This window comes from Helianthus annuus, chromosome 10 (genome assembly GCF_002127325.2).
Source record: "Helianthus annuus cultivar XRQ/B chromosome 10, HanXRQr2.0-SUNRISE, whole genome shotgun sequence".
NCBI classification, from domain to species: domain Eukaryota; kingdom Viridiplantae; phylum Streptophyta; class Magnoliopsida; order Asterales; family Asteraceae; genus Helianthus; species Helianthus annuus.
Window position 1 is genome coordinate 53,145,508 of NC_035442.2, and position 72,089 is coordinate 53,217,596.

Here is a 72,089-nt window from a genome sequence, read left to right on the forward strand (position 1 = left end):
AAGTACTGTTTCATGCTTAACAGCAGTTAAATATCTCAGTTAACTTCTAACAGAGTTAAGTCAGGTTACTGTGCAAAGTATTCAAGTCGGCGAAACACAGGTTGGCAAAACACACTCTGTTTCGTCAACTACCCTTTGACGAAACAAAATTCTATTTCGTCGATAACCCTTGGCGAAACACATTCTGTTTCCCCGAGAGTTCTGTTTCGCCAAACAAGTCAATTACGTCAAACATCAGTTACGTCAAATATCAATTACGTCAATCATGCCGAATCAGTTACAGTATCAACACAGAAACCCTAACCATTCTATCAGCCGTTATGCTATCATCGATCATCATCAATCACAGATCATTATGCACAGATCATAAAGAAATCATTCAACAATAATTAACAAATCGATAACATAATCATCACGGTTCTTAACGCCTAGCATGAACCCTAGTTTATGTGTATCACAAATCGATTAACATAACGCGTCCCTTTATCGAATCCCGTTAATATACCATCGCATACCGATCTAGATTACGTTAACAATAACAAACATTCAATCATACCCAACCGAACATCATCACCCTACGCTAGTTACCAGGTTTTACATAAGGCTATGTGTTTGATTAATCGCGCATAATAAGATCGAGAATATCATTCACATATACACAGAATTAGAATCAAACCGAACATGTAAATCACTAACCGAACTAAGAACGATCGAGGAATAATGATCCGACTTCGAAAGAGGGGAGGGTTGCCGTCAACAGAGAAAACAAAGAGCTCTAGGGTTTTCAGATTGCCAAGAGTGACGAATGAAACAGAGCACCAGATATATAAAGTCACGTAACAAGTTGGGCCCGAACTGGGCTTTCGGCGAATCTGGGCTCGGCGAAACATCCTGTTTCGTCGAGATTGGGTTTAACGAAACGAAACTTTTGTTTCGTCGAGTGGCTGTTGGCGAATCAACTTCTGTTTCGTCGGGTTGATTCGTGAAAGTTATACAAGACTTAGCTAGTTCGAGTATGTACTAATAGGTTCACATTATATCATTAACACATAACATGCAATACTCACAACACGTTTCATTATAACATAACATGCACAGTTACAAGTCAAACAAGTCAAACAACTACACAGTCAAAGTCAACGTGCATTAAATGCAAAAGTGAAAGTCAGAAACTCGAGTTGTCACATTATCCCCAACTTGAAAGAAATTTCGTCCCGAAATTTAGTACGTACCAACTGAGGAAGCTAGATAGGTTGCATCGTTCACTGGTTTTCTTGGGGTGTCACATCCTCCCCCTCGTTGATCTGGAATTTCGTCCCGAAATTCCGTAGTAGTAGCTTCAGCCTCAGTAGTGGTTGTATTGGTTTCGAATAACTGGGGATACTTTTCTGTCATCTGGTCTTCGCATTCCTAGGTGTACTCTAGGCCACGACGGGAGTTCCAACGAACTCGAACAAGAGGGATTCTCTTGTTTTTGAGGACCTTAACATCCCGGTCCGTGATTTCAACTGGCTCCTCGACGAACTGCAACCGCTCGTCGATAGTGAGTTCCTTAAAAGAAACTATGAGGGTCTCATCTGATAGGCACTTTTTCAGATTCGACACGTGAAATACATTGTGAACTGCCCCGAGTTCAGCTGGTAGGTTTAGCTTGTAGGCCACCTTGCCTATTTTCTCAATGATTTCAAATGGTCCGACGTACCGCGGATTTAGTTTGCCCCGTTTGCCAAAACGTACCACACCCTTCCAGGGTGAGACTTTAAGTAAAACCCGGTCCCCGACCTGAAATTCCAATGGCTTCCTACGCTTATCCGCGTAGGCTTTCTGACGGTCGCGTGCTGCCGCCATGCGTTGTCGTATTTGTGCAATCTTTTCCGTGGCGTCCACTACAATCTCTGGACCCGTGATCTGACTATCCCCCACCTCTGCCCAACAGAGAGGTAACCGGCATTTACGCCCGTACAATGCCTCGAATGGAGCGGCTTGTATGCTGGTGTGATAACTGTTATTGTATGAGAACTCCACCAAAGGGAGATGTTTTTCCCAGCTGTTGCCGAAATCAATAACACATGCCTGAAGCATGTCTTCAAGAGTCTAGATCGTTTGCTCAGACTGTCCATCCATCTGAGGATGATATGCTGTGCTCATGTCTAACCGTGAGCCGAAAGATTTATGCATCGCTTGCCATAGCTCTGACGTGAATCGTGCATACCGATCCGAAATGATGGAGGTGGGCACTCCGTGCCTCGAAACAACTTCTTTAAGGTAAACGTCTGCGAGAGTGGAGAACTTATCCGTTTCCTTTATAGCCAGGAAGTGTGCAGACTTGGTGAGTCGATCCACGATCACCCATATGGTATCATTCCCATGTTGGGATCTGGGTAAGCCTGTAACAAAATCCATGGAAATTTCTTCCCATTTCCATTGGGGTATCTTGGGTTGCTGAAGTAGGCACGCTGGTTTCTGATACTCCACTTTGACTTTTGCACATGTCAAACACTTGCCGACGTAAGTAGCGATGTGGGCTTTCATGCTAGGCCACCAGTATGTTGTTTTGAGATCGTGGTACATTTTATCCGACACTGGATGTACCGAGTAGCGAGACTTGTGTGCTTCGTCCATCACAAGCTCTCGTAAACCGCCATAAAGTGGGACCCAAATACGCCCCGTTACATAGTAGGCGCCGTCTTCCTTTTGTTCCATTCGTTGCCTTGAGCCGTGTAAGGCTTCAGCCTTGACGTTTTCGGGTTTCAATGCTTCTATCTGAGCAGTTCGTATCTGTGCAGGAAGACTAGACTGAATAGTGAGTTGCAAAGCTCGTACACGCCTAGGTGTAGTATCTTTCCGACTGAGGGCATCAGCCACAACATTGGCCTTGCCTGGATGGTACTTGATGGCGCATTCATAATCGTTTAGAAGTTCGACCCATCTTCGTTGACACATGTTCAAATCCTTTTGCTTAAGGATATGCTCGAGACTCCTGTGAGCGGTGTAAATTGTGCACTTGGTACCGTACATGTAGTGTCGCCATATCTTAAGCGCCAAAACAACAGCTCCCAGCTCTAAATCGTGCGTCGTATAGTTCCGTTCATGAACCTTGAGTTGACGAGAAGCGTAGGCAATAACTTTATCCCGTTGCATCAATACACACTCATGACCCTGTATCGACGCGTCACAATAGACCACAAAATCTTCCGTGCCCTCTGGCAATGAGAGAATAGGTGCGCTGCAAAGCCTATCCTTTAAGTACTGAAAAGCGGTTTCCTGAGAATCTCCCCAATGGTAGGTGACACCTTTCTGGGTCAGTAGTGTAAGCGGCTGTGCGATCTTCGAAAAGTCTTTGATGAATCGTCTGTAATAACCCGCCAAACCCAAGAATTGGCGTATTTCCGTCGGTGTACGCGGTGCAGCCAGTTCCTGATCGAATCTACCTTGGATGGATCAACATGAATCCCATCATGGTTTACCACGTGGCCTAGAAAGTGGACTTCACGAAGCCAGAAGTCGCATTTTGAAAACTTGGCGTACAATTGTTCCTTTCGAAGGAGTTCCAAAATCAATCGTAGGTGCTGTTCGTGCTCCTCTTGACTCTTGGAGTAAATCAAAATGTCGTCGATGAAGACAATCACAAACTTGTCTAAGTACGGCTTGCACACCCTGTTCATCAGATCCATAAATACGGCAGGCGCATTCGTTAACCCAAATGGCATGACAAGAAACTCGTAGTGACCGTAGCGAGTTCTGAATGCGGTTTTGGAGACGTCCTCATCCCGGAGTCTCAGCTGATGATATCCTGACCTCAAGCCTATCTTGGAGTAGTAACTCGACCCTTGCAACTGGTCGAATAAGTCGTCTATACGCGGAAGAGGATAACGGTTCTTCACCGTCACCTTGTTCAGTTCACGGTAGTCGATGCACATCCTGAAAGTGCCATCCTTCTTTTTCACGAAAAGTACTGGAGCTCCCCAAGGCGATGAGCTTGGACGAATAAAGCCCTTTTCCAAGAGCTCTTGTAGCTGCTTCGACAGTTCTTCCAGTTCGGTTGGAGCTAAACGATACGGTGCGCGGGCTATTGGTGCTGCTCCAGGAGCTAACTCAATCTGGAATTCGACTTGGCGGTGAGGCGGTAAACCGGGTAAATCTTCAGGAAACACCTGAGGAAAGTCACGTACAACTGGAATATCCTCCAGCTTCTTTTCCTTTGCTGATGCATCAGTGACAAGTGCCAGAGTTTCAGTGTGCCCCTTTCGTAAACATTTCTGCGCCTTTAAGAAAAAGATGATGCCAACCACAGCACCACTCTTGTCGCCTTGAACTTCGAGAGGTTCTTGACTAGAGCGAGGAATACGAATGATCTTTTCCTTGCATAAAATCGCTGCGTGATGTTGGGATAACCAATCCATACCGATGACGACGTCGAAACTACCCAAAACTATGGGTATAAGATCAATCGAGAAGGTCTGACCAGCTAAAACGATGCTACAACCCTTGATTACATGTGCGGCTTCTACACTTTTACCATTTGCTAACTCTACGTCATGTTTGGTGTTTAGGGGTGTTGGTGTACGTTTTAACAATTTACTCATTTTCAAGGACATATAACTTGTATCAGCACCCGAATCAAATAAGACAGTAACATAAATATCGTCGAGAAGAAACTTACCCATAACCACATTGGGATCATTCATTGCGTCGCCCCGACCCAGCACAAAAGCACGACCTCGAGCTTCGTTGCCATTGTTGTTGTTGTTTCCCCCGTTGTTGTTGTTCCCGTTGCCCTGGTTATTGTTGTTGTTGCGATTCTGGTTCTGGTTCAATTGAGGGCAATCACGTTTGAAGTGGCCTTCAGCCCCACACTGGAAACATCCCCGGTTTCCACGCTGTGGTTGCTGCTGCTGGTTCTGTGGAGCTGGCGGTGGGAGTTGCTGGTTCTGATTTGCTGGCCGTGAGCTTCTACAATCCTTAGCCTCATGACCCATCTTGAGGCATCCTTGACAACGTTCCCTGCGACATCTTCCATTGTGGTGTTTGTTGCACCTACTACACCATGGGTGAATTCCCCGATATCCACCCTGTCCCTAACTGCCTAATGATTGCTGATTTGGACTCTGGTAGTCATTTGTCTTGCGCTGCTGTGCTTGAGACTGAACAGAAACTGATCCCTTGCTGGAGTCCCCCTCCCATTTTCTCTTGTTGACACTCGGAGTAGCAGAAATAGTGACAGCAGTAGTGGCGTTTTGGCAGCTTGTTCTGTTCCACTGCCTGATCGGTGAGTCGATGAGCAAGACGCTGAATGTCTTGGATGTTGTTGAGGTTAGCCGACGTCACGTGGCTCTGAATCTCTGGCGCAAGCCCCTTGAGATACAACTCAATGCGCTTAACTGGAGGGTCCACCATCGTTGGACACAAGATGGCCAGTTCGTTTGATCGTTTCGTGTAAGCCTCAATCTCTGACCCCGTCATCTTCAAGTGGTATAACTCATCCTCCAACTTGTGGATGTCGTCTCGCGTGCAGTATTCTCGTTTGATCAGTTCTTTGAAATCTTCCCAGGGTGTGGCGTTAGCAGCTGCCAACCCTAGGATCTGTACTTGCGCGTTCCACCAGGTTAGCGCAATCCCTTCCAACGTGCCAGTGGCGTACTTGACCCTGCGAGCCTCAGGGCATTCACACATCCCAAATACCGACTCGAGCTTTTCAAACCAATGGAGGAGTCCCACTGCCCCCTCGGTGCCACTGAAAGTGCTTGGACGACAGTCCATGAAGTTCTTGAATGTGCAGACAGGTTGTGGAGCGTTTTGACCTATTGTGCATAGAATAGGACAATGTTAAATACAAGGGTTTATTTAGGAATGTAGGATTCAAAGATCCTAGTGTGTATCCCATCCGCAGGGTATACTACCTGCTGGTGCAGCTGCAAGTGCCGCAGCTACTCGTTCATTGATAAGTGCCGTCAACTGGGCTTGAGTCATGTTCACACGTCCAGACATGATCTTCATAGTAAAAGTAGAGTAAATGAGAAAGGTTCGCGAGTAGTGCGATGACAGAAGAGTGTAAGCACAGAGGTATTCTCATGTAACGACGTATAGTAGGCAATGTAAATCTAGCATACTACGAGCAAAGTTCTATATAGTTCTAGCAAGCAGGTAATAAACGTAAACCTCATTACCTAGGATGTTGAGTCTTGCACGTGGAGCGAAGCGTCGTTGTGGATCGTTGAGAGCACTATTCTGGTTATAGTCTGGTTTTAATAAAAACGTTTTTCCCATATTAAAACCAAGTTCTCTATAACCAATGGCTCTGATACCAATCTGTCACACCCCCAAAAATCCACACGCGGAGTACCACCGCTTGGGGGCGTGACATGACCAGGATCAAGCCATCAATCATATTGAACATAGCATAATATAAATAAGATAGTTCGTAAAACCCAATTCAATACAATTGATGTTCTAAACCAAACATAGTATCAATAGCGGAAGCGTAATAATGAAAATCCAAAGTATGTAAATGTAAACCCAAAGTAATGCTAAGTTTGATTGTTTAAACGTTTTAACATAGCATCCACGATCCATGTTCCACAACGACCTGCTCCTTCCTACTGCAAGCTCCATAAGTACCTAAGGTCCTGCAAGGCATGCAGCAGAGAGTCAACAACTAGTTGAGCGAGTTCACAGTTATTAGTTCAGTAATAGTATAGTGTGAGTAGTAGTATGTTCGTTCGTTATGTCAAGTATCGTATTAGTTTCCATCGCGGCCTCCCAGGCAGGTGTGCGAAGATATTAGGGGATGTTTTTCCCAAGTATTCTAGACTAGGTTTATTTGTATCGCGGCCTCCCAGGCATGTGTGCGAAGATTAGTAAATTTAGTTCGCGGCCTTCCTAAGGCAGGTGTGCGAAGTCAGTCATAATATCGCGGCCAACCCTTGGCAGGTGTGCGAAGGTCAGTTCAATAAGTGTTGCTAGTCTAGTCGTATCTTATCGTTGGGTTCTACCTTCCGAGTATACACAATAATTCATCAAAACCCATTCCCACCCGGGAACCCCATGCCTTGGCTGTGTGAACTCACCTTGGGTTTGCTCGGTATGCTAAGTATGTGCTCACAGTTTATCAATCAAGTCCTAGAGTACGCATGTGTACATAATCAGTTTGTATTCATGATGTTGGCACGCAAGTATTTTCATAGTAGACATCGCATCAGTAAACACCAAGTATCACATTGCACGTATTCGTAATCATACAAGTATTGTTTCATGCTTAACAGCAGTTAAATATCTCAGTTAACTTCTAACAGAGTTAAGTCAGGTTACTGTGCAAAGTATTCAAGTCGGCGAAACACAGGTTGGCGAAACACACTCTGTTTCGTCAACTACCCTTTGACGAAACAAAATTCTATTTCGTCGATAACCCTTGGCGAAACACATTCTGTTTCGCCGAGAGTTCTGTTTCGCCAAACAAGTCAATTACGTCAAACATCAGTTACGTCAAATATCAATTACGGCAATCATGCCGAATCAGTTACAGTATCAACACAGAAACCCTAACCATTCTATCAGCCGTTATGCTATCATCGATCATCATCAATCACAGATCATTATGCACAGATCATAAAGAAATCATTCAACAATAATTAACAAATCGATAACATAATCATCACGGTTCTTAACGCCTAGCATGAACCCTAGTTTATGCCTATCACAAATCGATTAACATAACGCGTCCCTTTATCGAATCCCGTTAATATACCATCGCATACCGATCTGGATTACGTTAACAATAACAAACATTCAATCATACCCAACCGAACATCATCACCCTACGCTAGTTACCAGGTTTTACATAAGACTATGTGTTTGATTAATCGCGCATAATAAGATCGAGAACATCATTCACATATACACAGAATTAGAATCAAACCGAACATGTAAATCACTAACCGAACTAAGAACGATCGAGGAATAATGATCCGACTTCGAAAGAGGGGAGGGTTGCCGTAAACAGAGAAAACAAAGAGCTCTAGGGTTTTCAGATTGCCAAGCGTGACGAATGAAACAGAGCACCAGATATATAAAGTCACGTAACAAGTTGGGCCCGAACTGGGCTTTCGGCGAATCTGGGCTCGGCGAAACATCCTGTTTCGTCGAGATTGGGTTTGACGAAACGAAACTTTTGTTTCGTCGAGTGGCTGTTGGCGAATCAACTTCTGTTTCGTCGGGTTGATTCGTGAAAGTTATACAAGACTTAGCTAGTTCGAGTGTGTACTAATAGGTTCACATTATATCATTAACACATAACATGCACAGTTACAAGTCAAACAAGTCAAACAACTACACAGTCAAAGTCAACGTGCATTAAATGCAAAAGTGAAAGTTAGAAACTTGAGTTGTCACAAAAATTTCAAGGGTTTTACTGGTTATACCGTTTCGTTTTCACCCCCAATTAACTCGAATTAATGAATATTTATGTTAGAATTAACTAATCATTCGTTTATGTATCCAAAAATCGTTCTATTTGAAATTAATCATATTCACCATTAAAGCTTGAAGAACAACTTTTGGGTTTTACAGTTTCGCGATAACCATGAAATCGAAGGTATGATTTTGTTAGATAAATTCTATTAATTAATCAAAACTGGTAGCATTTAACGATTATGATAACATACTAAATTGATTATTACTACATAATTAATCATGACTTTTTATATAACTATCGATTTATCTATTATATTGAATATTCATTTAAGCCTCAAATAGGAGAACCCAAATTCCTAAAATTTTATAAATTGTCCTTTCGTTTAGTATTTTGTTTATTTAGAATCTTGGTTATATTTATTCTAGGGTGATTTATTCAATTGTTATACCTCGTGTACTCGTGCGATAATTCTCGTGGAATAACTCTTCGCAACCTGTGAGTAATTTCTTCCATTTCCCCTTTTTAATCTTTTACAAATTTTGGGGTGCATCACGTTACACTTTTCGATTTACTTAACATGCTATGATCAAGTGTTATTATGTGAACGTCTTATGTGTATTCTATTATTCTATATGCTATCTGATGTTAAGTCTATTGCATGCTATTATTCTAGTGGATCCACACGGCTGACTAGGTTCCCCACGACCATGGGTTGTAGCCTAGTATCGCCAACAGTACTAGACTCGCTCCTCGGGGCTTGAGCCTAATACACGCTATTATCAGGAGTCTATTTATTTTGGTTGTTTGTGTTGTTATTGGTGGTGTATTCTTGTTTGGTAAATTTGGATTTATGGATATGTTTACTATGTTGATGATATGAGACCATTTACCCACTAACCTTTAGGTGCATGTTAAAAATATTTTTTTAAAAAGAAATAAATATAAAACTGTTTTCTATAAAACGGAGGAAATTATTCACCAACTTATTTGTTAACCCAAAAATATATTTTTCTAATGTGGTGCCGGTTTTTCAAAGTTGATGATCAAGTGATGTGGACACGTAGCATGGGCCTTAGGAAAATAAATTGAAATCTTGATATGTTTGTTTTGAACAATGTATGAACAATTTTGATTATTACATGTTATGTGACTATTTAAATGGATATGCTTTATATTGAAACAACAATTAGTTGTCATGAGCTATGGGCAATCATCATGCCCCGTACCTTTCCGCTGCGGGTCGGGGTGTGACAGATTGGTATCAGTGTGACAACTCGTAATTTAAACCCCTTTGTGTAATGTTACGTGCTCACGTGAACTATGTTGGTTGAATGTCATGTTTATTTTATGTGAATGTATGTTTATACAAGTGACCCGACCGCACAAGACTCTCGAACGCACAACACTTACTTGAACGCACAAGGCCATTTGGGCCGTATTCCTTGTGACCGGAACCAATGGGCAGCCCATTAGGGGTTTCGGCCCACTTCTCTTATACGTACATACACACAACCTTAGGAGGTTGTTTCTCATTTGTTACACAAAAACACACAAAACCCTAGCTCTCTCACTCTCAATCTCGAACTCGACGGCAGCAACATCTTCTCTTCCTCGAAGCTCTTTTAATCCGGATCAATCTTTGTTCTACATCCTAACCGGTTAGTGTGTTGTTAATGATTTATTTGTATGTTAATCGATGTTGTGATGCTATAACCTTGCATGATAGTCTAAGGTTTTGTTATTGAAATCGTTGATGATATGGATTCATGAGATTGATTATGATGGTAAATGATAGAATGAAGGGTTACTAGATTAAAGGGTTAGTTGGTTCGTTTGATTTACATAAGGAATTGGTTGATGTTTATGGTTTGGATTGTATGATCTAGAGTTTGAACCGAACCCCTAGTATTCGGCGGTCACATGATGTATGTTAATGATTGTGTCGAGGTTCATGTTATGATTATGATTCGATTAGGGTTCATACGGTTTAGAAGTTACAAATCTTGCCTTGATCGGATATGGTTTGATTGGTAAACTGTTAATTGACTTGTAAATTGGTAACCAACTAACTGATCTTGATTGATGTGTTAATTGATAACAAAATAGGAAACTGATAAATGTGTAACCGTTTAAGCATGAAATCCAGAATATATAAACCAATCGCACAAGGGGTCTTGATCACACAAGAAGCCCAAACGCATAAGCTGGTCGACCGCACAAGTTTCCTAATCGCACAAGTCTTGTCCAGTCGCACAAGACGAATTAGACTGCACAAGTTGTCATGTTGGGCTGTTGGGCCAAGCAGCCCGAATCATATAATCGCACAACCCGAGCAGATCGCACAAGTCTGCTCGGATCGCACAAATCAATTTCACATTACTTAGTTTGGGCCGGGTGTACCTTATGGGCCGGACTGATTCAATCGCACAACCTTACCCGGATCGCACAAGTCACCTATGTCGTTATTTGGGCCGTATACGTTATTGGATCACTTATGTTTTTTTGGGCTGGGTTTGTTGAATCGCACAACATGATTGGACCAAGTACTATTGGGCTCATGTTGATCGCACAAGTGAATGCATTGTTTAACTATTAAGTGTTGCCTTGATCAATTTGTGCTTGCAACGTGATAACTTGTGTGAAACATACGTGCTTTACCTGAACCAAACCTGACTTGTATGATAATCCTGTTAGGACGTGATTGACTACTTTTAATTCAAGTAACTTTTGGTATAATCTGCCGAGCAAACCAAGGTGAGTTCATTGCATTTTCTCAAGCATGCGTCCCGGTGGTTTGGGACAATTGGTAAACATTTGGAAGGGAAACTTGGGGTAAACAACTGGAACATAGAAACAATCATCTACCGGATTGCCTGTAAGGCAATGGGGTAATTAGTTGATAGCGCTATTAGGTTTGGCACCCTCACACCGGGCCGTAAGGACGGGCGTGAACTAATTACTGGAACAACATGTGAATACAACGCGGATATAAGACCTCCTACAGCTTGTCAAGGTTGTTTGATACCTTGACTTTGACCAATGCCTGGTTATGGGCATTGGGGTTAGGCATTCCCATCATTGACGCTGCATACGGTACAATAAACGAGTTAACAACGACATCTGAACCAAACAACGAGTTGATTTAATTAATATTTGGTAACTTCACACGTAAGCAAAACCTTGAACTCACCAGCGTAGTCTGACACACTTGTTGCATGCTTGTAGGTCATTAACATTTGGAACATGGACTTGCTATCTGGGAGTGCTGGAGTGGTCATGGATCGAGGCTCTTGGATTAACTTACATTTGATACGTTGGTTTTAAGTATTATTATGAAACAGTTGCTAAACGAACTATTACATGCTTCCGCTACACAACTTTTGAGAATTGATGTTTGACATCTTATTTTAGTATTTAATGTCATGACTTATTTAAATATTCATCATTGGTTCAATGTGATTGGTGGCTCGAACTCTAATGCGTGACACGCCTCGCGGGGTTTCCGCAGGTGGAATTTTGGGGGTGTTACAGTTGATATCAGAGCCACTGGTTATAGTGAACTAGGTTTTAAAACGTTTTGTAAAACCAGACTATAACCGAACAACTTCGAAAGTCGATCATGACACTCAGCTCCAGATTGCAAGGTTCGTCTCTCTCTCACTTTATACATTACTTGCTTAGCAGTCACACACTCGCAACATATATGAACTGAAACATTTAACACTATAGTGACTTGATATTGTGACACTACCCTTCGACTCATGTGAACCATAGACCTGTGATACCATCTGTTGTGTTGTTTGAACGGGGGGGAAACTTCGAGCGCAAGCTAAGAGGCACTGAGATAAGCATGCAAATTGCCTTATTATTATGGGTGCACACTTAATAATAACGCGGGGTGCATGCAAGTCCCAGTGAGGCTTATCGAGCGTGAGAAGGGTTCTGCCTTATTGTGTGTGAACTTGGTAGTATGTAGATCTCAACGTGATACATGATTTCCATCTCGTTTCGATTTCCTGAATCGGTTCATCTCCATATATAGAATCATGAGTGGACGAGGACACGGACGTGGCAACATCAACATGACTCAGGCTGAGTTGACTGACCTAATCAATACCCGTGTGGCAGAGGCTTTAGCAGCCTATCAAGCTGGTACGGAATGTACCAAGTACTCTTACTCTCATATCGCATACACGCCTTTTCACTCCTGTAACGTGTTTCCTTTCGTCATTTAGGTCAGCAAGCGCAACCTCAACCTAACCAGCCTGCGTGTACGTTCAAAATGTTTATGGACTGTAAGCCACAGACCTTCACCGGGACTGAAGGGGTTGTGGGACTTCTAAGATGGTTCGAGAAAGCAGAGTCTGTGTTTGCTATCTGTAACTGTCCCGCTGGGGACAGGGTGAAATATGCTGCGGGTACCTTGGCGGATGGTGCCCTAACGTGGTGGAACGCCCAGGTACAGTTGTTGGGCATCGAAGCAGCGAATGCCACAACCTGGGAAGACTTTAAAGAACTGATCAGAGAGGAGTACTGTCCTCGGGATGAAGTCCAGAAGTTGGAAAACGAGTACTACGACTTGAAGATGGTTGGATCTGAAGTCGAAGCGTATGTGAAGCGATCGTATGAACTGGCCGACATGTGCCCGAACTTGTCTAGGCCTATGTCTCGGAGGATTGAATTATTCATCAAAGGGTTGCCTCCGCGTGTGAAGAGCTTGGTCACTGCAGCCCATCTCAATGATTTGACACAGATCGTTCGTCTGACTCATAAGATTGTGGACCAAGAGGTAGAAAGCGATTCGTTACCCCCGCGCATTTCGGCCGCTACTGCTGCTACACCCACTGCCACTGCGTCCGCTAATGATAACAAGCGGAAGTGGAGTGATTATGATCGAGCATCCAGTGCTGGTCAGACTCAGAAAAGGCCAGACAACAACAACAACCGCAACATTAGCCAGTCGTCTTCTATCAATCAAGGCCAGGGAAGTGGCCAAAGTCAGGGCTCGTATGCAGGGAAGAAACCACAGTGTAATAAGTGTGGCTACCATCATTTCGGGCCGTGTAGTCGCACATGTCGCAGGTGCGGTAAAGTGGGCCATGAGGCCAAGGATTGTCGGGCCCCACAGCCCAAACACCAGCAGCAACAGAACCAGCACAACCAGAGACAACGGGGACAACCGCCCCAGCAGAACCAGGGTTTTAGGAGGGGGTGCTATTAGTGTGGGGATGAGGGTCACTTTAAGCGGGATTGCCCTCAGTTAAACCAGAACGCTAATGACAACAACCGCCCAAATAATAACAACGCTGGAAACAACAACAACAACAATGGTAACAACGGGGGTAATGGTGCTCGAGGCAGAGTGTTCCAGCTTGGAGCAGGGGATGCCAGGAATGACGGCAACGTTGTAACTGGTACGTTTCCTGTTAACAATCGTATTGCTTCTGTATTATTTGATTCGGGTGCCGATTGGAGTTACGTGTCCCTATAGTTTAGTCAACGATTAGGGATAACCCCAACACCTTTAGAAGTTAAACAAGTAGTAGAATTAGCAGATGGTAAAACGATAGAAGCCTCGAATGTCCTTTTTGGATGTAAACTAGATCTCGTGGGTCAGGTGTTTGACATTGACCTCCTTCCCGTTACGCTCGGTAGTTTTGACATAGTGGTAGGCATGGATTGGTTGTCTAAGCATCAAGCAGAAATTTTATGCAAAGAGAAGATTGTGCGTATCCCTCTCCCTAATGGGGAGACATTATTAGTTCAAGGACATCGTAGTGGGACGATGGTTGGTATTATCTCGGCCATGCACGCACAGCAGTATCTACAAAAGGGGTATCCTGCACTATTAGCGTTAGTTACCAACGCTCAGTCTGAAGAGAGTAAGATCGAGGATCTACCAGTGGTGCGAGAATTCGCTGATGTGTTCCCAGAGGAGCTACCAGGGTTACCTCCCCACCGTCAAGTAGAATTTCAGATTGATCTTGCGCCGGGAGCGGCTCCAATTGCTCGAGCTCCTTACCGGTTAGCACCTGGAGAGTTACAGGAACTGTCCAATCAACTACAGGAGTTGTTGGATAGGGGTTTCATTCGACCCAGTTCTTCGCCTTGGGGAGCCCCAGTTCTGTTTGTAAAGAAGAAAGACGGGTCATTCCGTATGTGTATCGACTATCGGGAGCTTAACAAGGTGACCATTAAGAACCGCTATCCGTTACCACGCATCGACGACTTGTTTGACCAGTTGCAAGGGTCAAGTTTCTATTCAAAGATCGACTTAAGGTCGGGTTACCATCAGGTAAGGGTTAGGGAAGAGGATGTTCCTAAAACGGCTTTTCGAACGCGCTACGGACACTATGAGTTTTTGGTTATGCCGTTTGGATTGACTAATGCACCAGCGGTCTTCATGGATCTCATGAACCGCGTATGTAAGCCATATCTCGACGAGTTTGTTATAGTGTTTATTGACGACATCTTAGTCTATTCCAAGAACAAAGAAGATCACGAGCGTCACCTACGTCTCATCTTGGAACTTTTGAGAAGGGAACAACTGTATGCGAAGTTTTCTAAGTGCGACTTTTGGATTCGAGAAGTGCATTTCCTTGGGCACGTTGTTAACGAGAAAGGGATACATGTGGATCCTGCGAAGGTGGATGCAGTTAAGAATTGGGCGGCACCAAAGACTCCGTCTGAGGTGCGACAATTTCTTGGTCTCGCAGGGTATTATCGGAGGTTCATTAAAGACTTCTCGAAAATCGCGCAACCTCTCACCTCGCTGACACAGAAGAACACGGCGTACTCTTGGGGAACGAAGCAGGAAGAGGCCTTCCAGTTGTTAAAACAGAAACTTTGCAGTGCACCGATCTTGTCATTACCAGAGGGTACCGAAGATTTTGTGGTTTATTGTGATGCTTCGATTCAGGGTCTTGGTTGCGTGTTGATGCAACGCGAGAAAGTGATAGCTTATGCTTCTCGTCAGCTGAAGGTGCACGAGAAGAACTACACGACACACGACTTGGAGTTAGGAGCGGTGGTATTTGCGTTGAAGATTTGGAGGCACTATCTGTACGGTACCAAATGCACCATCTACACCGACCATAGGAGTCTTCAGCACATCTTCGACCAGAAAGAATTGAACATGCGACAACGACGATGGGTCGAGCTGTTGAACGATTATGAATGTGCCATCAAGTATCATCCGGGCAAGGCGAACGTCGTAGCTGACGCCCTCAGCAGAAAGGATAATGCACCTAGGCGTGTACGAGCATTGCAACTCACGATCCAGTCCAATCTTCCTTCCCAGATACGAGACGCTCAGTTAGAAGCGTTGAAACCCGAGAACGTCCAAGCTGAAGCGTTACGCGGCTCACGACAACGACTGGAGCAAAAGGGGGACGATGCTTACTACGTAACTGGACGCATTTGGGTCCCATTCTTTGGCAACTTACGAGAACTTGTAATGGAAGAGGCACATAAGTCACGTTACTCCGTACATCCTGGATCTGATAAGATGTACCATGACTTAAAAACTACGTACTGGTGGCCTAGCATGAAGGCTCACATAGCAACCTACGTCAGCAAATGTTTGACTTGTGCTAAAGTCAAAGCGGAGCATCAAAAGCCCTCAGGTCTACTGCAGCAACCAGAGATACCCACATGGAAGTGGGAACAGATCGCTATAGATTTTGTGACAGGATTACCCAGAACTCAAGCCGGGAACGATACCATTTGGGTGATTGTCGACCGCCTCACGAAGTCAGCACACTTCCTAGCAATCAAGGAAACAGACAAGTTTTCTCAATTGGCAGCAATCTACCTTAAGGGAGTGGTTTCTAGGCATGGGGTGCCAACTTCTATCATCTCAGATCGAGATCCGCGTTTCACTTCAGAGTTATGGCAGTCAATGCATAAATCGTTCGGTTCCCAACTCGACATGAGTACCGCTTATCACCCGCAGACGGATGGTCAAAGCGAGCGCACCATCCAGACACTTGAAGACATGTTGCGGGCGTGTGTGATTGATTTTGGGAAGGGGTGGGAGAAACACTTGCCACTGATAGAATTCTCCTACAACAACAGTTACCATACAAGCATTAAGGCAGCTCCGTTCGAAGCACTGTACGGACGGAAATGTCGTTCACCTCTCTGTTGGCATGAGGTGGGTGATAGTCAGATCACAGGCCCTGAGTTTGTTCTTGAGGCATCAGAAAGCATTGTGCAGATCCGAAACCGTATAGCCGCAGCTCGTGACCGCCAGAAAAGCTACGCTGACAACCGTAGTAAACCGTTGGAATTTGAAGTTAATGACCGTGTTATGTTAAAGGTTTCACCCTGGAAGGGTGTGGTGCGTTTTGGGAAACGCGGCAAACTAAACCCTCGTTATGTGGGACCGTTCAAAATTCTGGAACGAATTGGAAAGGTGGCCTACAGGTTGGAATTACCTGCTGAGTTGGGTAATGTCCATGATGTATTTCACGTATCGCAGCTAAAGAAGTGTTTGGTTGATGAAACACTAGTTGTACCATTTCAAGAGCTGAAGATAGATGACAAATTGCAGTTTGTCGAAGAACCAATTGAGATTATGGATCGGGAAGTTAAAGTTCGTAAACACAGCCGTATACCGATTGTGAGAGTTCGTTGGAACTCAAGACTGGTCCAGAGTTCACGTGGGAACGCGAGGACCAGATGAAACTTAAGTATCCACATTTGTTCCCCGAAGACCAGTCAAAACCTAGCGAACCTAGTGTTGATGCAACTAGCGAATTTCGGGACGAAATTCCCATTCAAGTTGGGAGGATGTGACACCCCAGGAAAACCAGCAACCTACCTAGCTTTAACTTATCTAGCTGCTTTAACTTATCTAGCTTTCTCAGTGAGTGCGTACCAAATTTCGGGACGAAATTTCTTTTTAGTTGGGGATACTGTGACAACTCGTAATTTAAACCCACTTTGTGTAACGTTACGTGCTCACGTGAACTATGTTGGTTGAATGTCATGTTTATTTTATGTGAATGTATGTTTATACAAGTGACCCGACCGCACAAGACTCTCGAACGTACAACACTTACTTGAACGCACAAGGCCATTTGGGCCGTATTCCTTGTGACCGGAACCAATGGGCAGCCCATTAGGGGTTTCGGCCCACTTCTCTTATACGTACATACACACAACCTTAGGAGGTTGTTTCTCATTTGTTACACAAAAACACACAAAACCCTAGCTCTGTCACTCTCAATCTCGAACTCGACGGCAGCAACATCTTCTCTTCCTCGAAGCTCTTTTAATCCGGATCAATCTTTGTTCTACATCCTAACCGGTTAGTGTGTTGTTAATGATTTATTTGTATGTTAATCGATGTTGTGATGCTATAACCTTGCATGATAGTCTAAGGTTTTGTTATTGAAATCGTTGATGATATGGATTCATGAGATTGATTATGATGGTAAATGATAGAATGAAGGGTTACTAGATTAAAGGGTTAGTTGGTTCGTTTGATTTACATAAGGAATTGGTTGATGTTTATGGTTTGGATTGTATGATCTAGAGTTTGAACCGAACCCCTAGTATTCGGCGGTCACATGATGTATGTTAATGATTGTGTCGAGGTTCATGTTATGATTATGATTCGATTAGGGTTCATACGGTTTAGAAGTTACAAATCTTGCCTTGATCGGATATGGTTTGATTGGTAAACTGTTAATTGACTTGTAAATTAGTAACCAACTAACTGATCTTGATTGATGTGTTAATTGATAACAAAATAGGAAACTGATAAATGTGTAACCGTTTAAGCATGAAATCCGGAATATATAAACCAATCGCACAAGGGGTCTTGATCACACAAGAAGCCCAAACGCATAAGTTGGTCGACCGCACAAGTTTCCTAATCGCACAAGTCTTGTCCAGTCACACAAGACGAATTGGACTGCACAAGTTGTCATGTTGGGCTGTTGGGCCGGGCAGCCGGAATCATATAATCGCACAACCCGAGCAGATCGCACAAGTCTGCTCGGATCGCACAAATCAATTTCACATTACTTAGTTTGGGCCGGGTGTACCTTATGGGCCGGACTGATTCAATCGCACAACCTTACCCGGATCGCACAAGTCACCTATGTCGTTATTTGGGCCGTATACGTTATTGGATCACTTATGTTTATTTGAGCTGGGTTTGTTGAATTGCACAACATGATTGGACCAAGTACTATTGGGCTCATGTTGATCGCACAAGTGAATGCATTGTTTAACTATTAAGTGTTGCCTTGATCAATTTGTGCTTGCAACGTGATAACTTGTGTGAAACATACGTGCTTTACCTGAACCAAACCTGACTTGTATGATAATCCTGTTAGGACGTGATTGACTACTTTTAATTCAAGTAACTTTTGGTATAATCTGCCGAGCAAACCAAGGTGAGTTCATTGCATTTTCTCAAGCATGCGTCCCGGTGGTTTGGGACAATTGGTAAACATTTGGAAGGGAAACTTGGGGTAAACAACTGGAACATAGAAACAATCATCTACCGGATTGCCTGTAAAGCAATGGGGTAATTAGTTGATAGCGCTATTAGGTTTGGCACCCTCACACCGGGCCGTAAGGACGGGCGAGAACTAATTACTGGAACAACATGTGAATACAACGCGGATATAAGACCTCCTACAGCTTGTCAAGGTTGTTTGATACCTTGACTTTGACCAATGCCTGGTTATGGGCATTGGGGTTAGGCATTCCCATCATTGACGCTGCATACGGTACAATAAACGAGTTAACAACGACATCTGAACCAAACAACGAGTTGATTTAATTAATATTTGGTAACTTCACACGTAAGCAACACCTTGAACTCACCAGCGTAGTCTGACACACTTATTGCATGCTTGTAGGTCATTAACATTTGGAACATGGACTTGCTATCTGGGAGTGCTGGAGTGGTCATGGATCGAGGCTCTTGGATTAACTTACATTTGATACGTTGGTTTTAAGTATTATTATGAAACAGTTGCTAAACGAACTATTACATGCTTCCGCTACACAACTTTTGAGAATTGATGTTTGACATCTTATTTTAGTATTTAATGTCATGACTTATTTAAATATTCATCATTGGTTCAATGTGATTGGTGGCTCGAACTCTGATGCGTAACACGCCTCGCGGGGTTTCCGCAGGTGGAATTTTGGGGGTGTTACAATCAGCGTCAATGACTATAGGGAATTAAGATAGGTTATTAGACCCTTAGACTTAGTCTATAGTCGATTAGATACCTTATGTGCTTAATTGTTTGATTGTCTTAGCAAAAATATATATATATATATATATTTAAAGTGCTCATGATTTAAATTTTCTAATGTCACATACATATACATGTGAGCACATTAAATTGTTATATGCTAAGTATTATTTGCCATAAATGACAACATGTACCTTATTATTAAACTATAGTTTATTATTTCTTTTTCCATGTCATGTCGTACACACTTAAACTATATGCGAATATTCAACATTCTAATTCTTATTCCTGTATATCTAAAGTCATGAACCAATTCATTTTCTTTAATGCATTTCAATTATTCATGAGTTTGGTTTCATTTCGTTTTTGGAATTTCAAATTTCAATTGATATTTCACTCTCGTCAAAGTGAGTTCTTGTGACGGACATGTAGTAACTGGAAGGGTTACGTACCGGTAGTCGGGACGTCCTGTCTAGGCTGGCATTCGTATAAATCCAATTAATGGACCAGTTTGCCTACCTGGGGACTATCGATGAGAGTACTGATACCTATTAGGCCAAAGCATGTCACACCAAACATCACGTGAACTAACAACACTTTGATATGTCAAACGTGTCCGTGTTAATTCATGGATACTATCCTAAACATCGTTTTACAACACCCCAAAATTTATTTCATTTATTGATTTACGATTTTCTTCGGGTTAAGTTGTACGTCAATGGGTAGACATATGAGGACCATGCGAAAGCTCGGTAATTGCGGGTGCACACGTAATTACCAAAGTGACGCACGGAAGTCATACTAAACCCTATGATGTGCCAAACCTATGATTTTCAATATCTTATGATGAAATATTATTTTATCATGAATTCTATTATTTTATCTTATTCCATGTGGCTATTATATTATTTCATATATAAACCACCGGAATAAATCCAAAAATATTCCACGAGATTCTAATGGATTTTCTTTAAACAAGTCACCCTAATCTTGTTGTAATTTGTCAAAGGGTTAGACTTTTGTTACCCTTTGATACTCCATAATATTTTTCATGAGATTTGTATTCTTGAATCATGGGATTTTCCCTAAGTTCCATGATTTCACAAATCTTTGAATCCTAACCATCTGACCATCAATTCTCGTTATGGGCTATACATCTTATTTAAGTTGTCCCTCACAGATGTCACCCTATCATCGTCGTCGTCAACCGAGGATCTCCAACCATCGAATGGCAGCTTTGATAGCTGAACAAATGGCCGCAATTATTCCTACTATAGTCGTTCAGGTTCAACAGGCACTCAACGCCCACGTCTCCACGAATCAAATCAAAGAAGCTGAAGCTGAACCGACCTCACCCGATAACAACCATCAAAGGAGTGAAACCAACCACGATTATGCCATACAGGCTGTTCCGCTAAACCAGGTTGGCCCTAATCCTGTACCTGACAGCAAACTTTATCGCGAACATTTTCCACAATGCCCCACTTGTCAAAAACATTACCCAGCCAACACTTTGTGCCGCCTTTGCACTTATTGTGGACTTTATGGTCATTTAATCGACACATGTCAGCACTATAACCATAAAAAAAGAACCACCTATGGCACCATTTAATGTACTACACGTGAACTCCATTTGACCAACCAAACACCCACCTTATGATCCAACCGTATGTCCAACCCGACACTCCACTAATACATCAACCGACCGTACTTTATGACACCCAACTCGTTCCTTACGATCGAGCCGGTCAAACCGAACTAGAGGACCAGAGTAACTAGAAGGCACGCGGACGAACACTCATCTAGATCCAAGACAACCATGACAAGGTCAGCAACACGACGAAATTTTATGCGATGAGTTATTGCGAATAAAATGTTTTAAGTTAAATTTTGTATGAACTAGACGAAAATAAAAAAAAAGGATTGTTTCGAATTTCTGAGCACAAGTGTAATAATGTGAATTTTGGTTATATGTTTTGAACCTTAACGGGTCGTCTAATATGAGTCGAACGTCACAACCCTAACCAATATCGTAACCTATGTCCAGAGTTTGGAAAATTCGAGTCGAGGGCACATGGTGACGATAAAATTTTTCTGATCTCAAAATCTGTTTTATAAAATTTTGTACTACTTTTGGCCAAAAATATTTTCCCTAAAGTTTAACGAAAATATTTTCTAAATAAACTAAGTTGCTTTTGTATATCAACAATTTAAAATACCAATGTGCTACACTTGGTAAAGTGCAAAAAATAATAATAATAATAATAATAATTAACAAAACGAAATGAACTCGAGTTAAGATAACAAAGTTAGGGTTTCCTTAATTTATCTTAGGACCCTTCTACTTTTGTCTAAATCGCAATTATCGCCCGACTGGTAGGAATGTAAATCAATGTTCCTACATTATCTCCTTCGCCATTCGACTTAACGTTTAGTTTTCCCTCATTAACGACCTCACCTGCTACTCTCACTTCATATCCTTGACGTTCGCACTAACGCCAATCGATACAATTATCAACTCTTAATCAGTACCGTGGATAGCTTGTGTCGTTGTCACGCTTTCGACGTTACTATTTGTCATCGTTTTCATCCGTTAAAAAGAATGATGAAAATGTCAGCGATGAATCTGGTTCCACAAAGCCAGAAGAGCCACAAGTTGAGGTGAAAATTTCAGTGAATGATGATGAATTTCCATCACTAAAATTTGAAGAAGTTAAAAAGAAAATTGGAAAAGTAGATATTTCAAACCAGTTTTACATTGAGAAAAAAGAATTTGATGTCGAGAAAACATTTAATGGAAGTGTAAAGAAAATATTTGGGAAAATGTTGAACGGGAAGGCAAAGGGGGTTAAAGATTTTTATGCGACTAAAAAAGCAACATACAACCCCACTGCGCAAGAGTTGAAAGCCATCAAGTCTGAAAAGACTTGGATGGAAGTTTGTTTCCCATAGAAGTCTTAGGACTTATGCCGGAGATCCCAAGTTTATATCGTGGATCAGGAATCGGCATCATTCTAGTGTTTGAAAAGTTTGTTTGAAAGATTTTGAATAGTGTTTGAAATTTTTTTACAGATTAAAGGACTACGCCGGAGCTTCCAGGTTGGTATGTGAGAAGCAGGAATCGGCATCTTTCTAACTAATCTTACAAGTGGTAAAGAGGTTTCTTGTAGATGTCTCATTCCTACAGGAAAACCTACAAATGGTTTGTGATTGGATCTACTTACAAGTGGTATTTGTTGGTTATACTTTGAAGAGATTATGTTTACAAGTGATACAGAGGTTTCTGAACTGCAAATGGTAAATCAGGGACATTAAGTTGTACTTGATTTACTATACATATGCGATTGATAAACAAGATGATGAACCATATCCCCATGCTTCACAAGTGGTAAACTTAAAAGTGGTAAAAACAAACTCAATTTCCGGAAAAATCATTTCGATTAAAACAAACTTGAGTGTTTTGAGATCTAAATGAGAAAATGGTTTGTTGAAAGGGGGAGTTCAGATTGTTTATGCCAAGTGAATGGCGATTTGATGTGATTCGATGTCAGTTGTCAAGTTTCTGTACAGTTTGCTTTACTTTTCATGTTTCAAGTAGGTCAAGAGTCTAGAAGTTTTCAAATTTCCTTTGAAATGTGTTTGCATTTTAGGGGGAGTAGGACAATTTCAGAAAATCCAAAAACATTAGAAAATTTGAAAAGTACAAAAACATGATAAAATTCAAAAATGAGTTTTGTTGTGAAAAGAGAAAATGATAGTACATCAGTAGGCTGTCACAACATGCTAAAGATTTGAAATGTTAAAATGTGATAAACAATTTTATACTAGATATGTTAGTAGATTTTTCACAAAATTGTTACACATTTAGTAAGTTGTGACGAGATATAAACTAAATTTTTAAACTTGCTTATTCTGTGGGTTAACATAAACTTGGATATATAGGTAACCCCTGAGATCTCGTTTGAAAGGTTCTGTATTCTGATATACTAGGTCTTTATACTCTATGATATCTGGGGTATTATCCCAGGACTTCTGCTGAATGGAAATCTTGACCTAGTCCTCGGATAATACTTGCTGCATCTGCTTAAAACATAGCAAAAAGCCCTTAGCTGATTAGACAATAAAATTGATAATCTGCTGTTGAATGCTAAAAGATCCTCTAAAGGGGACACATTGAAAAGTCGAAGCTGATATCTCTCTGCGCATACGGAAGTATCGACCTGAGATCCCTCGGCCCTCGCATACCCCTTAAATTATATACAGATATCATTTGTAGTATATTCACCTGTAAGATTAAATATTGGGATCTGGATACGGAAGTATATTCAAGTAGTGAGACACACGAATAAGTCAGTATCTAAGGCATTAACATCGTATCTCGGATTAATTGAACTTTGTGTGAGAATTTCAGTGGACTGATATACTGACAATCTAGGTGAATTGTTTTGAACTGAAAATTTAATCAAGCTTAATGGTGTTAGTGACATGTCTCATAAACTGATATGATCCTCTTACACGAACTCACAAAAATATGTTTGTAAATATTTCATTTCTACATTCTTATGTTTTTACAAATGATGTCAGTTACTTTCATTCAAGAAAATCCAAAAAGATTTTGTGTGTGTTTTAGCATAAACTTTTGAAAAAGTCAAAAAGATTTTCGACAACTGATGTTGGAAAGCTGAATTTCAAAATTCCGAGTGCTAAACATGATAACATTGTTGTGAGGGGGAGTGTGTTTTAAATGTCAAAATTTTTAATCAACAAGTGGTTCATCATAGAGAAAGGAATTTGAGTGAGAGTTGTAGTTGGTGCACAAATTGATATTTTTAGAAAATTTATGTCTGGGTTAAGAATGTGCAGGAATAGCCAGGTTTCGATCTTGGATCTGAAGATAGAGTGCCAGGTCTCGATTCCTAAAGACCCCTGATTGAAGAAAGCCAAGTATCGATCCTGGAAATCAATCTTGATCGTGTGAAGGCCAGACAACGATCCTGAAGATGTTACTGAAGAACAAAGAAATGCCAATAAATCGAGAGGGGGAGTCTGAATACAGAGAGAGAGAAAAGCCCAGAGACTGATCAAGACTGAAGATGTGAAGACACAGCATAGTCGTGACTCAATGAATGACTCCATCAACATCTGAGGGGGAGTCTGTTGGTGCACTACATCTGTTGATTTCGTCTTAGATCAAGTCTTTTATTGTATTGTATAGATTAGGGCTCGAATTACGAGAAAATATGAAAATATATGTAATTAGGGTGTAGGTCCGCTTATGTGTACATGCCGTATGTGGGAACCTAACTGTTCAGGTCCGCTTATATGAACATGTCCGTATATGGGAACCTATCAGGTCAGGTCCGCTTATACGTACATGTCCGTATATGGGAACCTATCTGATCAGGTCCGCTTATACGTACATGACCGTATGTGGGGACCTATCAACACTATATATACCTCATAAGCGGATCTCATTTGTAACTTTTAGAATTCCATACCGAAGTGCTGTCGGTGTGAAGAACGAGCTGTAAACGTTGTCAAATCAATAAAACAATAGATTAAAGTGAAGAACAAGCTATTTCTACCTACGTTTCTTGTTATTCCGCACCTGAAACATAGGAGAACACCTCTGAACGACTCGTTCGGGTCAGATCACGATCCTACAAAGTCACTATCTGAGAAACCTGAAAGCTCAATTTTACCATCAGCTGGATACCAGATACCAAGTGTGGGAGCACCTTTGAGGTATCTGAATATCCTTTTTACAGCAATAAGGTTTGACTTTCTAGGGGCTGACTGGGATCTTGCACAGACACATGTTGCGAACATGATGTCTGGTCTAGACGCAGTTAGGTACAATAAAGACCCAATCATGCTTCTATATAAGGTCTGATCAACCAAATCATCCTTCTCATCAGACATGACTAATTTGTTGGTTGCAATGGGTGTACTGCATGGCTTACAATCATCCATATCAAATTTCTTTAAAAGTTCTTTGGTATATTTGCCTTGATGGATAAAAGTGCCATTTTGCAGTTGTTTTACTTGGAGACCAAGAAAACACTGGAGTTCACCCTTTGCACTCATTTCAAACTCAGCTGTCATGAGTTGCCTAAACTCTTCACACATTTTATTACATGTGCTTCCAAAGATGATGTCATCCACATAAATTTGGACAATCATCAAGTCCTTTCCTCTCCATTTCAAAAACAATGTTTTATCAATTCTTCCTCTAGTGAAACCAATGGAGAGTAGAAAGGTGGAAAGAGTTTCATACCAGGCTCTTGGTGCTTGTTTCAAGCCATACAAAGCTTTATTTAGCTTGTAGACATGATCTGGATAAAATGGATCCTCAAAGCCTGGAGGTTGACAAACATAAACCTCTTCTTGAATCTTACCATAGAGGAATGCACATTTTATGTCCATTTGATACACCTTGATGTTGTGGTTGACAGCAAAGGCCAGAAAGAGTCTGATAGCTTCAAGTCTTGCTACAGGGGCAAATGTTTCATCATAATCGATGCCCTCTTCTTGTTTGTAACCTTGAACCACAAGCTTGGCTTTATTCTTGACAACAATACCCCTTTCATCAGTTTTGTTTTTGAAGACCCACTTTGTGCCAATAGGACTTACATTCTCTGGCAGTGGTACAAGCTCCCATACTTGTTGTCTTTTAAACTGTTGGAGCTCCTCTTGCATGGCTTCTACCCAGCTATTGTCTTTCAGTGCCTCTTGGTACTTGACTGGCTGATGGAGTGATAGAAAACCAGCAAAAAAAACAAATGTTTTGGGTTTGGCTTCTTGTGAGCACCCCTTCATTGATGTTGCCAATGATTTGGTCAGGTGGATGACATCTCAAGAAGATTAAATCTCCTTGGTATGGTATGATGGCATTTGTTGGTGAAGGCTGCAAATGTGTATCATCTGAGCTAACCACTACTGGTGACTTTGATGATCCAGCAGTGGCTTCAAAAGGTGGTGGAATGAGAGGTAAAAGTGTGGACACATGCTGACTTTGATCCACTGTTTGAGGACTTTTATCAACAGTGTTTGATGATGTGGAAGCAGGGGCTAAAGGGCTGCTTTGGTCAACAACTGTTGAGGTAGCAGTGGTTGAGCTTTGACAGCTGTTTTGAACATCTGCTGCTCTTCCCATTTTGACAGACTTTTGAGGGATGATGATTTCATACCTATAGTCTGGTGTTGAATCCTCTGATGGACCTACACTGTTAGTCTTGACAGCAGTGTTTTCAAAAAGTGAAGTTATCAAGATCAAACAAATCATCAGGATTTGCTGGGATTTTCATTCATGAAAGTTCATTGAACTTTACATTCAAAGTCTCCTCCACTGCCTTGGTCCGTGTATTAAACACTTTGTAGGCCTTGGCAGTGGTTGAGTATCCCAGGTGATAACCACAATCCACTTTGGCTGCAAATTTTGAGATGGAATCTTTCAAATTCAAGATAAAACAGGTGTTTGGTTCAGCTGTTTCGTGACAGCTGTTTGGACTGAGACAAACAGTGGTTGTTTCTTGGTGAATTTGACAGATGATGCTGATGAACTTAAGGATGTTTTTGTAGTGTACTCTTTCTTTTTCTCATCAAAGTTTTTGAGATACACACATTCCTTAGTTTTGTGGTTATTTTTACCACAGATGGTGCAGCTTTCAACAATTACAGTGACACTTGTTTTATTTAGATCATAAGCTTTTAGATGAAAACAATCTTTTGTCAGATGATTCCTCTTTTCACAAAAAAATCACAAAATATGTTGTTGATCTTTTCTCTTTTCTTCCTCTTCTCAGATTCCTTTGCAACAGGGTTTTGAACCACTGTTGGGATATCTTTAAGAGGAATAACCTTTGCTTTTGGAGCTTTTACACCATCAGTGGTTGTGAAATCCATTGGTTTGAAGTTTTCCAGGATGTCACACTCATCAGACCATGTGGGTTTAAATTGATATTTCTCAATCTCCTCAAAAGTTGAGGACCCCACCGATCTTTCTAGAGTAATTTTGTTGCCAAGTTTGTCAGTTATTTTAACCTCTTGGCCACTCTTGTTGGTTAGTATTATTTTAGTTGAACCAGCTTGTTTTTCAGCAGTGTTTACAAGATCATCATATTTTCTATGTGCTATCCCAAACTTGACATTGCTTTCAAGCTGTTTTGCAAGCATAACCTCATACCCTTTACAAGATTCCATCCATCTTTCACAAGTGATCTGGGTGGACTCCAACTCCTTTTTGCAAACTTGGTATTTTTCTACCATAGTTTGGAGTTGAGTTTTGGTTATGCTCTGCTCTTCTTTGAGACTGCTGATCACTTTATTTTTTTCAGCCAATTTGTTTCTAAGTTCTTTTAATGACTTTTCAAATTTGACTTCATCAGATAAGACTTTATCCCTAAGGTTTTCATTTACCTCTTTAGTGTTAGCAAATGCAATAATACATTTGTCTTAACACAGTTTTTCAAGAACTTGAGGTGTTACCTTGGCAGCAGCCATCATAGCACAATCACATTGATGATCACCTTCTTCATCACCTGCTTTCTTCTCTTGTTCTTTTTCTTTGTTCTCTTTGGACTAGGGGTCAGACAGTGGTTCAATCAGGGTTTCTGAATTTTCTCCCAGCAGTAGTTCACCAGCAACTACAGTAACCACTGCTTCAGCAACCTCATCCACTGTTTCAGCACTTAGCTGTTCACCTTTAGTTTCTACCCCTTCTGGTATTGTCTCTAATGCCATCAAACAAAATTCATCATCAAAAGTATCATTAGAAGCATAGAGAGAAAAATTTTCATCACCAAGTTCATCAGGCATACTGTTCCAATCAACAAAGCCTTGTGTGAAGAAGCTTTGCTGATATGGTTGGACCACTATTGGAGCAGCTTGTTGAGGTGCAACAGGTTGCACTTGTGCCTGAGGAACAGTGGCTTGAACATAATGAATTTGTGGAACAGTGGTTTGAACATAGTGCACAGGCACAGGTTAACATGTGCTGCTGGGGTATATTAGGTATAGTGCATAATGCTTTGTTGTTGTGGTCTAGGGTTTGAGCTGGGATGAGTAATTATTGGACCAGTGGTTTGACTCCTGCATTCCCAAGCAAAATGACCTAGCCTATTGCACTTGTAGCACTTAATTTTTGATTTATCCAACCCCACTTTTAAATTCCCATGAAGCCCTGGGAATTTTCTCCCTGTTCTTTTGTAGAATTTGCTTGTTCTAACACTAAGCAAAGCCAATTGATGCAAAATGTCCATCTCTTCTAAGTCAGTGGGATCAAAATGTTGCAAATCATTGAGTTCAAAGCACAAGTTATCTGACATATGGTTTTCACAATTTGCAGTGAACGCATAATTTGCAGAGTGAGAATCAGAGTTGTTAAAACCAGCAGTTATGTCAATAAAATGATCAAAACTCTTATCCTTACTGCTTTTACCAGATTCTTCCTGACCAAGTAAAGCAGTGTTACCAAATGAATAATCATCAGCAACTTTGCCAGACTCTTGTAACTTCTTTTTCTGGTTTAACTCCCTTTCATAGGTCAGGAGTCTACCATGAAGTTGGGTCAGGGTCAGATCTTTGAACTCAGCTGAATTTCTAGTCACAAATGCAATTGTGTCCCACTTTTCTGGCAGTGATCTAAGGAACCTGCTATTTTGTGTTGAGTTAGCAAAAGTAACTTTAGCAAGCCTTAGTTCACTAATGAGACAGCTAAAACGTTCAAATTGTTGGGTTAATGATTCACCCTTGATGTGACAAAATGTTTCATACGGCTGATTCAGAATTTCCCTGTTATTTTTAATAACCTCTTCCGTCCCCCCAAACTGTTCCTTCAATGCATCCCATAACTCTTTGGCACTGTTACAATGTAACAGCCCAGCAGCATAGATCTCGTTGGGTAATGCAGATGCAATGATGCTAAATGCTTTGGCATCCAGTTCAAACTTCTGAAAATCAGTTTCAGTATAATTCTCAGAAGGTTTTGGAACATACTTCTTTGCATTCTTAGGACTTGGCACCATAGGAATGTGCGGACTAAAAAACAAGAAACCTCCAACATCCGGTATTCTGTTGAGCAAGGATGTGACCCATCCTTCGCTCACAGATGTTGTATTCAGTACGTTTAAGCATAGGTGGTTTAAACAAAGAGCCAATGTTATTTTTATAATCTTGTGATTGTGACGTCATCCTGGTTGTTTTACAGACACTGATTAATCAACTTTAATGGTGATTAAACCTTGCTCTGTTTTTCAACGAAACGAACTAACTATCTGTATCAACGATTGTGAGCTGAACTATTTATGTCAAAATGATTGTTAAATCAAATTTCACTGTCCAAGCTCTGATACCATATGTTAGGATCTGAGTTGGGTTTTGATTGTGTTTTACGTTTGAAATAAGATGAAGATGAATGAGATGTGCAGCGGAATTATAATGGAAACAAACTTTGTACACAATCAAACAGGAGAATTGCTTTGATCAAACATTTTCAACAAGGAAGCGAAAGATTGAATTTATTTCAATAACGATTACAATGCATGAATGAATACAAACTCCCCCTCAGCCTGAGCTCACAATATTTGTTCGTGCAGGAAGAAGATGGTGAAAGAGCTAATAGAACAGTACAGAGCATTGTTATATTTATAGGCAAGAACAAACTACTGAAGCATCTAAGCTGATGTCACCATGAAAGTGACATCTAACCTCCTAAGAAACTCTAACCTCTGATCTATACAACTTCTACTATGCTAACTACTAATATTTCATTACATTACATTACATTACATTACATAAAGTAAACAAAACTGCAGCTGCATCCTTCCACTACTGTGAACCCAACAGTACTTGTCACGATCAGCAGTGCTTGACTCAAGGCAGCAGATTGGGCAGCAGGGCTTTAGTTCTTCATCAGTCTTTGACTTGAGCAGTAGTTGTAGGTCAGTAGTTTGTATGATCAGTAGATAGGAGGTCAGCAAATGTTGAAACCACTTTCAAGGGTAGAGACTTGTATGCATAACATCTGCTTATTCTAGATCCACTGACCTGATCCAGTTTTGGCTTTAATTATCTGTTCCTCTGATAGGGTTCAATTCCAACAATTTGTTTCTTTTTATTTTCATAAAGTTAAATATTTCGGGTCTTTTCTACCAGAATTTTAAAACTGAAAAAAATTGATATAGTTTTTTAAAATAAAATGTAACTCTTTTATGTTTGTTTGAAGTTATAACTCTTTTGTCACCCCTAAATTATTCGAATGCGGTAGACCATTCAATGACAACTTTCGTACAATGTAAAAGATGATGACTAACTTGATTTTTTTTTTTCATTTTTCCAATTAGGTATCTATTTTTCAAAATTTTAAGGTCTTCACAAGTGATATAGGGGACGAATGGGATTAAGGTTGATGGTCTATTTTTCAAAATATGGAGTGACTTTATAATGGATGTGGAAATGGGTTGTTGGATATATATATTAGTAAGTGTTTGTTAGCTCATAAATATATAAAAAAACAATCACTTATTATATCAATCGATGCCATGTATGTCGGGTTTTTGTAGGAAGGTTTGGCTGGCATATCTTGTTCATATGCATGCCACTTTTCTATTAATAGAGACCTTTCTTTGGATGTGAATTTTAGATACTAACACGAAAACACGACAGATACCTAACATGAAATTCAGGTTTATTTAAGTATAAAGGGTACGGGTAAATCTCGGATCAAACTCGCAAACATGTTTAACTAAACAGGTTGTGTTTGTGTTAAAAATTTTCTATTAAATTTGTTTCTTTTTATTTTCAAAAAGTTAAATTTTTCAGGTCTTTTCTACCAAATTTTTAAAACTGAAAAAAAAAATTAATATAAGTTCTTAAAATAAAATGTAACTCTTTTGTGTTTGTTTGAAGTTATAACTCTTTTGTCTCCCCTAAATTATTCGAATGAGGTAGACCATTCAATGACAACTTTCGTACAATGTAAAAGACGATAACCTATTTGATTTTTTTTTTCGATTTTCAAATTAGGTATCTATTTTTCAAAATTTTAAGGTCTTCACAAGTGGTCTAGGGGATGAATGGGATTAAGGTTGATGGTCTATTTTTCAAAATATGGAGTGACTTTATAATGGATGTGGAAACGGGTTGTTGGATATATATGTTAGTAAGTGTTTGTTAGCTCATAAATATATAAAAAACAATCACTTATTATATCATTCGATGTGGTGTATGACGGGTTTTTGTAGGAAGGTTTGGCTGGCATATCTTGTTCATATGCATGTCACTTTTCTATTAATAGAGACCTTTATTTGGATGTGAATTTTAGATACTAACACGAAAATACAACAGATACCTAACATGAAATTCAGGTTTATTTAAGTATAAAGGGTTCGGGTAAATCTCGGATCAAACTCGCAAACATGTTTAACTAAACGGGTTGTGTTTGTGTTAAAAATTTTATATTAAATTTGTTTCTTTTTATTTTCAAAAAGTTAAATTTGTCAGGTCTTTTCTACCAAATTTTTAAAGCTGAAAAAAAATTAATATAAGTTCTTAAAATAAAATGTAACTCTTTTGTGTTTGTTTGAAGTTATAACTCTTTTGTCACCCCTAAATTATTCGAATGCGGTAGACCATTCACTGACAACTTTCGTACAATGTAAAAGACGATAACTTATTTGATTTTTTTTCGATTTTCAAATTAGGTATCTATTTTTCAAAATTTAAAGGTCTTCACAAGTGATCTAGGGGATGAATGGGATTAAGGTTGATGGTCTATTTTTCAAAATATGGAGTGACTTTATAATGGATGTGGAAATGGGTTGTTGGATATATATATATTTTAGTAAGTGTTTGTTAACTCATAAATATATAAAAAAACAATCACTTATTATATCAATCGATGTCGTGTATGACGGGTTTTTGTAGGAAGGTTTGGCTGGCATATCTTGTTCAAATGCATGCCCCTTTTCTATTTATAGAGACTTTTCTTTGGATGTGAATTTTTGATACTAACACGAAAACACCACAAATACCTAACATGAGATTCAGGTTTATTTAAGTATAAGGGGTTCGGGTCAATCTCGGATCAAACTCGCAAACATGTTTAACTAAACGGGTTGTGTTTGTGTCAAAAATTTTCTACTAAATTTATTTCTTTTTATTTTCAGAAAGTTAAATTTGTTTGGTCTTTTCTACCAAAATTTAAAAACTGAAAAAAAAGTTGATATAATTTTTTAAAATAAAATGTAACTCTTTTATGTTTGTTTGAAGTTATAACTCTTTTGTCACCCCCAAATTCTTCGAATGTGGTAGACAATTCAATGACAACTTTCGTACAATGTAAAAGATGATGACTAACTTGATTGTTTTTTTCAATTTTCCAATTAGGTATCCATTTTTCAAAATTTTAAGGTCTTCACAAGTGATATAGGGGATGAATGGGATTAAGGTTGATGGTCTATTTTTCAAAATATGGAGTGACTTTATAATGGATGTGGAAATGGGTTGCTGGATATATATATGTTAGTAAGTGTTTGTTAGCTCATAAATATATAAAAAACCATCGCTTATTATATCAATCGATGTCGTGTATGACGGGTTTTTGTAGGAAGGTTTGGCTGGCATATCTTGTTCATATGCATGCCCCTTTTTTATTTATAGAGACCTTTCTTTGGATGTGAATTTTTGATGCTAACACGAAAACACGACAGATACCTAACATGAAATTCAGGTTTATTTAAGTATAAAGGGTTCGGGTCAATCTCGGTTCAAACTCGCAAACATCTTTAACTCAACGGGTTGTGTTTTTGTCAAAAATTCTCTATTAAATTTGTTTCTTTTTATTTTCAAAAAGTTAAATTTGTCGGGTCTTTTCTACCAAAATTTTAAAAATGAAAAAAAAAATTGATATAATTTTTTGAAATAAAAAGTAACTCTTTTATGTTTGTTTGAAGCTATAACTCTTTTGTCACCCCTAAATTATTCGAATGTGGTAGACCATTCAATGACAACTTTCGTACACGTCACCATGCCACGTCAACAAAAACGGCCACGTCAGCAAAAAAAAACCTTAACCGACTTAGTGCAAAGTTAACAACCTGGTGCCATAAAACGTAAAAAGATGATGACTTATTTGATTTTTTTTTCATTTTTCCAATTAGATATCTATTTTTCAAAATTTTAAGGTCTTCACAAGTGATCTAGGGGATGAATGGGATTAAGGTTAATGGTCTATTTTTCAAAATATGGAGTGACTTTATAATGGATGTGGAAATGGGTTGTTGGATATATATGTTAGTAAGTGTTTGTTAGCTCATAAATATATAAAAAACCATCACTTATTATATTAATCGATGTCGTGTATGACGGGTTTTCTTAGGAAGGTTTGGCTGGCATATCTTGTTCATATGCATGCCCCTTTTCTATTTATAGAGACCTTTCTTTGGATGTGAATTTTTGATACTAACACGAAAACACGACATATACCTAACATGAAATTCAGGTTTATTTAAGTATAAAGGGTTCGGGCCAATCTCGGATCAAACTCGCAAACATGTTTAACTAAACGGGTTGTGTTTGTGTCAAAAATTTTCTATTAAATTTATTTCTTTTTATTTTCAATAAGTTAAATTTGTCGGGTCTTTTCTACCAAAACTTTAAAACTAAAAAAATTGATATAATTTTTTAAAATAAAATGTAACTCTTTTATGTTTGTTTGAAGTTATAACTCTTTTGTCACCTCTAAACTATTCGAATGCGGTAGAACATTCAATGACAACTTTCGTACAATGTAAAAAATGATGACTTATTTGATTTGTTTTTTTTATTTTTCCAATTAGGTATCTATAAAAGAGAATTGGGTTACGTTATGTGTTTAGAACTATACCTTTTATACACTTTCTTTTTCTTTTATTAATTAACATTCAATTAGAATTATTGTTACTAGTTTTTTTCTACGCCGCGTGTTACTGCGAAACCGAGCAAATGCTAATATAAACAAACGTGATTTGAAAATAAAGTATTTTTTTAGAAACCAAACCATTACAACGGTTATGTTTATTATCGTATCGTTTTATGTTACTCTATATTTTGAGTACAACTTCATTTTTAACAAAACTTATAACGGAATGTCAGTGAAAAATTAATCACAACAACGTACTTAAGTTTTTATATAAAAAGTTATAAACGTAAATTATTAAAGAGGTATCAAATTAATCGATAAATTAATACATGTTTAAAAAAGGAAAAAAATATTAGAAATTGGTAAAGGAAATATATTGTTTTTTTAAATGGAAAAAGAACTAAAAATATTTTATTAAAACTATATATATAATAATAATAAACTATTATAATATGTTAAATAAAAGAATAAAGAAGCTATATATTATTGTAAAAATAAGTTTACTATTAATTATCTTTTAAAAGTATATATAATATAATATAATAATAGAAGAAAATATATTAAATGAAATAATAAAAAAAGTTATATATCATTATAGAAATAAAGTTACTATTTATCGTCCTTCATCAACAATACATATAAGGTCGTAGGGTATCGGAGGGCGCCACTCCGCCCCCTCACCCCCTATAGCGCCCCCGAGGCGCCACCACCCATAATAACAGAGTTAAACCGGGGTGCCATGGGACTCTCGCCAGCATGTTAACGACGAATTGTTGAGTTGATCTAGGTAAGTTAGTCAAATTTGAACGTTGGCCAACGTTCAGATTTAAAAAAAAAGGTTTTTTTTTTTTAATTCAAATATATATACAAACCTATCTCAAAGTAAAACACACACCAATCACAAAAAAAAACACATAAATTCTACCCAATCATTTTTAAGAATGTCATCCGATTCGTCGAGCTCTTCGTCCGACGGTGTTCTTGACGATATGATTATCGCAAACTAAAAGATTGTATTTCAAGAAAAATCAAGAGTCAGCAAGAAAATATATGGAGCGGGCTTTGAGTGTGTTATTTTAATTTTGACATTATATTTTTTATTTAAATATCCCCGTGGTGTTCCTATATAATACCTTATATTATCATTTGTATTTCATGTTAATAAAAAAAGAAAAAAATTAAAAGTTGAAGAAAATAAACAATAAAAGTTGTACGATACCGTTGTTGTTCGTAGGGTACCCGTGATCAGAGATGAGCAAATGGTACCGGGTAGCAGTATCAGAGCCAGGGCCGGACCGGTGGTGCCAGGTCCTGCGGGGACGCTGGACCCCTTAAGGGGGGTGGATTGTGATATCCCACATCGGTTGTGAAGGGGAACAAAGGCTGCCTTATAAGGGGCTGGATGCATTCACCATCATGATGCGTTTTTAAAACCATGAGGGGCAGACGCTGAGGGCGTGCTGGCTGCCAAAGCAGACAATTTCATGGTGCGGTTACGCTGGGCTGTTACAGATGGTATCAGAGCCACTGGTTATAGTAAACTAGGTTTTAAAACGTTTTTATAAAACCAGACTATAACCGAACACTTTCGAAATCGACCATGACACTCAGCTCTAGATTGCAAGGTTCGCCTCCCATCTATTTATTGTCTAGTATATCTAGTATACACTTATGTATGATGTTGCATGCGATTGCACACACTTTGTTGTTTAGACTAAATTCATGTGTATTTACCTGAGTTATGTGATCGATAGAGTCACAATGCGATATCCCGTTAAAATTTCATGGTTTACGTTCGTGGTGTTTTGTCTTGTTGCGAGAACATGAGGAACCTTTTAGCATGAGTTGGGAGGAGCTGAGATAAACATGCAAATCCCATTACTATTATGGGTGCACACATAATAATAATGTGGGGTGCATGTGAGTCCCAGTGAGCCTTAACGAGTGTGAAAGGGGTTCCGCTCTATTGATTGATGTAAACTCAGTAGTTTGTAGAAGTTATTGTGAGATTTGACTCCTACCTTATCTCGACCCTTAACCTTTTCCCTTTTCCTCATATAGAATCATGAGCGGACGAGACCATGGGCGTGGTCACATTGCGATGACTCAGGCTGAGTTGATAAACCTTATTAACACCCGTGTGGTTGATGTGCGTGAAGTGTGTTATCTTTTAGGTATATATTTTAAGCCCTTTTACACTTTTTTTAGCCATGTTTTAAATTTATAAAACACGATATTTACTAACACTAAACACACATATGGGCTAGTGCACCCATCGTGGACGTAGTATAGTGTTGGTAAGATACCGAGGTCGTCCAAGGACACAAGAGCTTTTAGTACCGGTTTATCCTCAACGTCTAATTAAATAAAAAATGTTAGAAAAAAGGTTTTTAAACTAGAAAAATAAAACTAACTAAAATGCTGAAAATAAAAATAAAAGTAAAACAGGTAGACAAGATGAATCACTTGGATCCGACTCGTGTGCAGTGTAACCTTTGATTATTTTCGCACTTTTTCACTTGTTAAGAGATTATCTTAGTTATTGTAGTAGGCCCCTCTTTTGAAGGCGACGTTACCCTCAACCCAGTAGTTTGAGTCAGCAAGGATACAATCCTAAAGGGTCGGATTATTGAAAGATAATTAATTAAGTTATTAATGCATAATGTGGTAGGCCCCTCTTTTGAAGGCGATGTTACCCTCAGCTAAGTAGTCTGAGTCAGCAGGGATACAATCCTAAGTAGCTGGGTTAAAGTTTTAATAGTAGTTTAACTTGTGAGGGGATCAAAGAGTTTGGACCCCCGCCATCCAATACCGGTAGGTATTGAAGGAGGTCCTACTAAATTTGACCCAGGTCCTTTGCAGGATCTATACACTGAACAATGGCAAGACTCTTACCAAACCGTTCCCTTAACCCCCGACCATGTAGCCAACATACCTTTATATAGACCGTGGAGATATGAATGGTGAAAATCTTTTATTTTATATAGACAGTAAAATAATGCCAAGACACCACGGACAAACGATAAGGAAGAATCACTTTCAACATAAGAAACTAGTAATTAAAGTCCTTAATACAAAACCAATTAAAAAGTGCAAAAGATTAAAAATAAAAAGTATTACACTAGACACTTGTCTTCATCAAGTGATGTAAGAGACTTAGGCAAACATGGCCTTTAATTGTCAAGAACTCTTACGATCAATCTTGGATCCCGAGACGACTCACACACTCTATGATGGACAATGGATGATGGTGGTGGATGATGGTGTTGTGATGGTGGTGGGTGGTGGATGAAGTGTGAGAGAGGTGGTGTGCCAAGGGATGAGTTGCAAGAGCTCCAAGCACTTCTATTTATAGGCTGAACAGTAGCTCGGGCACGGCCCCATGTCCATTGGGCACGGCCCCATGTCCAACTTTGTCTCTGTCTTCATTAATTGTAATTCGCAATACAATAAATGCGCCTGCAGGAGGTTTGACCACGCCCCCGTGTCCACCGGGCACGGCCCCGTGGTGAGCAGTGGAAGCTTCTATGAATTTGTCTTTTCTGCTGACACTTGGGCACGGCCCCGTGCTCGCTGAGCACGGGGCATGTTCAGCCTGCTGCCTTCTTGTTTCTGCTTGGGAAGATGTTATCGGGGGATCGGGCATGCCACGTTTGTTCCTTTTCTTGTATTTATGTTAGATTTAGCTGCCTTTTTGCTTCTTTTGTTCATTTGAGCAATCCTGAAAATACAAAAGGAAGAGAAAAGCATACTTTTTCCAACATTAGTACTAAAAAAGGGTTAGTTTTATGCCATATTTGATGTAATTTATATGTTGCATTTGGTGCACATCAGTGGCCGAGGCTATGGAGCCATCCAAGCCGGTACGATATGTGCCAAATACTCTGTATTCTTGTGTTGCATACACAACTCTTACCCTTGTGTTGTATTTCCTTTCGTCCATTTGGTCAGCAAGCGAATCAGAACCAAAACCATCCGCCTGCTTACACGTTTAAGACGTTCATGGATTGTAAACCACAGACGTTCAATGGGACTGAAGGGGCTGTGGGGTTACTTTATTGGTTTGAGAAGGCTGAGTCGGTGTTCGCTATGTGTAACTGTCCTGAGGGGGACCGTGTGTAGTATGCTACATGCACTTTGGAGGACGGTGCCTTAACTTGGTGGAATGCCCTGGTGCAAATGTTGGGCATCGAAATAGCTAATGCAACGACATGGGATGGCTTTAAGGAGTTGATGCGGGAGGGGTATTGTCCTCATGCTGAGATTCAGAAGCTCGAGAACGAGTACTACGATTTGAAGATGAAAGGGTCCGAGATCGAGGCTTACACGAAACGATCTCATGAACAAGCAAATATGTGCCCTAACTTGTCTCGACCTCCGCCTCGAAGAATTGAGTTGTACATCAAAGACCTGGCACCAGCAGTAAAGAGTTTGGTCACTGCTGCAAACCTTAACAATCTGCCCCAGATCATCCCTTTAGCACACAAGATTACTGACCAAGAGGTCGAACGTGGCTCATTGCCGCAACGTGTTTATGCTACTACCCCTGCTGCTACAGCTACCACACCTGCTAGTGATAACAAGCGAAAATGGAACGATGCTGACAAAGCAACCAGTGCCAGTCAATCTCAGAAAAGGCCTGACAACAGCAATAACCGTAGTTTCATTCAGTCGTCCTCAGTTAACCAAGGCCAGGGAAGCAATCAGAGTCAAGGCACCTACGTTGGTAAGAAGCCAAAGTGCAACAAGTATGGTTATCATCATCATGGACTGTGTGTCTGGGCTTGCCATAGGTGCGATAAGGTGGGCCATGTGGCCAAAGACTGTAGAGCTCCGTACCCAAAGCAGCAGCAGTAGCAGAATCAGCAGCATCAGCAACAACAAAGGCAACAACCCCATCAGAACCAAGGCAATAGGAAGGGGTATTTCAAGTGTGGGGATGAGGGCCACATCAAGCGGGATTGCCCTCAACTGAACCAAAACGCCAATGATAACAACAATCGTCAGAATAACAACAACAATGCTGGGAACAACAATAACGACAATAATGGGGGTAATGGTGCTCGTGGCACGGTATTTACGATTGGTGCTGGTGATGCTAGGAACGATGGCAATGTCGTGACTGGTACGTTTTCTGTGAACAATCTTTTTGCTTCTGTGTTATTTGATTCCGGTGCCGATTGGAGTTTTGTGTTCTTAGAGTTCAGTCGACGATTAGGGTTAACCCCCACCCCTCTAGAAGCTAAGCATGTAGTAGAATTAGCCGATGGTAAGATAATTGAAGCCTCACACGTTCTTGTGGGATGTAAACTAGATCTTGTGGGTCAAGTGTTTGAGATTGACCTCCTTCCTGTTAGCCTCGGTAGTTTTGACATAGTGGTTGGTATGGATTGGTTGTCTAAGTATCAAGCTGAAATTCTCTGTAAAGAGAAGATCGTACATATTCCTCTCCCCAGTGGAGAATTTCTATCAGTTCAGGGGCATCGCAGTGGTGCGATGGTTGGTATTATCTCAGCTATGCAAGCGCAGAAGTGTCTACCAAAGGGGTATCCTGCTATTCTAGCACTTGTTACAGATACTCCGACTGAAGAAAGAAAGATCGAAGACCTGCCAGTTGTTCGTGAATTTCCTGAGGAACTACCTGGTTTACCTCCTCACCACCAAGTGGAATTTCAGATTGATCTTGCACCAGGAGCAGCTCCGATTGCTCGTGCTCCTTATCGTCTTGCACCAGGAGAGTTGTAGGAGTTGTCTAATCAACTACAAGAGTTATTGGACAGGGCCTTTATTCGACCCAGTTCTTCCCCTTGGGGACCCCTAGTTCTGTTCGTAAAGAAGAAAGACGGGTCCTTTTACATATGCATAGATTATCGAGAACTTAACAAGGTGACAGTTAATAATCGTTATCCTCTGCCACGTACCGATGACTTATTTGACCAGTTGCAATGGCCCAGTTTTTACTCGAGATCAACTTGAGATCGGGCTATCATCAGATGAGAGTCCAAGAGGAGGATGTTCCGAAAACGGCTTTTTGAACGTGGTATAAGCATTATGAGTTTTTAGTTATGCCGTTTGGGTTGACGAACGCGCCAGCGGTCTTCATGGACCTCATGAACCATGTATGCAAACCGTATCTCGACGACTTCGTTATCGTGTTCATCGACGACATTCTAATCTAGTCAAAGAGCAAGGAAGATCACGAGCGACACCTGCGTCTTATTTTGGAACTTCTGAGGAAGGAGCAGCTCTACGCGAAGTTCTGTAAGTGTGACTTCTGGATTCGAGAGGTACACTTCCTTGGCCACATTGTTAATGAATCAGGGATACACGTGGATCCTGCTAAGATTGATGGTATCAGGGATTGGGCGGCACCAAAGACTCCTTCAGAAGTGCGACAATTTCTTGGTCTCGCTGGGTACCATAGCAAGTTTATTAAGGACTTTTCGAAGATCGCCCAACCTCTTACCTCATTACACAGAAAGGCGTTGTATACTCGCGGGGAACGAAGTGTAACACCTCGTAAAATCACGTCCAATGAGGTATTGACACGTGTAATAAACCCTAATGAAGTCAAACAGTGAAATTTAGGGACTAAATTTTTTGAAAAATCGAAAACTTGATTTTGAAAGGACTGGAAGTGTTAGCATACCTAAAATAAGTTTCTAAATAACCTCTCATGATGGTGATATTCACAAATGTGCCACTTGATGATAAAGTGTAGCCGTTTGCGTAATTAATTGAAAGTTTGCGCAATGAAGGGTTAAAAACGTCAACATGTTAATTCTTACCTCTGAGTGACCTTTTAACCAACCGGGAGCTTCATGATATTTAATTATACTCTCGGGAATGCCAAGTAATGGCCAACTAAGGTTTTTATGCCTATAAGTAAAGTTACGCGCAACTTTGCAAGTTAGAGGGGCTAAAAGTGTCAATATGTATAAATATACCTCTGAATGACCTTTTGGTGGACCCGAAGCATCGTGATGTTTAACAATACCTTCAAGAATGCCTAATATGGATTAGATGAGGCTTCAATGCAATTAAAGGATGAGATGCGCAAGTTTGCGCAATAGAGGGGCCTAAAGCGTCAACTTTTGAATCTACGCCATTCGGTGACCATTTAAGTGAACGAGAGCATAGTAATATTTAATTATATGCTTGGGAATGCCTATTATGGGCCATGGAAGGCTTGGATGTCATTAAATAGCATTCCGCGCTACTTTGCGCAATTAAGGGACTAATTGTGTCAAACTGCAAAAGGAGGTCGAATCGTATGGTAACGAACCTTCCGGAATATGTTAATAAGTTAATCATACCCTATTTACCCTTTTTATAGCTTAGATATAGGCCTAGAGGTGTTCGGTGCGCAAAAATAAACTTTTATGTCATGCAGGGACTAAAAGTGTCAAAAAGTGCACAAGTTTGCACTTTTGCGCATATCTCGCATTCTGAATATTCCCGGACACCCAAAAATTTATGTAAGCACAAAAATATTTTATTTTAGTGTGTGGCATGATAAAATTCCACTCGTCGCGTAATTTGGATCGTTTTTAGCGTACGTCCGTGTTTCGTCGTAATTAGCCGAACAACGGGACCGTACGACCAAACGAACCGGCATCCGAGATGTTTTCGAACATATTTGAAGTTCCCTATACTTTAACTTCATTTTAGAGCTTTGAAATAAGGTTAACGGGGCTTAAACGTGTCAAAAAATGCATTGAAAACCAAGTTTGGGGGTGCAGGGGCCTGTTTTGCCATTTTTGAAAGTTGCTGACCTGCAAGGCCCTTACGGTCCGTATGGACCTTTGCTTACGGTCCGTAAGGCATCCCCAGACCAGCAAAATCTGTTTCCAGCTATTTCCAGCTCATTCCAGCTCTTGCAAACGGTTTTTGATCAATCTATGGGCCAATTTTGATGGTTTTCAAGTGCCCCTTGTATTTGTAAACCATGTGCCCACATGGATGGTTGAGATTGAAGCTCGGTTTTCGATAAACGATCCTAACGGTTCTCAAAAACCTATAAATACCCCCCCTTGTTTTGGGTTTCACTTGCACCTTCCCTCCATTCTAAATTCTCTGCATTCTTTGAGGGTCTTGAGCTTCTTGAGAACCTCTTTCAAGTCCTTTGGACTCTTGTAAGTGATTCCTTCTTGCTTAGTTTAGTTAATTAGCGTTTTAAACCGAAAAGTCAAGTGTTATTGATAAACGCTTTGACTTTTAAACGGTTAAGCTATGGTTCGCAACGAACATGGCTACGTGACCGTAATTAGGTAGGTAATTAACCCTCAAAAGGGCGCCTCCTAATTACCACGTTTACTTAGTTTAATTGTCGGGTCAAATGAAAGTCAAACGGGTTATTTCTAAATGAAATGCATAACTATTAAATTAAAATCATAAAATCAGTTTTTGCCACTTTAACAACTTGGTAAATATTAGTTGAACATGTCTAAGCATGTTCAATCCGTAAATTCTAAGTATAGGCCGGTTCGGAGCCGTAAGTCGCGAAAGTTGACTTTTGCTTTGACTTTCAGTTCTGACCCAAATTAGACTTATTTAGATATGCCTTAGGATTCCTTTAGGATCATGTTATAGGTTAGTGTAACCCTCTGAGGTTATACAACCTGAATCCTTTGTTATCCTATTCATTTGCAAATTTCCGTTATATGCTGAATTGTTGACCGTTATGCCCTTTTGACCTTAAAACAATATTTTTGAAAATGTGAGAGGATAGAAACCTTCACTACTGAATTATAAACTTGTCCATAAAATTTGACATCAGTTTGAGGTCTAGATTAGGAGTTATGCTCAATAGCGTAATTAGAAGCTTCTTTAGTAATTAAATAGCGTAAATTGCATATAGCCTATCTAAACCCAAATTTTTTATACAAAACTTTGTACCTACTGTATTAAAATAATATTTTGGGATTTTTAGAAATTTTTATTTAATTTTAGGTTGAGCATAACTTAGTGTTCTAAGCTTAATTCGGCTAATGCCGGTTTTGCCCTTTTGGGTTATAAAATGAGTTTTATAAATCCGATTGACCCCAAACCTTTTCCTGCTGATCTAATATGTTAAATAAATTATTTTAAGCCTTCTGGAATTTTCAAAATATCAGCTTTCTATATAAAACCCGGAAATGGCTCCAAATTGCCTTTTAAGCGTTTTTAACGCATAAGTATGTGCTAGAACCTATTTAAGCATATGAGGTTGAAACCTACTGATGTATTCAGTAAAATTTTATATTTTAAACAGTAGGAGAATATCTTAAGATCAGAATTCCAGTATTGACCTTTTAAGCATATGTGAAATTACCAAAACGCCCCTACGGAGTCTAGGAGGATTAAGATTGATAAATTTCACATAAGGACTTATACCCTACTGTTATAACTTAGTAAATTAAGTATATTTACTGATTTAATCAGACCTGTAACTCAGGTGATTATTTAAACCCTTTTACACCCTTTAAAATGACCAAAATGCCCTTTTGAGGCATAAATTGGGTTTAATACCATTTGGGGCATAATGGAAGGTATCATTCTGATATCACAACATGTTTAAGGCATATTAACTTAGGAAACTTGTATATGACTCTTATGGTTACTCGTTACGCACTTTATGCGTTCGGATCGGCATAGGTAACTAGTTTACCCATTATAGCCGAAACGGGTCAAACCATATCATTTCGGTCTCAAAATCCAGAATGTGATTAAGTTACCCATATTAAACAAGTATGCAAGCTTGTTGGGTCAAAACCACATTCTAAGACGGTCTTCGCCTTATCGTGCGCTTAAACCGTAATCTTCATTTAAGAACTAACCGGTCTAGGCTTAGGCCAAATTAAAAGACCCGTTAGGATTCTAATAGGTTATTAAAAACCTTCGTTCCAGATTTAGGAGCCCAGTAAAAGCTATCTGTACTTGCTTGGTGGTATACGGCTGGGATTAAATTTATATTTAGCTCAGGTAAATACTTTTAACTTATTTTCCCTTATATGGGCTTGGGGGTACGGTATATAAAATACCGCTTGGTCGGGCAATTGACCCTAACTCATTAGTAGTTGGGTATTATCAATGTGACCCGTTTGAAAACTGGTTTTGTTTGTTTTACGCCTTTGGGAGCTTAATGACCATGTCCCGGATATCCTTGGCATCATTTTAAGAAATGGCCACGACCTTGACACCCGGGTGTAGGCGTACACCCGGTAATCTGTCCATATTTATTAAGGTATAAACGTTGGCTTCCCGCCGCGGATTTATACTGAGTGGTGTGTCACTTAATCTTAAACCCGGCACGACCCGGGCGACTGAACGCATAACGAACATGTAATTCTTTTACAAGTTTAACTTTGATTAATTATTCCCAAGTTATAAAAAGTTTTGTGCCTTGTGCATTCAAATCAATTTTTAAAATGTTTTCAAAATGAGTCAGTTAAATTGTATTTACCAGTGAAAACTGACGTATTTTCCCAAAAAGACTAAGTGCAGGTACTACGCGTAATAGGCTGGTTACTCCTAGCATCAAATAGAAGTCTCGCAAGCTTAGATGCCTGAAGTCTGTTGAACAATGTTTCATTTATCTTTGATCCGCCTGTGGATCCTTTACTTTCCGTTTGTAATACTTTGATATTACTTTATATCGGATTGTAATATAATCATCTTTTGCTTCCGCTGTGCATTTTAAATTGTGTTGTTTGACTATGATGATATCAACTACGTCACGATACTCCCCACCGGTGACACGTGGAAAATTTGGGGTGTGACAGGTTGGTATCAGAGCCAACATTGAGTGAATTAAAGCCTTTTGTGTTTAATCTCAATGACACAATAGCACATTCCTTAACCTTCTGAGTCTAGACTTAACATAGGAATACCCTCATCTCTATTCGGAGAATTTCTGTTTTTAAATCTATATATTCTAATATGTCGCCAAACAAAGAAGCCATAATGGAGATTCTCCCCATTCGAAGCCTAGGAATGCTGAGCTTTGTACTGCGACCAGGATGAACATGCAACCAAGGAGAAAACATTCAGAAATAAAATGAAGAAGAAACTCCTATTGCTAAAAGACCGTTTCCTTAGAAGTCCTTATAAGGACATATTTATCTTTCAGTCCTTTTGAGGACAACATTATTCCTTAGAAGTCCCGTTTAGGGCAACCATGTACCTGTATAAATTTTAATGGGATGGTTAGATTTAAAGTAACGTTCCTATTATAAGATCTACCATTATTATAAGATGGCAAAATCTAAGAAGGACAAGACCTAGCTCATGTGTCATTTAAGACAGGGCCAAGATGGTAGTTCCACAATTAGATTCAGATCCTTGATAACATCTCAATTTAGGATTGTTCTGCGTTAAATATTAAAAGAATCTTAAAGGTAAAACCTAGCCTATATGTCACTACAGACATGGCCAAGACGGTAAAACCTATCTAAAAGATTCCAATCCATGTTACCATCTGTGAGTATGTTAACATTATTGGCAAACTGTGAATCGTTAAAGTCACACAGGCCGTATGTTAACAGTATTGGCAAACTGTGAATCGTTAAAGTCACACAGGTCGTATGTTAACATTTTTGGCAAATTGTGAATCGTTAAAGTCACACAGGCCGTATGTTAACATTTTTGGAAAATTGTGAATCGTTAAAGTCACACAGGCCATATGTTAACACTTATGACAAACTGTGAAGCGATAAAATCACATAGGTCATCATTTAATTGGGTGATTTAAATTCCCTTAATTATATAACCGCCCTTAAGGGCGAAGTGCCTGCGGGCAATAATTAAATGTCCTCTGGGACTAAAGTTAGTGGTAGCCTACGACTCCCTGTCAATAAAAGGTGACGAACTGTGGTTCAAACCTAAATACCTCAATTCTGTAAAAATCCTGATTATAAATTAAACTTGTCTATGTGACTAGGCTTTTTGTGCCATAGTTATATTTTAAATAAATTTAGGATAATTATAATGAAAGTCCTGAATAAAATAAATATCATTCCTTTCCTGCCAGTATTTATATTAAAAAGAGTCTCAAGGGTATAACCTAGCTTGAATGTCGTTAGGGACCTAGCTACGATGGTAAGACCTGTTTAAAGAGATTCAGATCCTTGTTAAACACCTGTAAACATGTTAACGCTCCTGACAATAGTGATGCGTTAAAATCACACTTGTCATCTTTATATTAGGAATTTTCTGAACCCCTTAATTAGCATAAATGGTCAATAGGAATCATGGCTAATAAACGTCGAACATGAAGAATACATCGAAACATTCATTTGAAATGTATGCCTTCGAGCAAAGATGTATATATGAAAAAGATAGTTTTATTTCATAACCTCTTGTCAAACAAAGAACTGTGAAATCTTCCGATCCAAAGGAATCATTGATTATGTTTTAAAAATTTCCCTAGTGACAAGGCCTCTATGCCATCTAAAGTCCTTTGGAACAAGCCTTTGTGCTATATAAAATGTTAGTAAGACATCGACAGTTGTGACTGACGTTCCCTGTCTAATAAATATGAAGGATTACATTCCGTTTAAACGCCTAAGATGGTTTATTTAAAAACCTAGGCAAAACATAATCAAATAAATTTAATACTATCTATTGGCCCATATGGTTTATTTGCACCATGGCTGTTTGATCATCAAACTCGACAATTCCCTATATAATTAAGCCAATTATTACTACTTGGTTAGTAGCCTTCAAAGCTTCACAATGGTTGACCCCTCTGAAGCACGCAATCATCAAGTCGATCAGAATGATGATACAGAATTGAACTTAGCAGGCTCCGAATTGCAGGCTATGATAGATACAGCCATAAACGAAGCCGTGGACCGCGTATCAAAGGATCATAAGCGAAAGTTCAATAATACTCCAAATAAAGCTTGCAAAAAGGGTAAGGACCGGTTCAAACCAGTCCAAGCCAAGGGAGGCAAAACCCAAATGCAGTAACTGCAAAAAGCAACATTTTGGAAAATGCGCGATAGACCCACGTGATAAATTGTGTGGAATTTGCAAGACCTTGGATTGCAAGAAGTTGGAAGATGCAACCTGCTATGCTTGCAATGAGAAAGGGCACATCAAAACTAATTGCCCAACTAAAACCAAAAAGCCTGGAGTGGCTAAGAAGACCAAAGCTGGAAGCTCTCAAATGGATGCTCAAGAGGCTATTCAAGATGACAACGTCACAACAGGATTAACCAATGGTACCTCAGAGGCTGCTTCCGCAATATTAGATGGATGTTTTATATCCATTAGGAACCATTCTTTTCCACTGTCCTTATTTCCATTGAAATAGAGGGACTCGATATAGTGACAGGAATGGATTGGTTATCTTATAGCTAAGCCCATATTGTGGGTAATAAGAAGCAAGTAGTTATCAAGACTCCTTATGATAAGCCTTTGACAATTCAAGAAGACTCATGGTAAGGATTGCCTGAGCACTTGTTGAATTTGGTATTTAATACCAAAGCTTCGAGCATGGGAAACTCGGAAGAGATAAGCAGCAAGTTGTGAGGTTAGTGATACAACAAATATTAATGGTGCATCAAATATGAACCTCAATGTTAATGGAGTTAGTCTCTAAAACTGTAATTAACACAGCTGCTTGTAAGGATATAAGAAAAGTCATGAAAAGTTCTCAAAACCTGCTCATCGTAAATCCATTAAGGATCTACCTCAGCTACTCATGTTAAATAGATTAAGAAATAACCAGTCAAGCTGAGACTGCCCCGAATTTGTTAAAGATTTTATAGCTAAGTTTAAAAGAATTAGGAATGGAGGCGTTAAACCCTCCTGATAAATGCTTAGAGACAGTTCGCATTAATAATGATACTAGATAAACCCCCCTATTGTGATTTTAGTACTAAGAATTTCGTTTGGTTTCGGGTACTGATAAGTTTCTCATAAAACCAAAAGCTTAGCAAACTTTTAGAAGATATCCAGTAAGAACCCCAGATATTAAGTGTAAAGCAAAACTTACAAGCGAAATTATAGGAACCATTTCTTCTGTTCCCATCAGAAACCTTCAGCCGTAAATTTTTGAAGTATCTTCTCTATAGAGGAAATGTGTCGGCATATACAGTTGATATCTCCTTGATCTCAATCGATTGCGAATACCAGACAGTATGATAAAAGCGCCATATGAGGATTGATGTATCTTAATATGTTCCATAGATTGCTTCCATGCCTGATCAGTATGGAGGTTTAATGCATGGGACCACAAAGATATCCAGATAGTCATATCGTACTAAAGTTAACTAATGGTATTCAAAGAAGATATCCAGAATGGAAGTTTTCATGCAAATATTCCCGATTAAGGAATTCGTGGACTTATAACATGAATGTGTCATTTAGTTGACTCGAGCAATGATGGATAAACTGGAGCCTGAGATATGGAAAGTCTCTATAACCTCCTTGTATCTTGATCATCTTCTCCTAAGATTACCCTGATACCTCCGGAGAGGCAAGTAGAGTTAAGATTTATATCCCATTTAGGGCTGTATTAATATGAAATCTCCAAGACGGCTAGTACCCTCATTGGATGAATCGAAACCCTGATTAAGTAAGTTTTAAAATAGAGGATTCATATAGCCTAACTCAATATTCTGAGGATTCGATGTAGTTAATTAAGAAAGACGGTTCATTTTGCTTATGCATTGATTACCGCAACCCTAATTAGGCAACAATTAATAATTTCCATCAGCTGCCCAGGATCGTCGATTTATTCGACTGACCTAAAGGATTAGCTATCCCTTAAGGTTAGTTTTAAGTAGTGATTGGAATAACCATCTCACCTTAAGATTAGCTTTTCTATAATAGTTGTTATATAAGTATCAAGGCTGCTCCTTGGGAGACCTTGTATAGATAAGATGTTAAACATCTATTGTTAGACAGAAAATTGGTAAGTCCAATTATCAGGATCTGAAAGTTGCCTTGGAAACAACGAATGAGATCGTGCGAACCCATAATCATTTATAAGTTGCCAATATTAGGCAGAGAATCAAGGATTCATGGAAATAGCAAACCTCCTAAGTTCTTATTAAGAAATAAAGTCCAACAAAAGATATCACCCTGGAAAGGTCTGCCAATCTGTCAATTATTAGGCTAGTTAAGCTCTGAATATACGAAATCATTCGAAGGAATCGAATGTATCAAGATCAAATAGCTTATAAGCTAAAACCTATTTAAGGAGCTTGGCGGATCTCGCAATACGTTACACATTAAGGATTTAAGGATGTGTTTCACCAATAAGTCAAGAAGCATTAACTCATATGATTGGCAGATCTATAATATGATGAGAAACCTGTATCGATTGAGGACCGACAGGTTAAGAATGCTTGAAAGGGATACATATACCTAATATAGAGGTCAACTTGGGAGCTTGGAAGGACTCCAGGCATGCTAAGAAAGTTAAGTCCGTCATACGACAAAATAAACTTCCAGCATTTTAGCAAATCTCGAGGTCGAGATTTCTTTTAAGGGGGTGAGGATGTAACACCTCGTAAAATCATGTCCAATGAGGTATTGACACGTGTAATAAACCCTAATGAAGTCAAAGAGTGAAATTTAGGGACTAAATTTTTCAAAAAATCGAAAACTTGATTTTGAAAGGATTGGAAGTGTTAGCATACCTAAAATAAGTTTCTAAATAACCTCTCACGATGGTGATATTCACAAATGTGCCACTTGATGATGAAGTGTAGCCGTTTGCGTAATTAATTGAAAGTTTGCGCAATGAAGGGTTAAAAACGTCAACATGTTAATTCTTACCTCTGAGTGACCTTTTAACCAACCGGGAGCTTCATGATATTTAATTATACTCTCGGGAATGCCAAGTAATGGCCAACTAAGGTTTTTATGCCTATAAGTAAAGTTACGCGCAACTTTGCAAGTTAGAGGGGTAAAAGTGTCAATATGTATAAATATACCTCTGAATGACCTTTTGGCGGACCCGAAGCATCGTGATGTTTAACAATACCTTCAAGAATGCCTAATATGGATTAGATGAGGCTTCAATGCAATTAAAGGATGAGATGCGCAAGTTTGCGCAATAGAGGGGCCTAAAGCGTCAACTTTTGAATCTACGCCATTCGGTGACCATTTAAGTGAACGAGAGCATAGTAATATTTAAGTATATGCTTGGGAATGCCTATTATGGGCCATGGAAGGCTTGGATGTCATTAAATGGCATTCCGCGCTACTTTGCGTAATTAAGGGACTAATTGCGTCAAACTGCAAAAGGAGGTCGAATCGTATGGTAACGGACCTTCCGGAATATGTTAATAAGTTAATCATACCCTATTTACCCTTTTTATAGCTTAGATATAGGCCTAGAGGTGTTCGGTGCGCAAAAATAAACTTTTATGTCATGCAGGGACTAAAAGTGTCAAAAAGTGCACAAGTTTGCACTTTTGCGCATATCTCGCATTCTGAATATTCCCAGACACCCAAAAATTTATGTAAGCACTAAAATATTTTATTTTAGTGTGTGGCATGATAAAATTCCACTCGTCGCGTAATTTGGATCGTTTTTAGCGTCCGTCCGTGTTTCGTCGTAATTAGCCGAACAACGGGACCGTACGACCAAACGAACCGGCATCCGAGATGTTTTTGAACATATTTTAAGTTCCCTATACTTTAACTTCATTTTAGAGCTTTGAAATGAGGTTAACGGGGCTTAAACGTGTCAAAAAATGCATCGAAAACCAAGTTTGGGGGTGCAGGGGCCTGTTTTGCCATTTTTGAAAGTTGCTGACCTGTAAGGCCCTTACGTTCCGTATGGACCTTTGCTTACGGTCCGTAAGGCATCCCCAGACCAGCAAAATCTGTTTCCAGCTATTTCCAGCTCATTCCAGCTCTTGCAAACGGTTTTTGATCAATCTATGGGCCAATTTTTATGGTTTTCAAGTGCCCCTTGTATTTGTAAACCATGTGCCCACGTGGATGGTTGAGATTGAAGCTCGGTTTTCGATAAACGATCCTAACGGTTCTCAAAAACCTATAAATACCCCCCCTTGTTTTGGGTTTCACTTGCACCTTCCCTCCATTCTGAATTCTCTGCATTCTTTGAGGGTCTTGAGCTTCTTGAGAACCTCTTTCAAGTCCTTTGGACTCTTGTAAGTGATTCCTTCTTGCTTAGTTTAGTTAATTAGCGTTTTAAACCGAAAAGTCAAGTGCTATCGATAAACGCTTTGACTTTTAAACGGTTAAGCTATGGTTCGCAACGAACATGGCTACGTGACCGTAATTAGGTAGGTAATTAACCCACAAAAGGGCGCCTCCTAATTACCACGTTTACTAAGTTTAATTGTCGGGTCAAATGAAAGTCAAACGGGTTATTTCTAAATGAAATGGATAACTATTAAATTAAAATCATAAAATCAGTTTTTGCCACTTTAACAACTTGGTAAATATTAGTTGAACATGTCTAAGCATGTTCAATCCGACAATTCTAAGTATAGGCCGGTTCGGAGCCGAAAGTCGTGAAAGTTGACTTTTATTTTGACTTTCAGTTCTGACCCAAATTAGACTTATTTAGATATGCCTTAGGATTCCTTTAGGATCATGTTATAGGTTAGTGTAACCCTCTGAGGTTATACAACCTGAATCCTTTGTTATCCTATTCATTTGCAAATTTCCGTTATATGCCGAATTGTTGACCGTTATGCCCTTTTGACCTTAAAACAATATTTTTGAAAATGTGAGAGGATAGAAACCTTCACTACTGAATTATAAACTTGTCCATAAAATTTGACATCAGTTTGAGGTCTAGATTAGGAGTTATGCTCAATAGCGTAATTAGAAGCTTCTTTAGTAATTAAATAGCGTAAATTGCATATAGCCTATCTAAACCCAAATTTTTATACAAAACTTTGTACCTACTGTATTAAAATAATATTTTGGGATTTGTAGAAGTTTTTATTTAATTTTAGGCTGAGCATAACTTAGTGTTCTAAGCTTAATTCTGCTAATGCCGGTTTTGCCCTTTTGGGTTATAAAATGAGTTTTATAAATCTGATTGACCCCAAACCTTTTTCTACTGATGTAATATGTTAAATAAATTATTTTGAGCCTTCTAGAATTTTCAAAATATCAGCTTTCTATATAAAACCCGGAAATGGCTCCAAATCGCCTTTTAAGCGTTTTTAACGCATAAGTATGTGCTAGAACCTATTTAAGCATATGAGGTTGAAACCTACTGATGAATTCAGTAAAATTTTATATTTTAAACAGTAGGAGAATATCTTAAGATCAGAATTCCAGTATTGACCTTTTAAGCATATGTGAAATTACCAAAACGCCCCTACGGAGTCTAGGAGGATTAAGATTGATAAATTTTACATAAGGACTTATACCCTACTGTTATAACTTAGTAAATTAAGTATATTTACTGATTTAGTCATACCTGTAACTCAGGTGATTATTTAAACCCTTTTACACCCTTTAAAATGACCAAAATGCCCTTATGAGGCATAAATTGGGTTTAAAACCATTTGGGGCATAATGGAAGGTATCATTCTGATATCACAACATTTTTAAGGCATATTAACTTAGGAAACTTATATATGACTCTTATGGTTACTCGTTACGCACTTTATGCGTTCGGATCGGCATAGGTAACTAGTTTACCCATTATAGCCGAAACGGGTCAAACCATATCATTTCGGTCTCAAAATCCAGAATGTGATTAAGTTACCCATATTAAACAAGTATGCAAGCTTGTTGGGTCAAAACCACATTCTAAGACGGTCTTCGCCTTATCGTGCGTTTAAACCGTAATCTTCATTTAAGAACTAACCGGTCTAGGCTTAGGCCAAATTAAAGGACCCGTTAGGATTCTAATAGGTTATTAAAAACCTTCGTTCCAGATTTAGGAGCCCAGTAAAAGCTATCTGTACTTGCTTGGTGGTATACGGCTGGGATTAAATTTATATTTAGCTCAGGTAAATACTTTTAACTTATTTTCCCTTATATGGGCTTGGGGGTACGGTATATAAAATACCGCTTGGTCGGGCAATTGACCCTAACTCATTAGTAGTTGGGTATTATCAATGTGACCCGTTTGAAAACTGGTTTTGTTTGTTTTACGCCTTTGGGAGCTTAATGACCATGTCCCGGATATCCTTGGCATCATTTTAAGAAATGGCTACGACCTTGACACCCGGGTGTAGGCGTACACCCGGTAATGTGTCCATATTTATTAAGGTATAAACGTTGGCTTCCTGCCGCGGATTTATACTGAGTGGTGTGTCACTTAACCTTAAACCCGGCACGACTTGGGCGACTGAACGCATAACGAACATGTAATTCTTTTACAAGTTTAACTTTGATTAATTATTCCCAAGTTATAAAAAGTTTTGTGCCTTGTGCGTTCAAATCAATTTTTAAAATGTTTTCAAAATGAGTCAGTTAAATTGTATTTACCAGTGAAAACTGACGTATTTTCCCAAAATGACTAAGTGTAGGTACTACGCGTAATAGGCTGGTTACTCCTAGCATCAAATAGAAGTCTCGCAAGCTTAGATGCCTGAAGTCTGTTGAACAATGTTTCATTTATCTTTGTTCCGCCTGTGGATCCTTTACTTTCCGTTTGTAATACTTTGATATTACTTTATATCGGATTGTAATATAATCATCTTTTGCTTCCGCTGTGCATTTTAAATTGTGTTGTTTGACTATGATGATATCAACTACGTCACGATACTCCCCACCGGGCCCACCGGTGACACGTGGAAAATTTGGGGTGTGACACGAAGCAAGAAGATGCTTTCCAGTTGTTGAAGCAGAAACTCTGTAGTGTACCGATTTTGTCTCTACCTGAAGGTACAGAAGATTTTGTAGTATATTGTGATGCTTCTATTCAGGGCCTCGGTTGCGTGTTGTTGCAACGCGAGAAGGTGATAGCTTATGCCTCTCGACCGTTGAAGGTACATGAGAAGAATTACATGACTCACGACTTAGAGTTGGGAGCCGTGGTGTTTGTAGGATCAGTTTTGACCTCGCGAATGAGTCAATCAGAGCTAGTGCGTGCCGGAAATGTGGCGGAAACACATTTCAAACATGATACAAAGCAAACGGTAAAAGAATGGAGTAGAAACAGATGAATAACACTTTAAACACTTTTCTTCACTTGTATATCACTTGTCGTACGGACAGCACTTCGACATGAATTCACAGACAAAGTTACAAATGAAGATCAACACAGGGGTATTTATAGGCATCCTGGTCCGCTCGTATGACATGCCACAAAAGCGGACCTGCTAACTAGGTGGGTTCGCTTTTGTGGACAAGTGTCACAAAAGCGGACCTACAACATGAAAAGCATAAATTTACATCTAAACCCCCTGAACAATACGAAATTAACCTATCTGGACCCTATACATGAATCTAGTACAACAAAGACGCAGGCTTTAGACATTGTGTACCAACAGTGTTTGCGCTCAAAATCTGGAGGCATTACCTGTACGGTAATAAATGCACTATTTATACCGACCACTAGAGCCTTCAGCATATTTTCGACCAGAAGGAATTGAATATGCGACAGCGTCGCTGGGTAGAACTCTTGAACGACTACGATTGCACCATCAAGTATCATCCTGGAAAAGCTAATGTTGTAGCTGATGCCCTTAGTTGGAAGGAAACGAAACCAAAGCGCGTGCGAGCCTTAAAGCTCACTATTTACTCAAATCTTCCTAATCAGATCCATTCGGCTTAGGCAGAAGCGTTGAAGGAAGGAAACATTGAAGCAGAATACTTGCGGGGCATGGGGAAACGACTTGTAGAGAGATCTGATGGTATTCTCTATTTCATGGAGCATGTATGGATTCCTTTTTTTGGTAACCTTAGAGATCTTGTGATGGACGAAGCACATAAGTCTCGATACTATGTTCACCCTGGTTCGGATAAGATGTATCAGGATCTCAAAGTCATGTATTGGTGGCCGAAGATGAAAGCTCACTTCGCGACTATGTGAGTAAGTGTTTGACCTGCTCGAAAGTCAAGGTAGAATATCATAAACCTTCAGGCTTACTTCAGCAACCAGAGATACCCATGTTAAATGGGAGCAAATTGCCATGGATTTGTCACTAGGATACCTAGAACTCGGAACGGGAACGATACCATTTGGGTGATCGTTGATCATCTCACGAAGTTAGCGCATTTTCTTACAATCAAGGAAACGAATAATTTCACACAATTTGCAGCTGTCTATCTGAAGGAAGTGGTTTCTAGGCACGGGGTGCCGACCTGTAATATCTCTGATCGTGACACGCGTTTCATTTCGGATTTGTGGTAGTTGATGCACAAATCGTTTGGCTCATGTCTTGACATGAGCACTGCTTATCACCTGCAGATGGATGGTCAAAGCGAACGAACCATCCAGACACTTGAAGACATGCTGCGAGCGTGCGTAATTGATTTTGGCAAGGGTTAGGAGAAGCACTTGCCTTTGATAGAGTTTTCTTATAACAATAGCTACCATACCAGTATCCAGCCAGCTCCATTCGAAGCATTGTACGGACGGAAATGTCGTTCACCCCTCTATTGGGCTGAGGTGGGTGACAGACAGATTACAGGCCCGGAACTTGTGCTTGAAACTTCAGAAAAGATTGTTCAAATCAGGAATATTATGGCAGCAGCGCGTGATCGTCAGAAAAGCTATGCTGATAAGCGTAGGAAACCATTGGAGTTCGCTGTAGGAGATCGTGTTGTGTTGAAGGTCTCACCCTAGAAGGGTGTGGTGCGTTTTGGGAAACGCGGTAAGCTTAACCCTCGTTATGTCGGGCCATTCAAAATTCTAGAACGAGTTGGTAAAGTGGCCTATAAGTTAGAGTTACATGCTGAATTGGATAACGTTCATGAGCCTTCCACGTCTCGCAATTAAAGAAGTGTTTGTCTGATGAAACACTTGTGGTACCGTTTCAACAGTTGAAAATTGACGGCAAGTTGCAGTTAGTCGAAGAACCAATAGAAATTATGGACCGAGAGGTCAAGGTCCGTAAGCATAGTCGAATTCCGATCGTGAGGGTTCGTTAGAACTCAAGGCGTGGACTGGAGTTCACATGGGAACGCGAGGATCAGACGAAGCTCAAGTACCCACATTTATTCCCAGCTGACAACTCTAAGTCTGGCACAACTAGTGAATTTCGGGACGAAATTCCCATTCAAGTTGGGGATGATGTGGCACCCGCGGAAAATACACTATCATCCTGACCTGACGTCGTGCTATTGTGGATTGCTTATCAAATTTCAGGACGCAATTTGTTTCAAGTTGGGATGATATGACAATCCGAGATTTCAACACCTTTCTTTATGCGTCACATGTTTTACAATCCTGTTATCATAATTCGTCTTACACTGTATCATTATATGATTTGGTGGTTTATTGTTTAAATTTTAATGTTAGCGTTTAATGAAAAGATCATGTGATAAATAACCCTTTGCGACGAAAGATGGGTCTCTCGCCACAAAGAGGCTCGATGAAAGAGGAGTCTTTCGCCACAAAGAGACTCGACGAAACTTAGGACATTCGTCATCACCTCATATGACGAAAGAGGTCTTTCGTCAAGACCTTCGGCCCAGGCCCACTGGTGGCCCATAATGTCACACCCCAACCGATGGCGGAATCATCGAGGCATGGCACTTAGCGAAACAGATTGTCCAGAAGTATCCACAACAACTATCATTACTATTTAGTTTAAATGATACGTCCCACACCGTATCCCAAATAATAAAACAAATTATTACAGATAGCAACTAGTCAAGTACTCTGTTCCGACAACTCAGATTTAAACATAGTAAAATAAATATTGTTTAAATGCTCCTAGAGACTCGATCTGCAAGATCTACAGACAACTATGCTCTAGACGCTTATTCTACCCTCGCTTCCCTAGCAAGAATGCATCTTAAACACCTGTCACATACGATAAAATAAAGTCGATAAACACGTAGCACCTTGCAGCTGGTCAAATAAATCATCGATTCGAGGCAGAGGGTATCGGTTCTTGATGGTCAACTTATTCAACTCCCGATAGTCAATGCACATCCTGAACGACCCATCATTCTTTTTCACGAAAGGGACTGGTGCGCCCCATAGAGAGGTGCTTGGGCGAATAAAGCCTTTTTCAAGTAATTCCTGGAGTTGGTTCGAGAGTTCTCGCATTTCGGATGGAGCGAGTCGATAGGGAGCTTTGGCAACAGGGTTAGCTCCAGGAATAAGGTCAATACAAAAGTCGATATCACGACTTGGCGGTAGTCCAGGAAGATCATCAGGGAACACCTGAGGAAATTCACGAACCACTGGTACGTTTTTAACTTCGGCTTTCTTTCTCTTTTCCTTCTCCGCTACTACAATGTTGGCCAAGAAAGCTCTGTATTCCTTGCGGAGATACTTACTAGCTTGGATACATGACATGAGCTTGAGACCTTTCGAAGCGGTTTCACCGTACACACATAATTGATCACCATTCGCGAGCAAGAATCGAATCATCTCATCAAAGCACACAACTTCAACATGGTTTTTGCGAAGAAAGTCCATGCCTACTATGACGTCGAAACTTCCGAGCTTCATCGGAATAAGGTTGGTTGGAAAGATGTGATTGTTGAGCTCAAGAGTACAATCACGGAGAACAAAGTTAACAGCGACAGTTCTTCCAGTAGCGACTTCGACTTCGAATGACGAGGGGAGATAAGAGCGCTTACGACTAAGGAGCTTCTCGAATTCAAATGACACAAAGCAGTTATCGGCTCCAGTATCAAACAAACAAGATGCATAAATACCATTCACAAGGAACGTACCATTGACCACATTGTTGTCAGCCTAGGCCTGGCGAGCATTGATGTTGAAAGTTCGGGCACGGGCTACTTGTTGCTGTTGCTGGGGCTGCTGCTGCTGCTGCTGCTGTTGGGGCTCTTGTTTCACAACCCTGTTCGAGCACATGTTAGCGAAGTGACTAGGATCACCACATGCAAAGTAGACTCGAGCATTGATTGCAGGTGCTTGAGCCGCTTGTTGGCCTTGAGGGGCTAGGAGTAGAGTTTGATGAGCGGCGGCTTGAACTGGGGCTTGACGAGGACCATAGCGACAGTTTGCAGTGAAATGGCCGTAGAGATTGCAGTGAGCGCAAAAACGACAGGCGAGACCCACCGGATGATGATACGAACATGTCAGGCAGAGCGGGTGGGGACCTGTGTAAGCACGCTTTGCTGGCGGTGCTTGAGTAGTCGGTGCTGGTCGGTGATGAAACTACTGCTGAGCCGGTACAACTTGCAGAGGGGCAACAGTGGTTGTAACAGCACAGTTCTTGTTGCTGGAGCTGCTGTTGTTGTGCTTCTTCTTGCGGCGTGATGACTTGGAGGGTTGAGGAGTGGTGGTGTCGGCGGTTGCTGCTGTGGTACCTTGATGCAGATACTTGGATGGCTTATCCTAGAAACCAGACTTTACCCGCTTGTCATTGATCTCGGCGGCAAGCAAGTAAGTCTCCTCGATTGATGACGGCTTGGCGGCATGAACAAAGTCGGAAACACAGTCCGGTAGAGCTCGAATGTACTTCTTGATGGCCATTTCAGGCGTCTTGACTTGATCGGGACAGATAATGCTAAGCTGCTTGAAGCGAGCAGTTAAAGCAACGTTGTCTCCGTCCTTCTGCTTGATATTCCAAAACTCGTCCTCCAGCTTTTGGCGTTCATGGGGAGGGCAGAATTCGTCCATCATAATGGCCTTTAGCTCTTCCCAAGTCAGCTCATAAGCTGCATCATTTCTGCGTTTGTTTCGCTCGGCCGTCCACCAGTCTAAAGCTAGGGACTGGAAGACGCCGGTTGCATTGAGGGTACGGAGATTTTCCGTACAGCCGCTTTGGCGCAGAGTGACTTCGATCGAATCAAACCAGTGAAACATGGCAGTAGGGCCATGTTCTCCAGTGAATTCTCTTGGTCCGCATGCTTTAAACTGTTTAAAGCTGAAAGCAGTCTTGCTAGCATCTTTGGGAGCGTCGGTTCGTGATTCCTCCGACAATTTGCTGACATTCTCATACACCTCGCTCACAACTTTTGCCACTTGCTTGGCGATGATAGCAGCGAGACGCTTGTCTCTCTTTTCTTGGCGAGTAAGAGGGGTTTGATGTCCAGATGACGACATGGTCTGCAATAGACATCGTTGTAGGTCTCAGACACAACAAATCGTATCTCACCTCACACGTCTACTTTTTACTAAAGCTCAGGAACACGATAAAGCATGAATCACATAAACACATAGACATGGAAATCACATAATCACAGAAGCACATAAGCAGGTAGGACACAGAAGCACAGTAGCACATAAACACATACACATTTAATCACAAATGCGGTCAGAATACAAAAACCTATCCTTCCAAATTCGCGTGTCGTTCGAATATAATAAGTGCGAATAGCATATCGAATAGTATAGCTGTCTGTGACAAATGGCAATAAACCGGCAATTCCGTACAAATTAATCACTATTTTATTTACATAATCTCATGCATTTAGCGTAATTTAATTACGTAACAGTGTCGTTAATTGGATAACAAGGTTAGGACAAGGAAACAATGCTAAAACATATGTTGGTTTTCGCCACATTGCGAAATCAGGCAAACAATGTCCTAAAAGTGTTGGTAGAAAGTGCCATGTGCACTATTCACGGTTACACTATTCATGCCAGCAAACCGTGAAATCAGACCGAAACACTAAAAAACGACACTCGGATAACATAACTGAGTCCATTTATATAAGAAACATTATTATGAAAACACATCTTGCAAAGAAACAAGACTTTCCGGTATAACGCCCTAATCTCAAAAAAAATGTCTATTTCGGCTAAAAAAATAGCACTTTTAACTTGTCCGAACCTATAACAAAGCATTTCCGGGACTTCGGAATTATGTCACTTGATGAAAAACACACTAAAACATTTTAAGGATATCAATGAGATGACCAGAATCATAAGCTTCCGATATTATATCGCTATGCATTAAACTAGTCCGTTAGCGAACCGACGAACTAGCAGACGATATTTTCGCCACAAAACAACCAAACGAAGAAACTAGTGAACTAGTTAAGCTTATTTTGGAATCCGAAATCACTTTATACATCACTTGGATGCAATATAACAACTTGCGGAAATATTTGTCGGTACGCCATAGAAGCATCGTTAATGACTCGTTTTCTGTAATGAATGAATTGTAGCACCGGCAACCGAACGAAAAGCATCCAAGGTACGAAAACATGATTTTTTTCTAGTTTAGTGAACTAGTTAACAATAATTATCATCCTAGTTTATTAATTACCCTCTAATAGTGTACTTAAACCCCTAATCACCATACTTAACTTAATTATCAAAATATCTTCATTTTTCTAACAATTTTTATAAAAAAAAAAAATAATAATGAAACCACATTTCTAACTCAAGATCTCGGTCATCATAAGGGGTCCCACCTACAAGATTCAATTTTAAAATTGTGAGGATTTAGAGCATTGCATTTGATGTAGTGGTTGTTGAAAATTATAATTTATACCATCCTTTTCACCGTATTACATACACCATACTTCTCATAATTTCAACACACTTTACAAACATCAAGAACCCTTTTTTTTACCCCAACTTTCGGCAGCCATGTATTACCACAAGAACCCACCATTTTCCAATCAATAAACTCCTCATTTTTACATAATCTAGCCATTACAAGGGTATATACACATGGGTTAAACATGGGGCTTTATTAGGAGCATTTTGGAGCTTAAACATCTTCTTATTTTCTTATCTAGATTGTGCAATATTGTAAGTCTTCTAATCACCATTTTTTTAAGCTTCATATTACTAGTAGATTACTAAACTACAAGTTGATCGTCTTGGAATCAAAGAAAAATTTCACTTAAAACCCTAAACCAAAACCTAACAACTTACTAATCATGAAGTGTTATGTGTTTATTATGTGCTTTAGAGTTGTATGAGTTGTATGGTCTTGTTAATCTTGGTTAGAATTGTCACACCCTGGCTTTGCGGAAGCGTGGTTAATTTGGTGTGACTTCTTAATACCATAGCTTAATCATAACAAGCTATATGAATTAAAAATATGCAAGATCATCCATTAAAAATAAAAATATGAAACATTGTCTTAATGGGTTAACACCCAACAACCATAACTTGTCTAAACATTACAAATGCAAACTTAACATAAACATGATCCAAGGACTGTGACTTGTCCAGGAAAGAGTCACAAGCCTCGAACCCTGGATGACCTCGGGCCTAATGCAGCGGAAAACAAGCCATACCGCGCCAGATCGTTAATTTCCTGAAATACATGTAAGTTGAAAAATCAACAATAATGTTGAGCGAGTTCATGCGAAAGTGCGTAAACAACCTTTATCTTTATCAAAAACCTGGTATGTAGCAAATAAGGAAAAAGAGATCACCAATGGTTTGCAAGGCCATTGATATGTGTGAAGTGCAAGTAGGGATGACTCAAACCTAGCGGATTTATGCGTCGGGCACTAAGTCACCCCGAGGTCCGTTATGCTGGACCTGGGGCTGGGCTCGCTACACCCAGATAGATCTACCGCTCCTGTCCCTCGGTCCTACTACGAGGATTAATGGCCTCAAGTTGTGCCTACCCACTCACATGATCTGAGTAACAAACCTCCTTACGCTAACCATACCATGTATAAACATATTCATAATCATAGTAACATGTATTTCACCCCCGCAGTTTATAAAACTGAAAACAGTTAAGAGAAAAGGGGGACATGAACTCACAGTGAGTGCGTCACAATACCAAGTAATCCAAATATCCAACTGCTGCGCAACGACCTACATGTGCTAATTCTATTAGACGGATGGCCGTGCCTTAGCTTTATAGTTTACATTTTCGGGAAACAGTTAGACAACCGTTCCGTGTATGTACTTGGTAGTAAATCTCCTTCCCAAGGATGGGGGAATTAATACATGCGTGTTTATAATATTAAGTCTCACTTAATATATTTTATTTCTCATTCCAAAATATAATTATTTTTCTCAAAAATAATATATTTTCTCTTTACATAATATTTTCCAAAATAATACGTTGACAAGATGCGCATTCATGAATATTTCCGAATAAGGCGTAAGTTACGTTTTGGCGATAAGTGGTAATAGTAATTACCATTGTAACTTATATGTTTGTCGTATAAGCGTTTGTATTATTTTGGGTTCGACAAAGTTAGTAAATATTATTTTTACTCTAAAAATAATATTTATACATTTTCACAAAATAATCATAAACAGTGTTGTGAAAAATATATTTATCGAATAAATATTTATCACGTTTATTTTTGTGAAAACCCCACCTCCGAATATTTGTAAATAAAGTCATGGCGAAATATATTTTGTAAACATTTCAAAAATAAACACTTGTAAATAATTCTAAGTGTTAGGTTTTTAGAAAAATTTCGCCAGAGTTTCCCCTGTAACTGGAGGTGGCCACGCTTTCAAGCGTATCATTTTCTTTTACAAAATCATTCCAACAATTTCTTCAAATCAACCAACCAATTTCCAACACATTAAACTAGTTTCAACACATTAACTCGTAGACTAGTATGTAAAATCACAATATTACATGAACTTGTAGTTTTTCTAAAACTATTGTGTAGATCTCGTTATATTTAGTGGATCTATATATATAATAGTTTAGTCTTGTAAAAACCCCGTTTTTAGAACAAATCATCCTTTACAACTTCCCGACAATTTTTATAAAAAAAAAAATTGTTATTTTGTCGGATCTTTCGTTTCACAAGTGTTCATACACTTGTAGCTTATAAAAATCACCTTTGTAAACATGTTATCCAACTTATATAAAAACATGATTTTCTCGACACTTGGTTCTACGAATGTACCACTTGTACATACGTAGATCGGCTCGTTTTAAATACTATTTTTCATGTCAAAACACTTTTACACAAGTTCATGCTTCCCGTGTGGTGGAGTTTCACCTTTTAACCCTTGTACAAAAGAAACAAGTGTATGTCAAGATTCGGGATCTTAACAAAGTCGGGTTAAACGATGATAAGAGCCACCACAACGTAGATCGGGTCTCTACAACCAACATATTCAAATACTACGACATTTACACGCGTTAAATGCTTTTAACCAACGATATTCGAGTTTTAGTTGACTTTTTAGATTCAAAAGGTGGGTTACCGACTTTTAACCGTTAAAAATCCTTTTAACCACTTTAGATACGTTCAAGAACAAGTTTTAAATGTTATACCTCTAGCTCGGGGCTAGGGAAGAATCTAGTCGGAAAAGGCGTGGATAAAAGCAAATGCACGTGGTCCTCCAACTTCCGTTTGCTTCCGGCTTCCTTATACGTGATCCCCGACACTAGTATATGCTCGGAATGGCAAGACACGAACCGAAAAATGGATGGATGGTTGTGGGTATGTTCGGCCGAGAGGGAGGGGCAAGGAGGGAGAGAGAGTTGTGTTGGTGTGTGTGAGTTTGTGTGGTGTGGGTGTGTGTTTATATAGAAAATTCAAGTGCCTTCGTCCATCGGTTTATAAGTCTAGATATCCACGAACAAATAAAATAATAAAAAGAGGTGTACCCTCTAGTTCCAAAGGGACCAAACCGGCCCTAAGGGGGGTGGGGTCACCCGGTTGGATCTTGATCGTACAGTTAGAGTTTAGTTTGGTTAAGTCGGTTAGGTTTAGTGATTAACCCTGTTAGTTGTTTAATGTGTTATAAAGCGGGTGTTAGGGTAATCAGGGACCCTAACTGGCTCAGAAAATTACCAATAATATTTCTGGCAATATTTTTATGTTTCGGGTATAGTCCGGTTGTTCGGTTGGATAGTAATCCGTTAAAGTGCTTAAATAATCCTTTAAGCGTCGTAAATAATATTTTTAGCGACACAATTTATTCTGCAAAGTGTCAGGAATAATTCCTCGTATTTTGGCACTTTATTAGTTAGCTAGAATCTAGTATGTTGATAAAAAGTGCTGTGTTTCGTGCTTAGAATACGTTTTAGGCACATCCAATCTCTATATCTCATTCCTAGAGACGCAATTATACAACCCTTGTATCCTACACACACTACGGGTGTAGTAAAATATTTCTGGCTCATTCAGGCCTTTAGAGGCAGTGTCTGCCTGATGCTGGCTATATCAGCATGTCAAATAGGTTATCCGTTCAAATGCTACTGTGCTTTTGTGCATCATGTTTGTCACTAATGTTCAGTAAATAAATAATGTAGTGACGGAAATATCAAAGTATGATGCAGATATGTACATGTATCAAAAATCAAGTAGCAGTTTATCAGAAATCTCAGTTAAGCACAGTAATTAGGCAACAATTAATAGTTAATTAAGTCGTACGGATACCTGGTTTGGTGAGGGTTGTCACATTCTCCCCCCGTTAAATAAATTTCGTCCCGAAATTTCAAATTCTGCTTGTAGAAGCAGGGTTCTCAGGAAATAAGTGGGGGTATTTCTCTTTCATTTGGTCTTCACGCTCCCAGGTGAACTCAGGACCATGTCTAGCATTACAGCGAACTTTGACGAGCTTGACACTGCTCCGGCGGGTCTTGTTAACTTTCCAATCCGTGACCTCAACAGGTTCTTCAACGAAGTGGAGCGTGTCGTCAATATGAATTTCGTCGGTAGGAATGGCAACGTTAACTTGAGTTGGACTTCTCTTCAGATTGGATACGTGAAATGTATCGTGAACATTATTTAGTTCGGCAGGTAGATCCAACTTGTATGCTACGGTCCCAATTCTTTCCAAAACCTTGAAAGGACCAATGTAGCGCGGATTCAACTTCCCATGTTTCCCAAAACGTGCTACACCCTTCCAGGGTGATACCTTCAACAAAACCATATCCCCAACCTCAAACTCTTGAGGTTTCCTTTTCAGATCTGCGTAGGTCTTCTGACGGTCACGATCCGCACTAATGCGATCTCGGATTTGCGCGATCTTATCTGTAGTTTCCTGAACTACATCGGGACCTACCAATTGTCTATCACCTGCGTCAGACCAACAGAGCGGCGACCTACACTTGCGCCCATATAACGCTTCGAATGGCGCGGCACCGATACTGGTGTGGTAGCTGTTGTTGTATGAAAATTCAACCAGGGGTAAATGCTTATCCCAGCTACCGCCTAAATCCATCACACATGCTCTCAGCATGTCCTCCAACGTCTGAATCGTCCACTCACTTTGGCCATCGGTCTGCGGGTGAAAAGCTGTGCTCATATTCAGCTTTGAGCCAAAAGCTTCCTGGAAGGATTGCCATATCCTCGATACGAACCTCCCATCTCTATCAGAAATAATCGAGAGAGGTACTCCATGGCGTGTAACAATCTCTCTCATGTAGATTTCAGCCAATTTGCTTGTGTTATCCTTCTCGCGGATAGGTAAGAAGTGTGCTGACTTCGTTAAGCGATCCACTATCACCCAGATAGTGTCATGGCCTCTTGGCGTCCTTGGCAACTTTGTAATAAAATCCATGGAGATTTCTTCCCACTTCCACTGGGGAATTTTTGGTTGCTGCAGAAGTCCCGAAGGCTTCTGGTATTCCGCCTTAACTTTGGCGCAAGTTAAACATTTGCTCACGTAAATAGCAACATCGCCCTTCATCCTAGGCCACCAGTAATAATCTTTAAGATCCTGGTACATCTTATCCGCTCCAGGGTGGATAGAGTACCGTGACTTGTGAGCTTCATCAAAAATAATCTCTCTTAAACCACCAAACAGAGGAACCCAAATCCTTTTCCCAAAACACAATGTTCCTTCCCTGTTTGGCACCAACATCTTCTCCATCCCACGGAGATATTCTTCCTCAAGGTTTCCCTCCTTGAGAGCTTCCTTCTGTGCTGCACGAACGCGTGAGGAAAGGTCGGTCTGAATTATCATTTCCATAGCCCTAACCCTTATGGGCTTGATTCTCTCTTTACGACTTAGGGCATCAGCAACCACATTCGCCTTCCCTGGATGATACTTGATCTCGCAGTCGTAATCGTTCAACAACTCGACCCATCGTCTTTGCCTTATGTTCAACTCCTTCTGGTTGAATATATGCTGGAGGCTCTTGTGATCTGTAAAGATTGTACATTTTGTACCGTAAAGGTAGTGTCTCCAGATCTTCAAAGCAAAAACCACTGCGCCTAGCTCCAGATCATGCGTGGTATAATTCTTTTCGTGCACCTTCGGTTGGCATGATACGTAGGCGATAACCTTTTGACGTTGCATCAACACACAACCCAATCCTTGACGCGATGCGTCGCAGTATACCACAAAATCATCAGTGCCTTCTGGTAGAGCTAAGATTGGCGCGTTGCAAAGCTTATCTTTCAATGTCTGAAAGGCTTCATCCTGTTTGATTCCCCAATCAAACTTCTTATCTTTTTGCGTGAGGAGTGTCAACGGTTGAGCGATCTTTGAAAAGTTCTCGATGAACCTTCGATAATAGCCAGCCAAACCCAAGAATTGCCGAATCTCAGTTGGCGTCTTTGGCGTTTCCCAATCTTTGATCGCCTCGATTTTGGTGGGATCCACATGGATTCCATCTCCATTCACCACGTGCCCAAGGAATTGCACCTCACGTAGCCAAAACTCACACTTAGAGAACTTGGCGTACAATTGTTCCTTCTTTAGCAGCTCCAGAATGGCTCTAAGATGCTGCTCGTGCTCAGCCTTTGTCTTTGAATAAATCAAGATGTCGTCGATGAATACAATCACGAACTTATCCAAGTACGGCTTACAAACTCGGTTCATCAAATCCATGAACACTGCAGGTGCGTTTGTCAAACCAAACGGCATAACCAGAAACTCGTAGTGCCCATAACGAGTTCTGAAGGCTGTCTTCGGGATACTCTCCTCCTGTATCCGTAGCTGATGGTATCCGGATCGAAGATCGATCTTTGAATAGAAGCTTGAACCTTGAAGCTGGTCGAACAGATCATCGATTCTTGGCAGGGGATACCTATTCTTGATCGTCAGCTTGTTCAACTCCCTGTAGTCAATGCACATCCGTAAACTACCGTCTTTCTTCTTCACAAACAAAACTGGAGCTCCCCAAGGCGAGAAGCTTGGTCGGATAAACCCCTTGTCTAACAACTCTTGAAGTTGTGTCGACAGTTCTTGCATCTCAGACGGAGCAAGTCTGTAGGGTGCCTTAGCCACAGGCGCAGCGCCTGGAACTAAGTCGATGCGAAACTCCACTTGCCTTTGAGGCGGCAAGCCAGGCAAGTCTTCTGGAAAGACTTCTGGGTAATCCCTCACGACAGGGATGTCTTCGATCTTTGGCTCAGCAGCCTTCTTATCCACAATGTGTGCTAGAAAAGCAACACATCCTTTCCTCAAACACTTCCTTGCCTTCAGGCAGCTAATCATCCTTAACGGCGTCTCACGCTTCTCCCCATGAACAACAATGGTCTCACCATCATCGGTCGGGATACGAATAATCTTCTCGTGACAAACTATCTCTGCCTTGTTACTTGATAACCAATCCATCCCTACTACCACGTCGAAGCTTCCCAACTGGACTGGTAATAGATCGAGAGCAAACTCACGCTCTCCCAGCTCGATTACACAACCTCGAATCACCTCGTTAGCTTCTACTAACTTCCCATTCGCTAATTCGATCGAGTAAGGAATATCTAACTTACTAGCGGCTAAACCAAGCATGTTTCTAAATTCTAGCGATACGAAGCTATAATCGGCACCAGTATCAAACAAAACGGATGCATAGCGTTGGTTTACAGGGAACGTACCAGTGACAACGTTGGGATCCTGGCGCGCTTCCCTGGCTTCCATGTTAAATACTCTACCGCGTGCCTGGTTTAATTCTGGGCAATTCCTCTTGAAATGCCCTTGATCTCCACAATTAAAACATCCGGGCCTCTGCCCGTTCCCACCATTGTTTCCAGCTTGATGGTTTCCCTGGTTTCGATTCATGGCGCCTGCTTGGTTAGCATTATTGGCACGGTTTCCATCACCTCCCAGGTTTCCTTGTGGGCGGTTCCCATTACCACCACGGTTGTTCCTATTCCCATTTCCTCCTTGGCCTCCCCGGCCAGCATTAGCCCAACAGAAATCCTTCGTATGACCAGTCTTCCCACATGATTCACAAACTCTCAGGCTGCAACGACCAGAGTGATGTTTTTGGCATGAGTTGCACTTGGGGTGTGCACCCATGTATCCCTTCCCATTCTTTCTACCACCAGCTGAATCCTGAGCTGGCGCACTCGATTCTCCCTTTTTAACCACCATCCCGGTGCTCTGCTTGAAATTCGAAAACTTTCGCTTATTACCACCAGATGGCTCCACATGAGTCTCCTTCTTCTTGGGCTCAACCCCATCAAACTTGTTCAACCGAATCGCCTCTTCGGTGAGAGCCACACTCAGATCAATGGCTTCTGTGATGGTTGCAGGTTTGAAAGAAGTCACCATGCTGATTATCTGAGGAGCCAATCCCCAGATGAAGCGTTCAATCCTCTTGAACTCGGGCGTAACCATGTAGGGTACCACGTGCGACAAATCGTGGAACCTCTGGACATACTCAGCTATCTTGGAACCTTCCATCTTTAGGTGCCAGAATTCGGTCTCTAACCTCTGAATTTCAGCACGAGAACAGTACTTCTTGCGCATAAGCTCTTTCAACTCTGTCCAGGTCAGTGCGTAAGCTGCAGCTTCGCCAAGGGTCTGGACCTGTAGATTCCACCATGATAGGGCTCCATCCACAAATAGCCCTGAGATGTAAGTGACTTGCTGATCCAATGCGCACTTGCTCATGCGAAGTACGGACTCGGTCTTCTCTGTCCAGCGGACGAAAGCAACAGCACCACCTGTGCCGTCGAAGTTTATGGGCTTACAGTCCAAGAGTTGTTTGTAGGTGCACCCTGCACATACATTATATCATAGGAACGGCATTAGCATCTGCTAAAGGAATCCATTTAGGCCATGGTATGTCTTAATGACTTAGGGTTACCATGAGGAGGATTTTGGTTGCCGTTGATGTTCGAGCTACTTCCGCTTGGTCCTCCTTGCGAGGCAGCATATTGAGCAATGGCGGCAGCAATAACTTGCTGTAGTTCTTCAGGAGTAGTGGGCATCGGCTGAGGTTGTCGTCTTGGTGCCATCTTCTAAAGATGCGTACGTCGATTAGGCCATAATAAACATACGTATATAGTAATAATAGTAGCATATAACATCTCATGTTATCTATATATCACACACAACATCCCATGTCCCAACATCCCATGTCACAAATATCATACACACAACATCCCATGTCCCAACATCCCATGTTGCAAATATCATACATACAACATCCCATGTCCCAACATCCCATGTTGCAAATATCATACGTACAACATCCCATGTCCCAACATCCCATGTTGCAAATATCATACAACATCCCATGTCCCAACATCCCATGTCACAAAACATAAATAAGCAATCAAGTGAATCAGATATGGTGAGAATACGGCGATTGTTATATATATCGAGACCATAATGTGGTAAGGGTATCAGTACGTCACTGTATCATACAATCACAAATCAAATAGGGGCTACATCACCCCTGTCAAAAACAATATCACATCAGTGTCACATACATCCAGTACATCAACAAATATCAACAAAAATCAGTATCGTCAGATGGTCTCCAAAAGGCTGTGCAGTCACAATCGCGGTCGTCTCACCATCCTCTACCACTATGGCACCGATGAGCCCTAAGCGGATGGGGGTGGAGGAGGGGGAAAGTGAGTGTAGAGTAAGCGGCGTAAATGAAGCCAATCCTCCTCCATCGCCTGCTGAGTGCGAATAACAGAAGCGATCTGCTGCTCCATAGTCGTAAGTCGGGCAGCAAAGTCCGGGGGTAATGATCGAAAAGGCTGAAAAGGTGAGGATGTCTGACCAAGATATGGACCTAGTGATAACTGAGCTCTCTCGAGCTCCTGGAGTCGCTGTGTATGGGAATCATGCTGATGGACAAAGGGCATCAAGACGTCCTCAATGGTATGTCCCATATGAAATGGATGATATGGATCAGTGGGTGGCATCGGTGAGGAAGATGACCAAAGCAGTGGCGTGCTGGTGGGATCGAATGGTGCTACATGAACTGAAGATGGAACAGGTGTCATCTGAGGCATGAAGGGCATAGGCATCGGAATGTGCCCAAAGGGGTAGGTTGAAGAGCCCTCTCCAGGCCCTGCTGGAGGTACAAACTGTGGGATCTGAAATGAAAAATCAGTATGATGTGCCTCAGTGTGGTGTGGTGGAAGCGGTGGAACATCCTCGTCAGCCGGTATCCAACCGTGCTGAGCCTCCTCATCAGGCGGATCCATATGCTCTGCAAATAGAACGTGCTCAGGCTCAATGGGTACAGGATCAAAAGGAGCAATGACAGGATCAACATGATCAATATGATGGTCAACAGGGACGTCAGCAATCAAAGGTGGGTCAACAAAAGGATCAACAGCATGATCAGCAACTAACAAAGGGACATCATCAACAGGAAGATCGCCAACTGGCGGGTCAGCCAAAACGGGCTCAACAGGTACGTCAGCATGTACCAAGTCATGCTCATGCACAGGATCGAAAGCAGCTGCCTGCTCTGGGGCTACGGCAGGCTCTGGGTCGTCAAAAGCCATGTCAAAATCAAACTCTGGATCAAAGGGATTGATAGGATCGACGGGATCAACAGGGTCCTCCATATGATGGTCCATAGGAATATACTCAATGTCGCGGTCAGGATCAAATCCTGGAGGAAAAACGGGATCGGAGTCCTCAATAACGTCGTGCTCAAATACAAGGCTCGGAATGGGGGCGGCAGAAGATGCCTGATCAGGGTCCGAGTCATGAACAAAATGCTGAATGCTCACCTCGTGAGACGGAGTAGAAGCCACAGACTCAAAAGAGTCTGGGACTGGTGAGTGGACGGGCGAGTCTCCAGCTGGGGCATCAGCAATCATCAAGAGACCGCCAGCGGGTAAAGGGGCTGCATCAGGATCCTCGTCCTCAAAAGGCTCGTCCTCGTAGATATCAATGTCGCCGTCAGCCTCGGCGTCTAGTAATAGCTCGTGTGCTGGATAAGAAGCAAGAGGAATCGGAGCTGGAATCACAACAAGGGGAAGATACTCAGCAGGATCGCCATCAATAGGCTCATAGGCACCCTCAGGTAAAGCGAAGGGCAAGGAGTCATCAGTATGCTCATCAATGTCGTCGGGTAGAGCGAACGGCTGGAAGTCATCATCATCCGTGCTCGAGTAGTCTGAGGTATGCACCTCATGCTCCGATGACACAATGTCATCCGACACTATGGGTAGAGGTCCAGTGGTATCTGAGTCTCCGGTGCCTGATGTATCCATGTGTCTGTAACACAATCACAAGTATGCACAAATAATCAGTAAATCAGGTAATCACATAAGTTACCAAATAATAGTCACATAATTCTCCTAGTCCCACTAGCCTCCCAGCCTCCCAGACTGTCCTTCCTAGTCCCACTAGCCAACTTTCCCAGCCTCCCAGACTGACTCCCTAGTCCCACTAGCAAATTCTCCCAGC